Here is a 54144-nt window from a genome sequence, read left to right on the forward strand (position 1 = left end):
AAAACAATTCTTATGAGAGATAAGTAGAAACCACTTATTTTTGAAGAATCCTTGTGGTTTTTATTTATGTCTGTTAACTGTTGTTTTAACAAACTGTGGTTAAAAGTTTGGTTTGTAAGGGCTATGACGATGAATATGGTATGTAATGTCTATGGTTTAAATATCAAGTAAGGTTAACCTTTTGTTTGTTATATAATATTGTTATTATACATTATATACATTTTTGGTGATATTGATGGACTGGATAAGTAGTAGGGCTGTATATTATTGTTAGATTGATGAATGAAATTTTAATCAATTGGTTAGTCAGAAAACTGTTAGGGTCTGAGATACATTAACATCTGTTAGAGGCTAAGCACTATTATAGCGTGCTAACATCTGTTAACCCCTAAGCACTGTTGTAACACCCCGAAAATTTACGTCCAATAATGCATTGACACGTGTCATAGACTTTGCATATGCAAAAACAAACTTTAGAGGGACTAAAGTTGACAAACGATGAAAACTATGGAACGTAAGGGTCCAAAGTGTCAACAATGGATAAATAGACTCTATAATAACCCTACATAATGTTTATGACCTTAAACGGATGGATCATGGATCATACGAAGCGGAAATTGCACAAAAGTGAGGAATTACAAACTATAGGGGCTAAAAGTGTCAACATGTTGAATTTATACCTCTAAGTGAACTTTTGGCAGACCCGAAGCTTTGTAATGCTAAAATATACTCACTAGAATATGTGGTAAAAATTTCATGAAGTTTCGTTGTCGAATGAGAAAGTTATGGCCAAAACCGTACTTGAGGGGTTAAAAGCGTCAACGTCGAATTTCATGGCTTTTCGGGTGAGCGCAAAGCTATCCGAGGACATTACCATGTTGGTAAATGTCCCAAGGTTCTTAAAAACCAAGTTTGGGGGTTTACGAGTCAAAATAAATAGCCGAAACCTCGCGTGCAAAGACAGGGACCAAAGCTGCCATTTTTAATCAAAGTTTGGCAGCCCCAGGTGCAGAATTCGCGATCAGCTGCTGTTAAGTCCGAATTTTTGAGTGTTTGACAGCTAATATCACCTCCCTTATGCACCAATGGATGGACATGCAAGTATAGACACATGTAGACTCCTTACAACATCTGATTTCCTTTATAATTCAGATCAAAGCTCACATTTTGGGCACTTGAGTTAGAGAAACAAGAACATAGCAACTATCAAAATTTCACAAGGCTTCTCCAGGGATAATCTGATCGACAAGGCAGCCTCCAAGTGTTTTCTAGGCTTCATTAGGACCTTTGTGAGCATTCATATCATTCTATAATTCGTTCTAGCTTTGATTATTAGCAAAAAGTCAATCCGTTGTTCATATAGTTTGACTTTTCGATTAAACGAGTTTGGCTCTGTCATTTCTCAAATTGAAACCACTTATAAGTTGGTATTTATGTGGGAAACAAACCCTCAAAAGGGCATTCTCTGATTCCCACTCTAAGCATGCTATTTGTCGAGTCAAAGATGTTCTTAAAAAGTCAACAGAAATCGTTTTTGCGAAATATAGCATAAATGGTAATGTAGATAACATGCAATCAGTTTGATCATCAAAAATAACTTATAATGAATATAAGAATACGTTTTATCATAGTCAACTCGACAATCTTTAGTATAAACTCGGATCGGAACCGAAAGTCTTATAAAACGACTTTTTCGTAGACTATCGATTCGGATCCGAGCATGCATGTTTGAGATCTGTATTAGAGTGTATTTTTGACCATTTTTATTTATGTATAACTTTCTGGAATTTTTACATCTTGAGTCTATGCTTAACCGATTCATATGTGTGTTTCCGATTATGCTTAAAAGTTGACTATTTTGCCCTTTTTGATATAAAACGTGATTTTTGGAAAAGTGAAAGAGTAGAAATCTTTATTATTAATTTATAAACTTGCACCGAAAATTTGAGATCAGTTGGTGGTCCAGATTTTGAGTTATGGCCGATAGCGTAAAACTATATCTTTATGTTAAATAAACGGCGCATTTAGCGTATAACCTATTTCAGGCCACTTTTCGATATAAAACTTTTTACCCACTGATGTTATATAATATTCTGGGATTTTTGAAGATTTTTATTTAATTTTTGGCTGATCGGATCATACGTCGCTAAGTCGATCCGGTTAATGCCGGTTTTGACCGTTTAAGCCATAAAATGAGTTTTATACATTCTTTTGACCCAAACCTTTTTCTACTGATTTTATTTGTTAAATAAATTATTTTGGGCATTCTGGAAATATAAAAATCTCAGCTTACTTTTAAAAAACCCGGAAACGGCTCTAAATCGCATTTTTAGCGTTTTTAGCGCATTGTAAGCGTTATACTCATATTAGACATATAAGACTCATACCTACTGATGTATTTAGCATATTTTCATATAATAACAGTAAGTATAAGATTTTGAACTCAGATTTCCAGTTTTGACGTTTTTAGCCCTTGTGAAATTACTAAAATACCCCTACGGTGCATAGTTTGATTTTAAATGATAAGTTTTGTCTACGGGTCATACCCTACTGTTATAACATGACAAATTAAGTATATTTACTGTATAATTCAAACCCGTAACTCAGATTTCCAAATTAACTCTTTTATAATCTTTTAAATGACCAAAATGCCCTTATGAGGTGTAAATTGAGTTTAAATCCATTCGGGGCATAATAGAACATAACTTGCTGATATTATATCATATTTAAAGCATATTATCTCAGGGAACTTGCATATGACTCTTTTGATTACCCGTAACGCCCTTTTAGCGTTCGGTTCGGTTTATGTAACTAGTTTGCATAAATTGACCGAAATGGGTCAAACGTTATCATTTTTATCCTAAAATCCAGAATGTATTTAGTATACCCATATTATACAAGTACTCAAACTTGTCGGGTCTAAATCACATTCTATCCGGTCTTTCGCTTAATCGTGCGCTTGAACCGTATCGTCCTTAAAACTAACCGGTCTAAGCTTAGGCTTAAATAAAGACCCGTTAGGAATCTAATAGGTTATTATAAACCTCTGTTCCAGAATAGGAGAACCAGTAAAAGCTATCTGTACTTGCTTGGTGGTATACGGCTGAGATTGAATTTATATTTAGCTCAGGTAAATACATTTTGACTTATTTTCCCTATACGGGCTTGGGGTACGGTATATAGAATACCGCTTGATCGAGCGTTCAAATCTTGCACCCCTGGGTATGCAATTGGAATAGTTTGTCCGACTCGTTTAAACAGTCTTGTTTTACTTTAAGCATTTGAAGGGTTATTGACCGTGTCCCGGATATCCTTGGCATTATCTTACGAGATGGCCACGACCAGAGCACGGGGTGTAGGCGTACACCCGTCGTGTATACCTCTTTAATGTGGTGTGTCTACTAATCTTTAACCCGGACAGAAGATCCCGGGCTACCAAACGTACGAGTAGCATGTAATTCGTTCACAAGTTTATACTGCATAATTATCCCAAGTTATAAAAATGTTTTATGCCATGTGCATTTAAATAAATTTTCAATCATTTTCAAAATGAGTAAGTTAACTTGTATTTACCAGTGTAAACTGACGTATTTTCCCAAAAGGTTAAGTGCAGGTACTACACGTACTAGGCTGGCTGTCTCCTAGAGCGTCCACAATAGTCTCGCAAGCTCGGACGACAATAACTGTTGAACAATTATCTTATTTTATTTGATCCGCCTGTGGATCCGTTTCAACTACATATGATATTTATTATTACATTTTATTTAAAGTTGAAATGAATCTATTCTGCTTCCGCTGTGCATTATTATATTGTGTTGTTTGTCTATGATGACGCCAACCACGTCACCTTACCCCACACCGGGCCCACCGGTGACACGTGGAGATCGGGGTGTGACAACTGTTAAAGATTTGCTAAAGGCTAAGCACTGTTATAGCGTGCTTCAACAGACCTTATGAGATGTTGATCATCATCTGTTAAAGATCTTATATTATAGATCTTCTGTTGAATTGTGTAATATCTGTTGGTGCACAGCAGAACTTAGGTTCATCATACATTTTGCTTCATCAGCAGAGGTTCTCTTTAGCAAACCTTTGCTTCAGCAGTCTTTGTCTTAACAGACCTTTTGGTTCATCAGCAGAGTTTGTTTGGCTCATGAGCTGAGGCTGTTTGGTTTAAGTAACAGACTTTTCTTTCAACAGTGGTTGTCTTCAACAGACGTTCTGGTTTGCAAAGTCTAGCGAAACAGATCTTGAGTTTGTCCTTTTGGTAGGACAGTTTTTAAAACACTGTTATTTGTAATTACAAGTTGTATACTATTTTATTAATTTTGAGCCTTATATTTCTTTTTGTTGAGTGACCGGGAAATGTAATGGAAAATAGTAATGTTTAGATTGTCACACCCCCAAAATCCATACACGGAGTACCACCGCTTGGAGGCGTGACTGACCAGGATCAAGCCACCAATCATATTGAACATAATAAGTAATAAGTAAAATTTAAACCACACAATATGAAAGGTGTTTCAAATCAAAACATAATTAAGTGTTTAGCGGAAGCATAATTGTAAAACCCATTGTAAGTATTAAGTACGAAATAAAGTAATGTTTTTAGCATGGCACACACTGCTATGTCCCACAACGATCGCGCCTCCCTGTGCAAGCTCCATGAGTACCTAGTGACCTGCAAGGCATGTAACAGAGAGTCAACAACAAAGTCGAGCGAGTTCACAGTTGGTTGTTTGGTTATAGTATTCGTTTCGTAAATAATATGTTCGTTTTGTAAACCATGTATCGTATTAATTCGTATCGCGGTCTCCCAGACATGTTTGCGAAGATTAGTGGGGGCTTCCCATGTGTTACCAGACCGTGTGTATCGACTGCTACGAAAATGTAAGAGGTGCCCTAAGTCAATGTCTATCAGCATTGACCCTTTGCCCATAGTCCATTAGTACACGCCCGTTCGAACGACACGGTGTGAGGTTTGTTAAACCTAATAGCGCTATTAACTAATGACCCACTCGCCATAGGCCTCGGCGATTAAGTCGATATAATGAGGGACTTCAATGATAGAGATTTGGTCCAGTGTGTAATCTTGGCATCCTACCCACGGAGGATGGTCGTAGTTACCATTTAGTTCATTTACCCATTCCCAACCCTTGGGAATCCCATGCCTTGGAAAGAGTGTGAACTCACCTTGGTTTGCTCGGCAGATACACGAAAAGGTTACTTGAGCTATATGTGGTCAACCACGTCCTAACATGGTTACCATACAAGTCAGGTCTAGGTTTAAGTAATGCACATATGGTTTTCTACATGTATACTAACAAGTTGCATACAAGTATTGATCATGGCATATGTGTATAAGCATGGCTGTTATCAGTACATACAAGTTCAACAGTAGAAATCACGTAACAAACAAGGCCTAAAGGTGCAGCCCAATTACTTAGGCCTGTAACAGTGATAGTCCAAATAGCATGTATGATTGTGTGGTCTCGAGTCGAGACCAGAGATCTCGAGTCGAAACAGTGTGGTCTCGGGTTGGAGTCTTGGTGTTCTTGAGTCGCAACTAAGGGTCTCGGGTCATGCATTTATCACTCGAGACCAGGTGGTCCCGAGTCATGTCTCGAGTCGCAACAAGACCCGCAACCGTGGTCTCGAGTCCTGTTGGTTGAGTGCTGGCGAGATGGGGTCTCGAGTCGAGACTGTGAGTTCTCGACTCACAACCTGTGTCGAGATCATGAATGTAACAGATTTCCTTAATTGCAGCTCCCTAAATCTCGTAACAATTGCAAACATGTTTGGCAGTTTCAAAACGGATCAAATCAACAATTAATTCGACAATCATGCATATTCATACAACCCTAATCATAATCTACTCAGGAGCAATCAATTAATCACCATACGAAGCATACGATCGGCTCTTTAGCACTTTTGAATCCGAGCACTAGCATGTAACCCTAGTTTATGCGTACATCAAATCAAACAGTATAACACATCACATATTCAAACATCATAAATCTGTTAATCATGTAACAACCTTACATCATATTTTTTATCACAACATATCATGTATCCACATAATCTCATGGCTGAAAACAACAAGGAATCACAACCAAAACAGAACTAAAGATACTAACCGAGAGTTTGAGTGCACACAAGTGATGGAACGAGGAAAAGATGGTGTAGGGATCCAAGAAAGCTTCGAGGGGATTGAGTTGTTGCCGTCGAGTGAAGGGAAGGAGGAAAGAGCTTTAGGGTTTGTGTGTGTTAAGTGTTTGCAAAATATGAGGATCAAAAATCCCATAATGGGTTAGTGAACACGCACAAAGGAAGTGGGCCGAACCCATCTTTGGGTTGCCTTTGGTCTCGAGTTCAAGTGGAGTGGGCCGAGAGGGAGGTGTGTGATGAGGGATAAGGTGTGCGGCCCAAAGGGCTTGTGTGATTGGCGACCAAGTTTATCATACATGCATACTCACAACGCATTCATGTAGCACATAGCATATAAAAACGTAAAACTCCATTGAAATCAAACATGTCAACTAGTCACGTAGTGTTCATACAAGTTTCAATAAAACACAAAGAAGGGTTTCGGAATACGGGTTGTCACATTATCCCCAAGTTGAAAGAAATTTCGTCCCGAAATTTAGCACGTACTCACTGAGGAAGCTAGTTAAGTTACATGGTTTTCCTGGTTTTCCTGGGGTGTCACATCCTTCCCCCGTTGGTTTGGAATTTCGTCCCGAAATTCCGCAGTAGCTTCAGCCTCAGTAGTGGTTGTACTGTTCTCGAACAATTGGGGATACTTTTGTTTCATTTGGTCTTCGCGTTCCCAGGTGAACCCTGGGCCATGACGGGAGTTCCAATGAACTCGAACAAGAGGGATTCTAGTGCGCTTGAGAATCTTAACATCTCGGTCAGTAATCTCTACTGGTTCCTCGACGAACCGCAGCTGATCGTCGATAGTGAGCTCCTTCAAAGGAACTATGAGGGTCTCATCTGACAGACATTTCTTCAGATTTGACACGTAAAATACGTTGTGAACTCCACCGAGTTCTGCTAGTAGGTTCAGTTTGTAGGCCACCTTGCTTATTTTCTCGATGATTTCGAATGGTCCGATGTAACGTGGGTTAAGTTTACCTCGTTTGCCAAAACGAACAACACCCTTCTAAGGTGAGACTTTGAGTAGCACCCGATCCCCAACCTGGAACTCAAGTGGTTTCCTGCGCTTATCAGCATAGCTTTTCTGACGGTCACGAGCTGCCGCCATTCGTTGCCGTATCTGGGCAATCCTTTCTGTTGCGTCTACTACAAGTTCTGGACCTGTGATCTGACTATCACCCACCTCTGCCCAACAAAGAGGTGATCGGCATTTACGCCCGTACAATGTTTCAAATGGAGCGGCTTGTATGCTGGTGTGGTAGCTGTTGTTGTATGAAAACTCCACTAACGGGATATGTTTTTCCCAGCCGTTGCCGAAATCGATTACACATGCCCGAAGCATGTCTTCTAGAGTTTGAATAGTGCGCTCAGACTGCCTATCCATCTGAGGGTGATAAGCTGTGCTCATGTCTAATCGTGAGCCAAAGGATTTGTGGATCGCTTGCCAAAGTTCTGAAGTAAAACGTGCATCACGATCGGAAATAATAGAAGTTGGCACCCCGTGCCTCGAAACCACTTCTTTTAAGTAAATGTCTGCTAAAGTAGAGAACTTGTCTGTTTCCTTGATAGCTAAGAAGTGTGCAGACTTAGTGAGTCGATCCACGATCACCCAAATAGTATCGTTCCCACGTTGAGATCTAGGAAGGCCAGTAACAAAATCCATGGAAATTTCCTCCCATTTCCATTGTGGTATCTTTGGTTGCTGGAGTAGGCCTGATGGTTTCTAGTATTCGGTTTTGACTTTCGCGCAAGTCAAACATTTGCCGACGTTAGTTGCTATGTGGGCTTTCATGCTAGGCCACCAATACGTTGTTCTGATATCGTGGTACATCTTATCTGAACCCGGATGTACTGAGTAGTGAGACTTATGTGCTTCATCTATCACCAGCTCGCGTAAGTTTCCATAATGTGGGACCCAAATGTGTCCTGTTACATAGTAAGCGCCATCTTCCTTTTGTTCTAACCATTGCCTTGAGCCACGTAAGGCTTCAGCCCTGACGTTTTCTGGTTTCAATGCTTCTACCTGAGTATCTCGTATCTGTGCAGGAAGACTAGATTGAATAGTGAGTTGCAATGCTCGTACACGCCTAGGTGTAGTATCCTTTCGACTGAGGGCGTCGGCTACAACATTAGCCTTGCCCGGATGGTACTTGATCGCGCATTCGTAAGCATTCAAAAGCTCAACCCATCGTCGTTGTCGCATATTCAACTCCTTTTGCTTGAAGATATGCTCGAGACTCCTATGATCGGTGTAAATGGTGCACTTGGTACCGTACAGGTAATGTGTAACAACTCTCACCAAAATTAATACTTAGTAGATTAATTATCTATTAAGGAAACCCTAATTGAGAAACCCAAGTAATTCCGCATAAACCCTAAAATTTTTAAAACAATCGGAATCAGGATCAGGGCCCCTAAAACTCAAGGGGGTAAACCCTAGCTGATAATTATCTTAAAATTCTTGCTGGAGAAGTAAAATTCGTTTTGTTTGTCAACTCATCTAGGCTATCTGGGACACGAAACACCCTAGGCTAGAAAGTAGACCCGTCGCGCCACGCGACGGGTGCCCTTGTTCCTGTTGCGACACGCGAGGGGGGGCATTTTTCAGATATAAATAGGGGATGTTGGCACTTTAAATTTTCTGTTACTTCGACGTCCAAATTCCCATCACACTAATCACGAATCACTGCTGCCGCAATCAGGGTAATAACTCGATCGCTATTACGATTCAACGTCCGATCGATTATAACTATCCAACGATTGTTTGAGTGCTGCTCGAATTGAGCTTATACTTTGTTATTCATCGTGATTTCGACTTGAATATTTGAGTGCTTTTCGAATTCGGACTACGCTCTGTTATTCGTTGTGAATCCGTTGAATTGTTAAGTATTGCACCGTACTAATCGTTGTGAGGGTTTAATCTCGTGAATTGACGTAACTGCTGTATTGGTTACTAATCCCGTGTGTGTGCATTGTTATTTAAATTAGGTTAATCAAGGCTAATCAGTAGGCTTATACTTTGCTCGTAAAATCTGCAATGTGAGTCATTCTCTTTTTATCAATTGTTTTACAAAACTCCAAATTATTTTCAAAGTTATAATTACAGGGATTAAGTCTTTGTAATCACCAAATTACAGCCGGTATGTGGGGTTTTGTATACATTACTTGATAATCTTCAACATTGGGGCAGCTAATGGGTGATATGACCATAATCACAGACACCACTGGACAGGTGGGCCAGTGGGTCGAGTGATAAAGTACCGTGGGTAGTTGGTTTGATATCAGAAATATTGTAATCGCTCTTAATACTGTGAATTATAACAAATGGGTCGTTTCCCGCTGACAAAACCTTTTTCAAACATGTTTCAGGTGATCTGTTGTGAGCAAAGAAAAGTGCCGTGAAGCACTACCAGCTTAGAAAAGTGGCTCTATGTAAATAAATAACGAAACATGTTTTGAATAAAGGTTTCTCTGTGTAATCAGCTTAATGTAAATTATGGGATTATATCCCTAAATTATGTAAACGGGCAGTTCGAAATATTGAAAAGATCCTGTTTTAAAAAGACTTCCGCTGTCGCCTAAATTGAAATACCACAGGATTCCTGTCCCACGGCACCTGAAACGGGTAAAACCGGGTCGGGGGCCGTGACAGGAAAAGGTGGTATCAGAGCCACTGTTTTAAGCTTACTGATTTAAGCTCACTATTTTAAGCCTATCAAAGTGATTGGAAAATCCTTAGGAATTCTGATTGCTATTCTGTGAATATATGTTTTATTAACTAATTTATTTGTTAAAATTACAGTATGGGTAAACAAAAGCTTTCTGCTATCTACCACAAATTAGATAGTACACCTAAAGAAAAGGGAACCTCTTCCTCCAAATATCCAGCCAATTTAGAAGAAGGAATTTTTATCCGTAAGGCAAACTATGAAAATCCTCTTACCCCAGAGAAAAGAAATTCAATACTTAGAAAGGGTCAGGAGAAAAAGAAAACCCAAGCCAAGAAAGTGAGGTTTAATCCAGAAGTCCAGGAATTAGGCAGCAATCCACCTTGGGAAGACAATTTAGATGAAAAATGGGCAAATCTTTATATGCTAGCTACCATAGCAGAAAATGCAAATCTTTAAAATTATTAACCCCTTAAATCTAATAATAGCACTTCCCACTACCCAGTAAATAAATAAATCCGAGTGTGTTTTCTTTCCTATTATCCTTTGTACAAAGTAGTGTGCAATAAAACTTCAATGTTTATTTGTTAAACTTTGTTCCAAAGTTTTAACTTAGCATTTTTGTGCATTTTGCATATATGCTACACAGCATGAGTGAGCTATCTGAAGCATTCCAGAATCTTAACCTCTACCCAGTACCAATTGAAGTCTCCCACGACTTTACTGGATATGTTGCTGATATAGAGGAACCACTGGAATCCAAGCTCCACCGCTGGAAAAAGCAAAACCTAAGAAGAGAAGAAGATATGTAGGATGGAGGAAAGTGCGCAGGAGAAAGCCAGCCACTAGGAAACTTCCTAAAATAGAAAACCCTGTGAACAAAGGAAAAGAAATAGAGACCGGAGAGAGTTCCAAACCAACAGAGATAGAAATAAGGGAAGATATTAAGCAAAAGGGAATCGAGATCGGAGAGAGCTCTAAACAACCCGAGGAGATCACATTTCAAGACGAAATAGACCGTCTACTGTCAAATTATGATGTCATAGAACCTGTCAACAATAATCTCTACTCTTACCCTGCCACAGCCCAACTCCCAATAAACTTAGAACCAGTTATTCCAGACCCACTAATCCACACACGACCTTTAGGCCAAATGGAAGAATGGTGGACAAATGACTGGCAATTCCAAACATGATAAACAGTCCTTATTCCTTCCTCCCGCAGTTTGATCTAGAACCTATCCCCAATCCGCCAATGAGGGGTATGAAAACTTAGCCGAACTTCGACAGTTTGGTGAAGAATTGATAGGTACAAGGAATAGGATTCGGGAAATGGGAGAACAAATCTCCTGGAAGTACGACGAGATGGAGCGTCGCTACTGAACTGCCAGTTGATCAAAGAATAGAGGGATGGAAAGTAGGTCTGTATAATAATAGTAATAGTAAAATCTAACTCTGTAAAATGGGAAATAAAACATTGTAAGATAGATAGTGTGTATTGACTCCTATACAATCTATCAAACAAAATAGAAGTCGAGAAAATCGACAATTTTGACCATATATAGATAGGTGTTGTAAGAATATATGTGTTTATGTGTGCTTACTTTGTTATCAATAACTAGATACTAATAATTCATATCAATACTCATTAGCAGATGGAAAACACTAATAATGAACCAATTAATGAAGTAAATCAATCTGAGCAAAATCAGGAAAATCAGTATATGACTAGGCAAGATATCGAGAACATTGTTGCTCAAGGGATAGCCAATGCTATTCCAGAAATTATGGCTGCTGCTCAAAAACCTGCCGAACCACAACAATTAATCCCTAGTAAACGTACTTCGGAAGATAACGGCAGTAACAGCATAAATGGAGGCGGTAATCATGATAATCAGGAACCACGACAAGCCCCACTCCCTGAGAAAATGAAAGCTGCAACGCCTGGTTGCACTTACAAAGAATTTCTTGCCTGTAAACCAGCAGAATTTGCAGGTAATGAAGGGGAAACTGCAACACTGCGTTGGTTAGAGAAAACCGAAGCAGTAATTGCAATAAGTAAATGTGCTGAAGAAGATCAAGTGATGTATGCGTCAAATCTGTTCAAAGAAGGGGCACTAGAATGGTGGAACACAGTGCTACAAGCAAAAGGAAGAAGGGTGGCCTATGCGATGAATTGGGAAGAATTTAAGAGTCTTGTAGAAAGAAAATTTTGTCCTGAATACGAGAAGGAACAAATGGCCAACAAGTTTCTGAGTCATCGTATGATAGGCGTAGACTGTCGAGGATATACTTCGACATTCTTTGAATATGCGAGAGTGGTACCTACCCTAGCTTCGCCAGAACCGGTACTTATTTCCCGTTATATTTGGGGATTAATCGGAGAAATCCGTAACATCGTTAAAGCTGCGAGACCACGCACTATTGACGATGCTGTGGAATTAGCAAATACCCTAACAGATGAACTGGTACGTACAAAAGAAGAAGATCGAAAGAAGGAATTGGCTTAGAAAATTACCCAAGGATTTCGTATGGGTAATAATAATAACCGCTTCAAAAGAAAAGGAACAGGGCAATCTTCAAACCCACCATTTTGCAGAAGTTGCAAAAGGAAACACTTCGGAAGATGCAATATAACCTGCAATTTTTGCAAATCTGTGGGACATAGTGAAGAAAACTACAAAAAGAAAACCATAGTCTGCTATAACTGTGGAGAAACAGGACATTACAAAACAGAATGTCCTAAATTAGTTAAAACCACAGATAGTAAAGGCAAACCAGCTGAAAGAACAACTAAAAAGAATGCTCGAGCATTTCAATTGACTACTCAGGAAGCCGAACTAATTCCTGACGTCATAGCCGGTACGTTTTTAGTTCACGACGTTTATGCAAAAGTATTATTTGACTCTGGTGCAAACCAAAGTTTTATCAGTACTTCATTCTGCCAAGCTCTTAACTTACCCTTAACTACCCTTAGGCAGATCTTTACAGTCGAAACGGCAGACGGAAATTCTATTAACATAGATAAAGTTTTGCAAGAAGGAAAATTAGAATTTTTAGGCCATAAGTTTTCTGCAGGCCTGTTACCTATGAAATTAGCCGGATTCGATGTGGTATTAGGAATGGATTGGTTAATAGCCAACCATGCTCGAATCCTTTGTGATAGGAATTCCGTAGAAATCCGTACTTCCACAGGAGAGGTAATTTTAGTTACAGGTGATAGACCTCGAAAGCCACTGAAATTCATTTCAGTAATGAAGTTGGCTAGTTATTCAAGAAAACAAGAAATGGTGTATATGATTTCTGTAATCATTAACACTAAAAGTAAGGAACTCCAGGACATCCCTATAGTCTCAGAATACCCAGATGTCTTTCCAAAAGAATTACCTGGGTTACCACCTGATAGAGAAGTAGAATTTAGAATCCATCTAATTCCGGGTACTACACCAATAGCCAAGGCACCATATCGATTAGCACCCACCGAAATGCTAGAATTGAAGAAGCAATTAGACGAATTACTAAGCAAATGATTTATACAACCTAGTTCATCCCCTTGGGATGCACCAGTGTTGTTTGTGAAAAAGAAAGACGGATCAATGAGAATGTGTATCGATTATAGGGAACTAAATAAGGTTACAATTAAGAATCGATACCTATTACCTAGGATTGATGATCTTTTCGATCAATTGCAAGGCGCTAGATATTTTCCTAAGATAGACTTGCGCTCCGGATATCATCAATTAAAGGTACAAGAAGAAGACATACCTAAAACTGCTTTTAGAACTAGGTATGGACATTATAAGTTTACAGTCATGCCCTTTGGATTAACAAATGCTCCAGCAGCATTTATGGACATGATGAATAGAATCTGTAAACCATATTTGGATAAATTTGTAATCGTTTTCATTGACGATATACTCATTTATTCCAAAAGTCAGGAAGAACATTATAAACACCTGCATGCACTCTTAACTTTGTTAAGAAAGGAAAGGCTTAATGCCAAATTCTCGAAGTGTGAATTTTGGCTGCAAGAAGTACAATTTTTAGGTCACATGGTGAATCACGAAGGAATTCACGTAGATCCTGTCAAAATAGAAGCAATCACCAATTGGAAGGTCCCGCAAACAGCTATGGAAATTAGAAGTTTTCTAGGCTTAGCTGGATACTATAGACGATTTATTAAAGATTTCTCTAAGATAGCTGTGCCTTTAACTAAGCTAACTTGTAAAGCAGTTAAGTTTGAATGGGGACATAGACAAGAAGAAGCTTTTAAGATTCTAAAGCACAGATTGACAAATGCTCCAATTTTAGCTTTACCCGAAGGAACAGAAGATTTTGAAGTATATTGTGATGCTTCAAAATTAGGATTTGGATGTGTATTGATGCAACGCAAGAAGGTAATGGCGTATGCCTCCAGACAGTTGAAGAAGCACGAGGAAAATTATGCGACTCACGACTTAGAATTAGGAGCCGTAATTTTTGCCCTTAAAACCTGGAGACATTATCTGTATGGAAGTAAGTTTACTATCTATACGGATCATAAATGTTTAAGGTACATATTTGGGCAAAAAAAGCTAAATATGAGGCAAAGAAGGTGGATGGAAATCCTAAGCGATTACGACTGTGATATTCAATATCACGAAGGAAAGGCGAATGTAGTTGCGGATGCCTTAAGTCGTAAGTATCATGAAAAGCAAAAGCGAGTCTGTGCTCTTAGATTAAATCTACAAGTAGATTTAATAGAACAATTGAAGAACGTTCAGGAAACAGCAATCAAGGACGATTCTGAAGGAATGAAAGGTTACCTAAAGGAATTAGAGCAAGGAAAGGATGGAATTTGGAGATTCCACAAGAAACAAATTTGGGTACCTAAGCAGGGAGAATTAAGAAATAAGATTTTAGAAGAAGCTCATAAATCTAGGTATACTGTACACCCAGGAAACAATAAGATGTATCAAGATTTAAGGAATAATTTCTGGTGGATAGGAATGAAAAAGGATATAGCTGAATGCGTATCTAAGTGTCTTACTTGTTCACAAGTTAAGGCTGAACACCAGAAACCTTCAGGATTACTACAACAGTTAGAAATGCCTGTATGGAAATGGGAACTCATAACAATGGATTTTGTTACTAAGTTACCCAAGACCAGAAAAGGTAATGATGCAATTTGGGTAATTGTGGATCGATTAACCAAATCAGCTCATTTTCTACCAATGAAGGAAACCTCTAGCATGGAAAGGCTAGCCAAGTTATACGTAGATGAAGTGGTATCTTTACATGGAGTTCCACTCTCCATTGTATCAGATAGGGATAGTCGTTTCACTTCCCATTTCTGGAATAGTTTCCAGAAAGCAATGGGAACCCGACTAAATTTGAGTACAGCATATCATCCTCAAACAGACGGACAAAGTGAAAGGACGATACAAACTCTGAAAGACATGCTTCGAGCATGTGTAATAGATTTTGGTGGTAATTGGGATAGCCACTTACCTTTAATTGAATTCTCCTATAATAATAGTTATCATTCAAGCATTGAAACTGCTCCATTCGAAGCACTGTATGGACGCAAGTGCAGAACTCCAGTTTGTTGGGCGGAAATAGGAGAAAGTCAATTATCAGGTCCAGAAATTGTACAAGAAACCAACATCAAATCAAGGAAAGACTGAAGACGGCTCGAGATCGCCAGAAAAGCTATGCAGACAATCGCCGCAAGCCACTAGAGTTTCAGATAGGAGACAAAGTACTTTTGAAAGTCTCTCTTTGGAAAGGAGTAGTACGATTTGGTAAGAAAGGAAAGCTAAGTCCAAGATACGTAGGACCATTCTCAGTAATACAACGAATAGGACCAGTTGCTTATCGCTTACAACTACCAGAAGAACTAGCTGGAGTACATGATGTATTTCATGTATCCAATCTCAAGAAATGTTTATCAGACGAATCCCTGGTAGTACCTCTTCAAGATGTGGAGGTCAATGAAAAACTGAAATTCGTAGAGAAACCACTGCAAATAGAAGACAAGAAAGTCAAGTTTCTCAAACACAAGCGACTAGTGCTAGTCAAAGTCAAATGGAATTCAAAGAGAGGACCAGAATACACTTGGGAGCTGGAATCAGAAATGAAGCGGAAATATCCTCATTTATTCCAGTAAATCTCGAGGACGAGATTTTTATTAAGGTGGGGAGGATGTAACAACTCTCACCAAAATTAATACTTAGTAGATTAATTATCTATTAAGGAAACCCTAATTGAGAAACCCAAGTAATTCCGCATAAACCCTAAAATTTTTAAAACAATCGGAATCAGGATCAGGGCTCCTAAAACTCAAGGGGGGTAAACCACCCTAGGCTAGAAAGTAGACCCGTCGCGCCACGCGACGGGTGCCCTTGTTCCTGTCGCGACACGCGGGGGGGGGGGGGCATTTTTCAGATATAAATAGGGGATGTTGGCACTTGAAATTTTCTGTTACTTCGACGTCCAAATTCCCATCAGACGCTGAGTTATAGTTCGATTACTACACAACACACACTAATCACGAATCACTACTGCCGCAATCAGGGTAATAACTCGATCGCTATTACGATTCAACGTCCGATCGATTATAACTATCCAACGATTGTTTGAGTGCTGCTCGAATTGAGCTTATACTTTGTTATTCATCGTGATTTCGACTTGAATATTTGAGTGCTGTTCGAATTCGGACTATGCCCTGTTATTCGTTGTGAATCCGTTGAATTGTTAAGTATTGCACCGTACTAATCGTTGTGAGGGTTTAATCTCGTGAAGTGACGTAACTGCTGTATTGGTTACTAATCCCGTGTGTGTTCATTGTTATTTAAATTAGGTTAATCAAGGCTAATCAGTAGGCGTATACTCTGCTCGTAAAATCTGCAATGTGAGTCATTCTTTTTCAATTGTTTTACAAAACTCCAAATTATTTTCAAAGTTATAATTACAGGGATTAAGTCTTTGTAATCACCAAATTACAGTCGGTATGTGGGGTTTTGTATACATTACTTGATAATCTTCAACATTGGGGCAGCCAATGGGTGATATGACCATAATCACAGACACCACTGGACAGGTGGGCCAGTGGGTCGAGTGATAAAGTACCGTGGGTAGTTGGTTTGATATCAGAAACATTGTAATCGCTCTTAATACTGTGAATTATAACAAATGGGTCGTTTTAGTAAAATGAATGATTCACACAGTATTTCCCCGCTGACAAAACCTTTTCCAAACATGTTTCAGGTGATCTGTTGTGAGCAAAGAAAAGTGCCGTGAAGCACTACCAGCTTAGAAAAGTGGCTCAATGTAAATAAATAACGAAACATGTTTTGAATAAAGATTTCTCTGTGAAATCAGCTTAATGTAAATTATGGGATTATATCCCTAAATTATGTAAACGGGCAGTTCGAAATATTGAAAAGATCCTGTTTTAAAAAGACTTCCGCTGTCGCCTAAATTGAAATACCACAGGATTCTTGTCCCACGGCACCTGAAACGGGTAAAACCGGGTCGGGGGCTGTGACATAATGTCTCCATATCTTAAGCGCGAAAACAACAGCTCCCAGCTCTAGATCATGAGTAGTGTAGTTCCTCTCGTGAACCTTAAGTTGGCGCGACGCATATGCAATAACCTTGTCACGTTGCATCAACACGCACCCAAGACCCTAGATGGATGCGTCGCAATAAACTACAAAATCGTCTGTGCCTTCAGGCAATGAGAGAATAGGTGCGCTACAAAGTCTATCCTTTATGTGCTGAAATGCAGATTCTTGTGGCTCACCCCAACGGTAGGTGACTCCTTTCTAAGTTAGTAGAGTAAGCGGCTGCGCAATCTTCGAGAAGTCGTTGATGAACCTTCTGTAGTATCCCGCTAAACCCAAGAATTGGCGTATTTCCATTGGTGTGCGAGGTGCAGGCCAGTTCTTAATCGAATCTACCTTGGATGGATCAACATGAATCCCATCCTTGTTCACGACGTGGCCTAGAAAGTGGACTTCACGAAGCCAGAAGTCGCATTTCGAAAACTTGGCATATAACTGTTCTGTTCGAGGGAGTTCCAAAATAAGCCGTAGATGCTGCTCGTGCTCCTCCTGACTCTTAGAGTAGATTAGGATGTCGTCGATGAATACAATAACAAACTTATCCAAGTAAGACTTGCACACTCTATTCATAAGATCCATGAAGATTGCAGGCGCGTTTGTTAACCCGAATGGCATGACCAGAAACTCGTAGTGGCCGTAGCGAGTTCTAAATGCTGTTTTGGAGACATCCTCGTCCCGGACTCTCAGTTGATGGTAGTAGCTCGACCCTTGCAGCTGGTCGAACAACTCATCAATGCGTGGGAGTGGATGACGATTCTTCACTGTTACCTTGTTGAGTTCGCGGTAGTCAATTCACATCCTGAAGGTACCGTCTTTCTTTTTCACAAATAGCACTGGAGCTCCCCAGGGCGAAAAGCTAGGACGAATAAAACCTTTATCCAGAAGTTCTTGAAATTGCTTGGACAGTTCATCTAGTTCTGATGGGGCTAAACGATACGGTGCTCGAGCTATGGGCGCTGCTCCAAGAGCTAGCTCGATTTGGAATTCGACCTGGCGATGAGGCGGTAGCCTAGGTAAATCTTCAGGGAACACTTGAGGAAAGTCACCTACTACTGGAATATCCTCTAATCTCTTCTCTTTCGTTGATGTGTCAGTAACACGCGCTAAAATATTGGTGTGGCCCTTTCGCAAACACTTCTGAGCCTTAAGAAAGGAGATGATGCCCACCACGGCACCACTCTTGTCACCTTGAACATCGAGAGGTTGTTTACCAGCACGAGGAATACGAACAATCTTCTCTTTGCATAGGATCTTTGCTTGTTGTTGGAACAACCAATCCATCCCAATGACGATGTCAAAACTACCCAAGGCTATAGGAATGAGATCGATAGAGAAAGTCTGACCAGATAAACGATGTTACAACCCTTGACTATGTGTGTGGCCTCTAAACTTTTACCGTTAGCTAACTCTATGACATGTTTGGTGTTCAAAGGTGTTGGTGTACGCTTTAACATTTGACTAACTTTTAGAGACACGTAACTGGTATCGGCACCCGAATCAAATAAAACAGTAATATAAAAGTCATCGAGAAGGAACTTACCCATCACTACGTTAGGATCATTCCTTGCGTCACCCTGACCCAGCACAAACACTCGACCCCTGGCGCCATTATTTCCATCATTATTTCCCCCGTTGTTGTTTCCATTGCCCTGATTATTGTTGTTGTTGCTCTGATTTTGATTTAACTGGGGGCAGTATGTAACACCCATCTATTTATTACTTGAATTTAATAAAAATTCATACGATTTATATAAAAGGTACTTAAATCAAAACATAGTACCAAAACAAAGTTTCAAGTAATCAAAACTAGTCAAGAACCAACTAGTTAAAACATTCATGACCGAATTTATATTCAAAAGGAATAGTAACATTGTTTAACAAAGTTATGAAATAGCGAAAGCTTCAAAAGTAGTGTTCGGTTCTTCAACAAGTTGCTTGATCGCCATCCGTAGATTTGCAACACCTAAAAACTGAAATGTTTACATTAAACATTAATGTTAGAGTTCTTAGAAACATTACATAATCAAAACTGTGCTTAAAACGGATTCGGTTTAACAAATATTTGCAAAATTCAACATGAATGCCAAGGCTCTACCGTAACTTACGGTAGTCACCGTAAGTTACGGTAGCTCCTGGGTAACTTTGGTTCCACCGTAAATCAGGAGGAATCCACCGTAACATTTTGGTCCCTACCGTAAATTACGGTGGATAACGTAATTTACAGTAGCCACTGCATTTCCCTGTTTTGCTTAATTTGGCCATTTTGCTGTAACACCCTTAAATTTTTTTTATACTAATTTTATACATTTTTATACCAAAAGATATTAAATTAACATAAGTTTCAATAGTAGCATAAACCTTAGTCAATTAGTGACTAAGTTGGGACATTCAAAATTGTTTAAGAAATTGTTTACAACCCAAGAACAAAGTCTAAGTATGATTAAAACATGGCGGAAGCTTCAAAAATCGTGTTCGGTTCTTCATCATTCGCTTGACCGCCATCCGTAAGATCCACTTTGTTACCTATGGTCAAAACCTTTAAAACATTAGTTCTGACAGTGTTATATAGTACATAAATACAAGATTCAACATCAAATTTTGAATAATAAATTATTGTTTTGTTTTCTGGTTCCACCGTAACTTACGGTGTCACCGTAAGTTACGGTAGGTTCTGGAAATTCCTGGATCACCGTAAACCAGGGGAAATCTGCCGTAAACATCTGACCCCTACCGTAAGTTACGGTACCACCGTAACTTACGGTAGTTCCTGGAAATCCATACTTCGTTTGTTTTGTTCATTGTACTCAAACCCAACTCTCGGATTTCACTTTTCTAACAAACCAATACAGTAAATTCTCGTATTTCTAACATGTTATATATTAACCTATATCAAGGATCAATCCATCATATCCCGGAGCATTAACCATGCTTTACTTGATTATTCGACCCGTTGGCTCGTCTAAGGAATCCTCCCATATGACGACTACCAACGAGTTTCAACCAAATTTGACCAATCATTCAATATAGCGACTTCACCGCTTAATTCAAAACAACTCTTATTCAAAAATTTCAATTACGCATTATATAATCATCAAAATCTACTTAGTGTAATGGGTCAAGTTACATACCTTTAAAGCAAGCCTTTCAAACGTGCATCCACACCGGTTTTCCCGCTAGATGCCCTGGCTTCTTTTCCTATAGAGTTCAATCACTTTATGTTTAGAACTCTTTGTTTCACATACATAACGCACATTTTATCATACATCACTATTATGCGTTCTTAACTTAACAATTCAGTTTCAAGCCTTCTTTGAGGCATTTTATCAAACACTTTAAGGGCAGAATTTTATATCTTTCATATTCAAGTTCATAGCTTGCCAATTAGCTAACTTAACATCAATATAGCCTTCATATATCATTTAAACATCATACTTTTCTGAAATCACTTTCTATCATCAAATTACACTAGAATAATCATTCTAAACCCTAGTGTTCATCATCATATTGTAAAACCCACAACCCACCTTCAAGGTGTTCATGGAATTTCCTGAAATTGGACATGATTTCACATGTAGTTGTCTAGGTTTCACTTCTAGACACCATATCATCCCTAATCTAACCAAATAACACACATGTAACATCTAATTTTCAGATTTTCCAAAATCATGAGAAATTCAAGTTGAGAGATTTCATCAGATTTTACATACCTTAGAATCCTCTTGCGATGAGGATCACAATTCTAAGCTCTAATTTCGATTTCGACTTGGATTGAGCCTTCAATTGATTGATTCAATGAAGTTTTAGGGTTTTGAAGATGGGGTGTCGCCCCCTGCTGATTTCAGAAAAGTATGATGTTTAAATGATATATGAAGGCTATATTGATGTTAAGTTAGCTAATTAGCAAGCTATGAACTTGAATATGAAAGATATAAAATTCTGCCCTTAAAGTGTTTGATAAAATGCCTCAAAGAAGGCTTGAAACTGAATTGTTAAGTTAAGAACGCATAATAGTGATGTATGATAAAATGTGCGTTATGTATGTGAAACAAAGAGTTCTAAACATAAAGTGATTGAACTCTATAGGAAACGAAGCCGGGGCATCTAGCGGGCAAACCGGTGTGGACGCACGTTTGAAAGGCTTGCTTTAAAGGTATGTAACTTGACCCATTACACTAAGTAGATTTTGATGATTATATAATGCGTAATTGAAATTTTTGAATAAGAGTTGTTTTGAATTAAGCGGTGAAGTCGCTATATTGAATGATTGGTCAAATTTGGTTGAAACTCGTTGGTAGTCGTCATATGGGAGGATTCCTTAGATGAGCCAACGGGTCGAATAATCAAGTAAAGCATGGTTAATGCTCCGGGATATGATGGATTGATCCTTGATATAGGTTAATATATAACATGTTAGAAATACGAGAATTTACTGTATTGGTTTGTTAGAAAAGTGAAATCCGAGAGTTGGGTTTGAGTACAATGAACAAAACAAACGAAGTATGGATTTCCAGGAACTACCGTAAGTTACGGTGGTACCGTAACTTACGGTAGGGGTAAGATGTTTACGGCAGATTTCCCCTGGTTTACGGTGATCCAGGAATTTCCAGAACCTACCGTAACTTACAGTGACACCGTAAGTTACGGTGGAACCAGAAAACAAAACAATAATTTATTATTCAAAATTTGATGTTGAATCTTGTATTTATGTACTATATAACACTGTCAGAACTAATGTTTTAAAGGTTTTGACCATAGGTAACAAAGTGGATCTTACGGATGGCGGTCAAGCGAATGATGAAGAACCGAACACGATTTTTGAAGCTTCCGCCATGTTTTAATCATACTTAGACTTTGTTCTTGGGTTGTAAACAATTTCTTAAACAATTTTGAATGTCCCAACTTAGTCACTAATTGACTAAGGTTTATGCTACTATTGAAACTTATGTTAATTTAATATCTTTTGGTATAAAAATGTATAAAATTAGTATAAAAAAAATTTAAGGGTGTTACAAGTTGGTAATCAGAGCTTAAGGTTGTCAACAAAGTGTTCGGTTCAAGCTTGATTGATCGTCCGGTAAGAATTAATTTATTATGTTAGTAAATTATACCTTATGTAAGTATGAGAAATAAATTGAGATGCATGGGAAGAGTACACACTTAAACCCGGAAAGTGCATTAAGTGTGAACGGTTAAAGCAAGTTAGGAACTTGGCTAAACCGAAACAAATGAAGCAATATTATAAATGAAATGTTTAATGTTTAAATGTAAACATTTCAGCTTCAAGATGTCTGATGGGAATGATGATAATCAGCACTGAACAAATGAAAGAGACAATTGCCGAAGAGGTAGGAAAGGCAATTGAATGAAGTCTATCCGGGTTTATAGACAAAATCCAAAATACGGTGTTGTCGCTTGTTGAAGAGCGAGTTAAGAGGTTGGAGGATATTGTCAACCTTATGAAGGAGAAAACGGGAGAACGCAAAGGGTGTTCGTACAAAGAATTCATGGCGTGTAAACTGCCAATCTATAACGGGGAGGTTGACCCGATAATTTGTCAAAGATGGATAAGTGATGTTGAAGGAGTGTTTGAGCGAACCCATTGTGGCGTAGGTGACTTTGTTGCTTACGGAACGGGTCAATTAAGAAATCAAGCCAAGGATTGGTGGGATAACAAAAAGAAGGAAATGGGAGCCGAAGCGGCGAGGGCTATGACTTGGGACGAGTTTAAGGTACCATTCCTTAAACACCACAGTCCCAAAGCGGTTATTAACAGAATCAAAGAAGAATTCATCCAACTGAGACAAAAGGGTGAAACAATTGATAAGATCACGGGCATCTTCATGGATAAGCTGAGATTTTGTGACGAGTTAGTCACCACTGAAGAGCAAAAGATATACTACTATTACAACATGCTGAATGCCGAGTACCGGGAATTTATGACTCCGTCAAAATATGAAACCCTCACGGAGATTATCAACACCGCCCGGGAGCGGGAAATCGAGTTTAAGAAACAAGTGGAGAGAGGTGAACGAAGGGCACAAGATGTGAATCCAAGCCCTACAAAGAAAGCTAGAACTACGGAATCGGGAAAGAAAGTGGATGCTAAAGGCGGGTCGCCGAGTTGCAAAGTGTGTGGTAAAGGGCACAAAGGCGAGTGCCGCTTCAAAGACAAGCCGTGCCCGGTATGTGGGAAGACGGGGCACACCGCATCATTATGTCCCGGGAAAGTTTCTGTTTGCTACAAGTGTTATCAACCCGTTCACAAGAAATCTGAATGCCCCGAGTTGGTGGGAAAGAGGGACACAAAAGAGTCTCCAACAGAAGCTCCCAAAGCGAAGGCTAGGTCCTTCCAACTTACTGCGGCCGAAGCAAAGACAGAACCCGATGTGGTTTCAGGTATATTCACAATAAACTCAATTCCAGCACGTGTATTGTTTGATACGGGTGCGAATAAATCCTTCATTTCGCATGGATTTATTCGACATCCTTCATTTGTATTGACGAAATTACCTGTGCCCTTAGAAGTTGAAATAGGGGACAATAAAAGTTTTATAGTTTGTGATGTCTGTCGAGGCTGCAAATTAAGCATCGACGATGAGGAATACTTGATAGACCTAATCCCGATGTCAATGGGGGAATTTCAAGTAGTCGTTGGGATGGATTGGCTAGCCCAGCACCATGCAAAGGTTGTGTGTTTCCGCAAGGAGATAAAATTAACATCTCCGAGCGGGAGACACGTCACCATTTATGGCGGAAAAGGAGGCAACCCCATAGCGTGCTCAATATTGAAAGCTCACAAACTTATGAAGCGAGGATGCAAGGCATTTATGATATACACGAATGAGCCCGAGAAAGAATCACGGAAGATTGAAGATGTACCGGTAGTACGAGATTATGAAGACGTGTTTCCAGAGGATTTACCGGGGATACCGCCTGAACGGGAAGTAGAGTTCGGGATTGAATTGGTTCCGGGCGCAAAACCCGTAGCTAAAGCACCATACCGACTCGCGCCATCGGAATTACAAGAATTAATGTCCCAAATTCAAGACCTGCTTGACAAGGGATTCATAAGGCCGAGTGTGTCTCCTTGGGGTGCACCGGTACTGTTCGTGAGGAAGAAAGACGAAAGCATGCGCATGTGTATCGATTACCGGGAGTTAAACAAACTTACGGTAAAGAACCGATGCCCGCTTCCGAGAATAGATGATTTATTCGACCAATTACAAGGTGCAAATTGGTTTTCAAAAATTGACCTTAGATCGGGGTATCACCAACTAAAGGTCAAAGAAGAAGATATACCGAAGACGGCTTTCCGCACGAGATACGGACATTACGAATTCCTCGTAATGTCATTTGGGCTAACAAATGCACCCGCGGCTTTCATGGACCTCATGAACCGGGTTTGCAAACCAATGTTGGATAAGTCGGTCATCGTGTTTATCGATGACATCTTGGTGTATTCGAAAAGTGAAGCGGAACATGCACACCATTTACAAGAGGTGTTGGAGACACTTAGGAGAGAGAGGTTATATGCAAAATTCTCTAAATGTACCTTTTGGTTACGAGAGGTACAATTTCTTGGCCATGTCATAAGTGCCGACGGAGTATTGGTGGATCCGTCCAAGATCAAGGCTGTGTCAAAATGGAATCTCCCGAAGAACCCTTCGGAAATTAGAAGCTTCTTGGGGCTCGCGGGATACTATAGGAGATTCATTAAAGATTTCTCCAAGATTGCGTCACCGCTAACAAAGCTAACACGAAAGAAAGAAAAGTTCATTTGGGGTGTCGATCAAGAAAAAGCGTTTCAAACGCTAAAAGAAAAGTTAACTCAAGCTCCGGTATTGACATTGCCGGACGGAGTCAAAGACATGGTGGTTTATTCAGATGCTTCACTGTTGGGGCTCGGATGCGTGTTGATGTAATTTATATGTTGCATTTTACGCGTATCAAGCATGTAACCCTAGTTTATGCGTACATCAAATCAAACAGTATAACACATCACATATTCGAACATCATAAATCTGTTAATCATGTAACAACCTTACATCATATTTTTGATCACAACGTATCATGTATCCACATAATCTCATGGCTGAAAACAACAAGGAATCATAACCAAAACAGAACTAAAGATACTAACCGAGAGTTTGAGTGCACACAAGTGATGGAACGAGGAAAAGATGGTGTAGCGATCCAAGAAAGCTTCGAGGGGATTGAGTTGTTGCCGTCGAGTGAAGGGAAGGAGGAGGGAGCTTTAGGGTTTGCGTGCGTTAAGTGTTTGCAAAATATGAGGATCAAAAACCCCATAATGGGTTAGCGAACACGCACAAAGGAAGTGGGCCGAACCCATCTTTGGGTTGCCTTTGGTCTCGAGTTCAAGTGGAGTGGGCTGAGAGGGAGGTGTGTGATGAGGGATAAGGTGTGCGGCCCAAGGGGCTTGTGTGATTGGCGACCAAGTTTATCATACATGCATACTCACAACGCATTCATGTAGCACATAGCATATCAAAACGTAAAACTCCATTGAAATCAAACATGTCAACTAGTCACGTAGTGTTCATACAAGTTTCAATAAAACACAAAGAACGGTTCCGGAATACGGGTTGTCACATAGATGAAAAATAAAGTAATGTTTAGTTGAAAAATATAAAAAGGTAAAACCACAAAGTTTTGAAAGTATATACTAAGACTATATAAATTCATTGTTAAGTTAGTTTCCAAAGAAGAAATTTGTCCATCAAACATGTCAACTAAAACATAAATTATTAAAGGCTGAAAAGGTGTTCAAAGATCATGTCAACAAACTTCAAAGTGTATTTTATCTCCTCTTACACTTTTTTCTTCGACTATCTCAAACCTCAGCTGTTTCCTCACAGATATTCCCGTTTCATTCATGATACACTGCCAGTTTGTATGCATCACTAGATGGTTGTTGTCGTCAGGTCTTCTAGGATCTCTCCTAACAACCAGCTGTACCAAAAACTTCACATGACCAAATGACAGCACAGCTCTACGGTAATCATTTAGCTGGTGTTCTCAAACAAAGTTCCTCGGTATTGCCTGTAAAGGAAAATTCTTTCTTTAGTTATTCATTCAAAACAACATATACTTTAAGTAATAACAGATAGATCCAACATTATAAGTAAAATCAACCATATTAAAAGTAGATATGTAAATACGAAGTTGTGTGTCTCTAAAACATGGTATTCAAACTGTTTTTTATAATGTGGACGCCTTTTGCAATGTTGGTGATTGGTACGGCTGCAGTGATGTTTTGTCTCCCCGTGAAGTGCAATCTCGTCTTTGTTAAAAACCCTCACAGTGAAGTTAAAGTCGTCTTCAAGAGTACTTCCCATCCATTTAAACAACAGTTGGCAGCTTTCCTCAATGTCATTTTCGAAGCAAAAAGTTATCCATCCTGGTCCCATAAAACCAACAGCTAATCCCTTTTTGTTTTCAGGAGAGAAAACATAATGCACATCAACTTTACTACTCTGCATTGGTCCATGTACTTTGGCAACCAAGTTATCAATTTTTAATCTCCTTTGCGACAACAGCTTCAGCAAATCGTGTGGTAAATGCTATCATTTTCATATATTTTAGAAATGTCATATTAGATTTTATATAGGATACAAAATATAAATTAGAAGTTTTTCTAACAGTCCAAAAGATACACTGGCGATATATAAAAATAAGTAGCAATTTTTAACCTGCTTGCAGTATGTTTCTTCTTCAGCCTGTATCAAGAAACCATGAACATAATCTCTTTTCAAGCCATCATTTCTAATCTCCAATCCCTCATTGTTCAAAACATTTATCTCAAATTTTGTTTCCTTCAATTTTTTTAAACACAACTTGTCTATGTTGTTATTTCTATAAGTTTCAACAAACTGAGTCCATTCTGGCCCGTTTATCCTCTTACTTTTATGACCGATGCTCTGTACTGCAATCTTATACTTAAAACGCGTATAATCAACCAACTTTATTACTTCACACTTTCTTGGTAATTGGTTACTCATTATCCTTGGAAGTACCTATGTATATAAAATACACAACATTTAATATATCTTTAATTTTATAAATACAATTTTTAGCATACAATTGTGATTTGAGCTAGTTTGTTCTAAGAATATAGCTTACCAATCCCTCATTTAGGTCTCATTTAGGTCTGGCAATTCAGAGACGTTGATAATTATCATAAACTTCATCTGAAAGTAAAAAAATACAATAACAGTTAAATACTAAAACATAAAATCAACTGTATCTAAAAAGCATTCTATTTAAGGTATAAAAAATATCCAACACTCTGTAGGACCAAACTTATATGTTGTGTACTTCAATATGGTCCCTACAACCAACAATATGAATCTAACACTGTGTAAGATCAAATTTTTATTCTTGTATAATAAAAAAGTATTATATGGCAATAAAGTTTTCAAATATCCATGTTTGTGTCAACTTCAAACTTCAGTTTTTTTCAGCAGACAAGGCTATATTCACTTACAAATCAGACATATGAGTACTATAAATTGATTGCAGAATATTTTATCAAAATTAGTACTGATAGAACAAATGTATCAACACTACATGGCAGTTCATACAATAATTCTAAAACCATTCTTAAAATTTACAACCAAATATTTATGAAACAATAATATTTCAGATTGTTATTTAGATGGAATGAATCAAAATGTAACTAAATAGGTTGATATAAATGTTATTATAAAATAAAGAAAATAAGTTCATATAAGTTTATCTATTTTAACATCAGTAGATTATATTTTGATGTTTATATAATTTGAAATGAGGAAACTGAAAGGAACATGTCAAAGCATACCTGTAAAATACACAAGAGAAAATAAAAAATACCTGATCTAAAACTTTAAACTTCTGATCGTCAAGTCTGAGGAAGAAGAAACTGTAGAGTTTTTTCGCCGGAGAAGAAGAGGTGAGATTGTATTGGGATTGTTGAAAATAAGATATTTATCTATTAACTTGTAATTGTTTATTTATTTAACTTATAATAATCTTTAATATCGGGATTTAAAAACTGTTTTTAATTATATAACTATAAATATATTAAATTAATAGATAAGTTTTTCGTATTTAACTTTTTAAATTTATATTCAAACAGTGGTTATTATTGTGCAAAAATTGAGCTGTTTTAATGTAAAAGGGGGTAAAGTATAAATTTTATAAAATTTAATTTCAACCAACCAGTGTAAATGTAACATCTGTATTAACTCTATTTAATATACTTTTCATCTCCATTATTGAATATAAGCTCCAGAAAATGTATTCGGAAGTTTTCTCAAATAACTTTGTTATCAAAATCGGCAAGGTTCTATTGCATAATATAGATTACACGCTATAAATCAAGTATTGTTTCTTTGAATTTATTGTTTGTATTATATATGTTAGATTAATCATTATTTGATGTTATGAGTATGTGTTTGTCACTGACGACGTTTCATATTTTCTCTTGAAGCAAATAATAGTTGCTGTAATCCGGTGTATTTTTATTGATTAAGTACTGCATTAACTTAAATGAAGTTACTGATAGCATTCTCTATCACAATTTGTGCATGCATCTTCGTCATGTTGTCTTCTACATTACGATTGATAAATCAACCTTAAGTGTGTGATTATACAAATAGTCCGGTCAATATTTGGTACTTTTGTTTTTTAAGTGCTGATTTATTTTAAGGGATGTTAGTGATGTCTATTTTACAATGTTGTTTGTCTATGACTTTTGTTGGATGCTGTTCAATTTTATAACTTGTAAGTTTAAATTGTTTATTGCAGATATGAATCTATCCAATCAAACACCATCCTTTTTACAATTCCTTAATGAACATGATTTTATATTTTTGGTATGTTTTTTAACTTTCCTTCTACTATTAGGATTCTACGTTAATTTTTTATGTAAGATATTTGTTAACTACTGTTGTAGAATATACCACTTGATTTTCAGACTCTGTTGTGGGGCAAGGAGGTCCCGTATGGGCGAATTGTAGAGTTACTTGATGGTGACAAATCATGGTTAGTACGAGTAAGGAAGAGAGATGATCATTGTATATTTACGAATGGATGGACAAAGTTTGTTAGAGATTGTTGTTTGAAAACGAAAGATGCTGTATTGGTGAAAGCTATTGGACGTTTGTCATTCGTTGTCTCATGTTTTAAAGAAAAAGTCTACGAGAACTCTTACATTTCAGCAAATATTAGCCCTTAAGTTGGCATGACTGTAAGTAACAATATATTTGTTACTTACTCTAAATATTTTATGCTAGCTCAACAGCTTGCTAACATCTGTTTGCCCTTTTAACGTATGTTTCCTTATAATATTAACATCTGTTGACTAACCTTTGTAACTTCTGTTGACTAAGTCTTTTAACCTCGGTTGACTAACATCTGATATTTAAGATCTGTCCACGTTGCAACCTCTGCTGGACATAATGGATGACAGTCGTTACGAAACCTCTGTTGGATATCAACAGAGGTATGTAATAGTTGATAGCCAAACAGTGGTTAGGTTGTGTGTAAATACTATAACTACTGTTGACTAACCCTGTTGAGTATTTCTCATTTTAACTTTTGTTGACTAATCCGTTGTAACTTATGTTGCTCATTAGTTCATATCAAATTTGTAAGCCTGTGCTAAATATTCCTTTACTTCTTCTATAGCTAATTGCTGACAAATTTTGGAAACAATTCTATGGTAAAAATTACGAGTATGGGATGACAACTATCTATGTGGGCGAAAGGTTTTGGAATGTGATGATGAAAGGATGGACTGATGGATGCGGATTTACTGATGGATGGTTAAAATTAATTGAAGAAGTTCCCATAGCAGTTGAATCTTGGTTGGTTTTCACCATGATTGCATCTAAAACGTTTGAGCTTTCCGTTTTCCATTCCGAGACTGGAACTAAGGTTTCCTTCAAGAAAGCTGATGTAGTTGTTTTGGATGATTCAGTTTATGGAGATGATGGGTTTGATTTATTGGCTGCGGTATAAAATTTTGATGATAAAATACATTGTTTGATAACGTGACGGTGATAAGTAACTTTTATTATATTATGCTGATAACTTTTGAAATCTCATGTTGTAGGCTAAACACAAACAGCTTCTGGATTCCAGTGAAGTTGCTTTGAATGATGAGGATACTGGAACTTCAGTTGGTAATTCTAAGCAGTTTACGAGTTTTGAGGATATTTTTAATGTATATATACATTATGATTTAAAATATGGTTTCTTATATATGATTCTTCTTATAAATATAGTTTGCTGATGATGGGCTATTTGATTCAAAGATTGCGCGTCTGGTTGACGAGTCAGATGTTAAAAATGCTGTAAATTTGTAATTTTCTACGCATATATTTTATTGTATAATAAGTATAAGATGGTTTTTTTTTAAATTTTGTTGTAACCTGAAGATCATTATATAAAAATAGCTGATGATGTTAACGATCCTCAACTACAGTCTAAAGATTTTCCTGTTCGTGACATTTCTGCCTCTTCAAGTGTTGTATCTAATGTAAGCGTTTATTAGTTTTATACTGTCTATTTTATTATTGTCTCAATATATTGATATTCTTCTGTATGATTGAGTCTTAAACTTCAAAGCTGAGTTGAGAAGATAGTTTGTGTTGATAAAGAAAGTTATAAAATTTCAATAATTTAGAGTTGTATATTTTAAATTAGTTTATTTAGGTGGATAAGATGCACAAACTTCGTGGCAAGACAATTGTAGAGGATAACCAAGCTGTTGATAGACCGTGTAAAGTTCGAAAGGTTCGTTTAGTATCATCCACTTCAGAATCAGTGTTACACTTCACCATACATGCTGAAGATAGACTTGTTAGCTTTTGCAGTAGTTGCTTTGTTTCGTTATTTCAACAATTTCAGTTATATATCAATATTTTATAAAATTCACTATTCAATTTTCTGTTTTTTAGCATCTTCCATCAGATGTATCTTCTGCGTTGGATCTGCATACTGATAATCCTAAGCCTATCAAGATCCAGAATCTCAAACGTGAAGTCAAGGAACTGTTTACAACATCTCAAAAAACCAATACTGGATTCAACTACGCTGTTGTTGGATGGTCTTCTTATATGAGATCTTGCAATATTGCTTTTGGTGATGAACTTTCGTTAGAGTTTCACAAGTCTACTCAATTGCTGAAGTTAAAAAAAGTTGTGCATACCGTGACAAAGATTAAGTCCTCTTAGTTTCATGTCATGATTGTTTGTGATTATACATTTGGTTCATCGGTGGTACTAATTTTGCTTCTTAGACATGTTCTATATGTAGTTATGTCTATAAACAACTTTCATTGTCAATGGGTGGGTGCTACTCTTTTTTTTTTTTTTTTTTTTTTTTTGTGGATAGGACAATGGAAATACTCATATGTATTTTCTATATTAACTGATGATGCATATTTATAGTTGTCTTGTAGTTATAATAGATAACACGTTTTGGTACAATATCTATACATATATCTATATGTTACATCAATATGTGTTATGCATGGTTTTCTAACATCTGATACTTACTATCTATCCATCTGGCAAGTTCTGTGGAGATAATGGATGATAGTTTTTAGAAAAGTCTGTTGAAAAGCAACAGAAGTTTTTAACAGTTAATAGACAATAGTGGTTTGCTATCAACATAATGGAATTGATGTTAAATAAACCTATTGACCATTATTGTATATCAATTTTATAAGTCTGCACTAATTACTGTCAATATGTGCTATGCATGATTTCTAAGAAACGACCCGTGTTTGTACATGGGTCTTACTCTCTGGCAATATAATATGTGCTATACGTGTGTGTGTGTGTTGAAAAACAATATTTCCCAAATTGATTGATATTCCCCAAAAGTGATAAGACGACCAACCAACCTAGTGCTGGTGTTGAAGATGGAGATGTTAGTTAGAAGAGTGGCAGGGATAGAAGGATGCTACGTTTCACTACCAATCCACCTGATTCAAACACTGGAATCAACTTCTACTGCTGCTCCCCTCTTTTCTTTTCTAGCTCTGGAGCTGCGTTCACTTGCCAACGATTCCCACGTCTGGTACGTCGCTTGGTCTGGTTCCGCATCCTCTACCTCTTCCGAAATTCAGGTATTTCTTGTATATATTTATTGGTTTGAATTTCACTTATCCTAGCTAGGTTTACTATCTGTGAGTTTGAGTTTCACTTATTATTTTTGAAAACGCAAAAGATCATATGACCTACCTAACTTTGTTCTGTTTTAATCCAATCCAATCCAATCCAATCCAGATAGATACTTTGGATATTCAATCTCACTTCTTCTAAACCAATCAAACTGACCTTCTGGTTTTTTACTCATTATCATCTTTGGTAGCTAGCTGCTTCATCCGATTTTTCTCTAATCATCTACTTATTTTGACTGACTGACTTCACATATGTTTTTATCAAAGTTCATTTAGTTCCATCTATCTATCTATCTATGCAGATTTCTCAGCAATTTGCAGAATGCATTAATCTGCCAGATCACACGACTGTTCGAATACGAGCCATTCCTAATATTCCAAAGGCCAAATGTGTCACAATAGAACCCGATACTGAAGATGATTGGGAAGTTCTAGAGCTAAATGCAGAACATGCAGAGGCAGCCATTTTAAAGCAGGTGCTTATTCAAGTAGATTTATTTTTCTTTTCTTTTAGCTTTTCAAGAGCAAGGAAGTTCTGCTACAAAAATGTGATTTATTTGGTGAAACATATGCAACTTATCTTCCAACGAAATCATAAGTTAATAGCGCACTTTTTTTAATGTGGACATTTATATAACCACATGACTATCTTCCCTTTGTGAATATGGCCCTATGCAGATACGAGTTGCCGTATATACACAATTGTTTAACTTTAACATAATATACTATATGGGATTGTTAATATATATTTTTATTGAACAATAGTAGGTTTAGGATGTATAACTATTTGTTAAGTATGCATTTGACAATTAGAAATATTTGTATATATTCATATACGACATTCTTTATATCACCCATATCAAAGCCTTACTTGTAAGATTCTCATCAAATATTAGGTAGCATGTAAACTACACCTCCTTTGTTGAGGCATCGAACCCATTTTTTTGTTTGAAGGTCAAACTTTTGATGATTTAGCTTTTTAAGTTTTGATCTTAGATTACCATTAATTGAAAAGAAAGATTGAACACTTGGGTACTTTCTGTATAATTATTGTATGTGCTAATTCGTATTTTGTCAGTCAAATGCCACTTCATTTTTATAAGAATCTTATGACTATATATTTATCTCTTACACTTACTAACTGCAGGCTGGAATTGTCTATGAAGCCATGAGATTTCCTTTGTGGTTGCATGGGCGCACAACCATTACTTTTTCTGTAGTCTCAACCGATCCCAAAGAACCATTAGGTGAGATGATATTTGATATTTCTCCATATGCTAGCTCAATGTTTACTTCTTCATACATGGTAGTAACTTGTGAAGTATGTCTTGTTCAGTGCGACTTGTGCCAGGGACCGAAGTCTCAGTTGCTCCCAAAAGACGAAGAAAATCTGAAAATTCAATTGTAAAGGCATTATTGCGCATCCAAGATGGAGACAGTAGATTTTGTCACAAATGTCAGGTCAACGACACTGGGATAGGAGTGGTTCTTACTTCTGCTGTCTTTATTCATCCAGAAACAGCTAAATCTTTTTCACTAGATTCTCTTCAACCTGTAGTTTTAGAGCAAAAGTTAGTTACGAAGGAGAGAAAACTAAATAATGGAACATATAACTCCACCAAGAACGGAAAGTCAACTGCAAAGGAAGTTGAAAATGGAACAGAAAGTCAGCCGCGGGATATTAGACAGGCTGTTGTTCGTCTTCTATTGTCAGATTCTGTAGCAAAAGGACACATCATGCTGTCTCAGTCATTGCGACGTTATCTGAGAGCAGGCCTACATTCTTGTAAGCTTAATTTTTACGTATGAAAATTTCTTGACATTAAACCCCTAACCCCCTTTATGATACTTGACTTCAGGGATACATGTGAAGAGTTGCAAGATTGTTCTACAAAAAGATTCCCCTCCGTTTATTCTTTCTCCTTGCCAGTTTAAGATGATTGGGAGTGTCTCTGAAAATGGTGGTTTTGAAAATCTTCAGGGCCACAGGAACCGTCACACAGAGAAATTGCTTCTCACCCAATTTGACCTGACTGATTGGTCAACCCATGAGAGAACTATCACACTATTTTCAGATCATTCATCTGGTCAAAAAAGTGAAGGAACCTCCGTTAGCTCCAGTACTAAAAACGGGCTAGTGGTTCTTCTGCGTGCATGGGTCTTGGCTCAACTCGATGCCATTTTGTCTTTTTCTAAAACAGAGCGAAGTTCAATGGTATTGGGAAATAAGACGTTGCTTCACTTTCAAGTGAAAGGTAGCGAATTTGCAGGAGCACGTGAAGTAAAAAAGAGAGCTGCAGAATCATTGGTGGATATCATGTATGTTTTGTCGTTTTCTGAGGAATCTTTGCAAGGTGGAGTAGCTTATGAGCTCGAGTTTTCTGAAGCAAACAAGATGTCGGTAAATAAGAAAAGCCTAGAGTTTTTTCTTGAGAAATTGTGTCTGGGCGAAGGTTTCCCTCTTCATTCTGTCAAAGAAAAAGTATCTGACAAGCCTTCTAACTTGAATATTTCTTCCTTGAGCTGGATGGGCACAACAGCTGAGGATGTAACAAATAGTAGGTACTTTAGCTTTATGCTTGTTTACTTATATAATAATTAACCGCATTTTTTACTTTAAACATTAGTATTGAATGAATGGCTTATCTGATTTGCCGTTCTTCGTTTCTTCAGGATTAATGGTATTATTGTCACCCTCCTCTGGGGTGTTTTTAAGTACTTACGATCTTCCTTTTCCTGGACACGTGTTGATTTATGGACCTCCAGTGAGTTATTAAATTTTATTTGTATGGCATATAAATTAATCAGGATATTGTATATCGATTAAGAGTGAATCTGTTTCTTCTTACAAGGGTTCTGGGAAGACATTACTAGCGACAACTGTTGCAAAAACTATTGAAGAACATGAAGATGTATTGGCACACATGTAGAGTTTTTTTTTATGACATTTATAGCTAAATTGAAATAATTATTGATTTATGAAATATGGTTTTGATTGAGGGTTACCTCTGCAGAGTTTATGTAGGCTGTTCTAGACTTGCTTCAAGTAAGTCACAGACTATCCAGCAAGCTGTTTCTAGCTACATATCTGAAGCGTTGGATCATGCTCCTTCTCTGGTGGTACTTGATGATCTTGATAGTATTATAGCATCTCCTAATAACTCAGAAGATCATCACTCTTCATCTTCTTCTTCTACGGTCCTCATGGACTTTCTCACAGGAATTTTGGATGAATATGAGGTGTAGTTGCATTCTACGTTTTTCTCTTCTGATTTACCGTTATTTTTTTTTTCTATCTAGATGATCGGTTATAGAGTGTACCAATATTATAAGAAGATAGAAGAAAACAATATTATATATGTGCATAACTTAATGACGAAATGAATATATGCATTAACAGGCAAAACGGAAGAATTCATGTGGAATTGGTCCCATTGCATTCATAGCTTGTGTGCAGACACTAACGAGTATTCCACAAGCCTTGAGCTCCTCTGGTACTTTGGCTCCTTATGAAAGAACCATATAATGATTTTCATTATCTTACCATTAAAACTCACAGTTTAAATGTCTTTTTTCTCTTGTGTAACGGTTGGTTTCAGGCAGGTTTGACTTTCATGTGCAACTTGCTGCTCCTGCCGCTGCTGAACGTGGCGCTTTACTAAAACACGAGATTCAGAAACGTTCTTTGTTATGTTCTGATGACATTTTGCTAGATATTGCTTCCTTGTGTGATGGATATGATGCGTATGATCTGGTATTCAGATTTTTTTTTTCTTATATCCAGCATATATGATTGCCAGATTACAAGATTTAACCTGATGAATATCATAGCTATCTGTAATTACTTTTTTTTTTTTTTTTGCAGGAAATACTGGTTGATAGGTCAGTTCATGCTGCCATTGGTCGTTTTGTATCTCGTGGATTGGATTTTGAGACTGAAAGAAAACCGAGTTTGGAGAAAGATGATTTTGTACAAGCAATGAAAGGGTTTTTGCCTATCGCTATGCGTGATATTACTAAATCGGCTTCCGAGGAAGGGCATGGTGGCTGGCAGGATGTTGGTGGTCTAACGGAAATTCGGAACTCTATCAAAGAGGTCTAGATTTCTTTATGTATCTACTGCTTTTTTGTTTCTGTATATATGGAGGGAGATATTAAAACCTTCATCTCACAATTTTCAGATGATTGAATTGCCTTCCAAGTTCCCTGTGATTTTTTCACAAACTCCTTTAAGGATGAGGTCTAATATTCTTTTATATGGTCCTCCTGGTTGTGGTAAAACTCATATCGTTGGTGCCGCTGCTGCTGCATGTTCACTACGGTTCATCTCGGTGAAAGGGCCCGAGCTGCTGAATAAATACATTGGTGCTTCTGAGCAAGCAGTAAGTAATATTAAGATTACTTCTTGTTTATGCAAATGCTGATAGTTTAATTTCAGGTACGTGATATATTCTCAAAAGCAGCTGCTGCAGCACCATGCCTTCTTTTTTTTGATGAATTTGACTCCATTGCTCCAAAAAGAGGTCATGACAATACTGGTGTGACAGATCGAGTTGTTAACCAAGTTAGTTTATAATAACTCAGTTTGTTACTTGTGGTCTTCACACATAAGCTTGCCCATTTTTATACTAAATGATGTTTGTATCAAATCTTTCCAGTTTCTGACAGAGTTAGATGGTGTTGAGGTTTTAACTGGAGTATTTGTTTTTGCTGCCACAAGGTTAGTGAGTGATTCTTTGATCATCTCTTTTTCTTTACGTAATATGAATTAATTTGTTGATTGTCATTCATGGATACTCCTAGCCTTTTCATGGGTTATTTTTAATGCTAGATGTGATGATTTCAACCCTTTTTGCATATGAATATGTCCAATTGTGTTATCTATTATCTTAGACGAGTTAAATCAAAACTGAAAAGGTGAGAGTTAAAACGGGTCTAAAGTCGCTAGAAGTGCATTTGGGATTCTTTTAATTAACAAAAATCAATTATGATTGTTGAATATAGGTTTTGTCATCATATATTATTCATAGAAGTCTTAAAAATGGAGAAAAGGTAATTGGGACAAACTACTGATTTTGACCCGTTACCTGATTCGCTCATCTGTCCACTTTTAGTGGCTATATAGTTGCTTGACTGTGTGTGCACGTGATGTTTAACAGGTTGACTTTCTAGTGAATATATCAAATGTTTGGTAATCAGCTTTAATTTTTAAACATCGGTTGTGTTTGGTAACAAAAATAATCAATCATATTAGCAAAATACAAAACCATTACCTATAGAAATCAAAATGAAAAATATATAATTTGATCTTAGAAATTCAGATTTTATTCTCTGAAACTCCATTTTTTTGGAATTACAGTAGACCTGATCTACTGGATGCTGCGCTGCTGCGACCTGGTAGATTAGATCGCCTACTTTTCTGCGATTTCCCATCACCACAAGAGAGACTTGATATTCTTACTGTTCTTTCCAGAAAGGTAAGTACTATTTGACCCTTACCTTATAAACAGGTCGATATGCGTTATGCTTTACTCTCACGGGTCAAACGGGTTATAAGCTAAATAATTTAAACTAAAAACGGAACAAGGTTTTGTCAAATGTGCTTGCGGGCAGGGCCGGCCCTGAGAATTCGTGTACCCTGTTCGAGCTCAAAAACACGTGCCCTTAGGCCTTAACGAAATTGAGTATTGGGCTCACTAAAGGTCTAAACGTAATGCCAATGGGCTAATAACTAATATAAACCATAAAAATAATTTTGTAAGTGGGCCTATGTTGGCGTTTGTATGGGTATACCCTATTAATTTATTTTTTTCACATATACATATCGGATTTTCTTTAGAATACCGTGGCCTTCGAAATATCGGGCCCTGGCCGGTGGTCCTCCCCGCCCACCCTCAGGGCCGGCCATGCTTGCGGGTTGTCCCAACCCGTTCCAGTTCTGTCGCAGTGACAATGCAAATTCCCACCAATTTTGCCAGTCTTTTTAAGGATGCAAGATCTGATTAGAGCTTTTGAATATCAGTTACCATTGGCTAAAGATGTGAATTTAGAAGCTGTAGCTCAAAAGACTGAAGGATTCAGTGGAGCAGATCTCCAAGCTCTTTTATCGGATGCACAGCTGGCAGCTGTTCACGATCTTTTGAATAGCAATGAAGCTCACCAGCCTGGAAATATGCCACTCATTACCAATACACTCTTGCAGTCGATTTGTGACAATGCAAGACCTTCAGTTTCAGAAGCTGAAAAACGGAGATTATACAGCATTTATGGCGAGTTCTTGGATGCTAAAAGATCTGCTGCTGCACAGGTCTTTCTCATACACCCTTTTCACTTTTTAGGTCAAATGAGTTGTGTTATTTTAACCTAAGATCTGATCAAGATTCAATAATTCATCATCAAACATGTATTGTATGCGCTAGAGGTGGCAAAATGTGCGGGTTGGATGATTGGAGGGGGTGGGGGGTTCCCTTTTTTAATAAGAATATGATCATAAAAAGTATATTATTTCAACCATCGTGTAATGCTTTGAATAGAATGGTTTAGGAGGTTCTGGGTAATTTGATACGTTTTATTTAAGCGAAGTATACGTAACTATATTCAATTTAAGTTCTAAAGTAGTCTGCTTTGACCCTTAAAGTCAAAAGTGTTTGAGTTGACTGGAGTATATGCATTTGACTGACTCAATTCCTTCACCTGATTCTTTGTGCAGTCAAGAGATGCAAAAGGGAAAAGAGCAACCCTTGCATGATGATTGACCAACCACCTTTTGATGCACTTCATGGCTGTTGCAATGGCGGGGCTCTAGATGGTTTTGATATGGCGACAGAGTTCATTACATGCGGATAGCTGCTAGGGTCCTATACGATTAATCATAAAAAGAAACATGTTCTCTTTACATTTTGAAAGAAAATTATAATTGTAGATATAATATTGTTTATCAACCGTGACAGATCCGTCACATTCTACTGTCGGATTATGTACCTTTAAGTATGTTGTTTAACAAAGTAGTAAAGAGTTGCATACCATTTCAATTGAACTTCTAAGGTTTGTTTAACAAAAACTCACTTTTCATTTTTTTCCAAAAGATGAAACCAATTTTTTTATTAATCTTCTAATAAAGGAGATTAAATTGTAATAAAAATGGATTTAAGTGGTCAACTAGAATTGCCATCTTGAGCAATTAGAATGGTGCGGTGAGACTTGCATCTTTTAGGGTCTTCACTAGTAGTGTTTGGTATGCAAGAATGTAGAGCGGAATAGAACCGACTATTGCGAGGGAATGGAAAAAAATGTGTTTGGTTAGTTAAGGTAATGGAATCACTCATTACCTAAAGCATTTCATTCCCTCAAATTCACTCCATTCACCCTCATTTTTTTTCATTCCATTCCCTATCTAACCTTCACCACCAACACCACCCACTTCCATCGCCACCCACCACCGCCGCCGCTGACCACCGCTACCCCCCGTTGCCGCCGCCCTCCGCCACCGACGCCACCACCGACCACCGGCGCTACCACCACCACTACCCCCCTGTCGCTGCCACCACCCATCACCGCCACCCGCCACTAGGGCTGGCATATCGTGTATACCTGTACACGATAATACACGATACACGAAATCCCATACACGAATATGAAATATTTTTTACGTGTATACACGATAATTACCTGTTAATACCTGTTTACGAATGTTTCAATAATTACATATCTAGGAACCTGTTTAGTGAAACAAAAGTTGTCAAAAGTTCACAATAGGCTTAAATAATGCATAAACGCATAATCCGTAACAAGTTTGAAACAAAATCCATAAATGACAAATCACAAAAGGTTTAAATAATTCATAACATCCATTCAAAACAATGTAAAGTTCACATGAGTCTTTCTTCTTAAATCTTCAATTCAAAGTTCACATGGGTCTTTCTTCTCGACGACCGGTGGTTGGGGTGGTGTAGTTGGGAATGGGGCTGGAGAAGGGGAAGAATTATGTTTTTTTTAATATGTTAATTGGAATTGGAATGAGAAGGGTTAAGGAAACTAGAGAGATAAGTAATATGGTCAAGTTTTCAACTCTCATGATCCCATTAAATTATATTTTTTCAAATCTCATGGTCCCATTAAATTATATTTTTTATTATATTTAAATTGTTAACATGTATTAACAGGTACTAAACAGGTAAACATATATTTTACATGTTTAGACATGAAAATTAACAGGTATTTTCGTGTAGGTTCGTATATTTGTGTACATGTATAAAATTGCCAGCCCGCATGAGACGTCACCATTTCAGGGCATGTTTGGCTAAGCTTTTTGAAACAACTTATTAACTTATTTATTTTTTTTTGAACGGCAAAACGCTTTATACACACACACACACATATATATATATAGGTGAGAGTTCATTGGGGAACAACAAAAAAGTGGGGAACAAGGGAACAGGGGCATTTTTGTCCAACTATAGTTTAAACTGTGTTTTCATCTAAATCAGTCTTTTGAACACGCTCATACTTTCTTTCTACGACTGCCATAAACCGCCACCACCAGTCGCCGGCGTCATTCCTTGTCGCCGCCGGCGTGATCCCTTGTCGCCGCCGGCGTGATTCCTCATGGTCGACGACGTTAGCAGATCTCGCCGTCGTGATTCGTCGTCGCTGAGAACATGAATCGAGTTCATCGGATATGATATTGGACTTGTTTCTCGCTGTTGAGAGTTCCGAAGTTAGGTTACATCCGATAGGAAATTCAGCGAAGGTAAATTTCATGATTTTGTTAATTTTAATAGTATATGTTTATCTACTACAGTATCTTTAGTTTAATTTATGTTTGTTTTGTTGAATGACCTAATTACACAGTATCTTTAGTTTAATTTATGTTTATTTTGTTGAATGACCTAATTACACAGGCGGGTGAAAGTTTTAGGGTTGCTTTTATCGTTTGTGAAATTTTGTGATTTTGGAAGATTATTAGTGTATGTTTGTGGTGTTTTATAGAGGATTTTTGGGTTTGATAAGAGTAGCAGTAAGAAGGATTACTAGAAATAAGGTTTTCTAGCCCTAGTTTGAGTAAGAAGTTGTGTTTAGTTGTTAGGAGACAGAAACTGAGTTTTGAAAGTGATATGAGTTGCGTTTCGGATTGAATATGACCGGATTTTGTATGTATTTCTTGTTATAAGTTGTAGATTGTTTTGCTAGGCTGAAAGAAAGTGAATTGTTTACGGTGAGTCGGTGACACGAAGGTTTTGTGATTTACAGTTAGGAGACAGAAATCGTGTTTTATACTCCCTCATTAGCGGTCAGCGAGTCACACTTACTTTTATGGAACTCATTCGTATGGGACTTTTTTTTAGGTTTTTGAGTGATATGAATTGCGTTACGGATTACGCATGACCTGCATTTGTATGTATTACTAGTTACAGATTTTAGATTATTAAGCTAGGCTAAAAGAAAGTGAACTGTTTACGGTGACGTGAAGGTTTTGTGATTTAGAGTTTGGAGACAGAAACTGTGTTTAATACTCTCTCATTAGCCCTCACCGAGTCACACTAACTCTTATTGAACTCGGTATGGGACTTTGTTAGATTTTGTATGTATAACTTGTTACACATTTTAGTTTATTTAGCTAGGCTTAAGGAAAGTGATTTTTTTATGGAGACATGAAAGTTTTGTGATTTAGAGTTGTTTTATTTTATACATCAAGTACAAGGAATACTTGTTTTGTTGAGTTGGAATATGTTTTTTGTTGAAATTTTAATTCTTTGTTTTGTTTAATGATTTGATTACTGTCTTTATTTTTGTGACAACTATACAAAGTAGGCTACAAATGGCGTTGGAGGTGCGGGATAATTTAGAGATAACACATATAGGGGAGTACTTAAATTTCCTTAATTGTTATTTCCGTCCATTTTTGGGATTCTTTATCACATCACATAACAAAGCCCCAGTTTACTTGCAACCCTGAGCATAAACTACGGTACATTATTAATGAAATTCTCAATCGCATTCCTCATAGTGAAGTGCAAAGGCCTTTTGTTCAAGAGCTACTGAAAGTTGCAATGCATGTTCTTACTCTGGCAACGAGGAGAACCATTTGATTTTCATCCGGATCATATTTGATCTATTGAGGAATTTCAGACCAACTCCAGAGACTGAAGTGCAACCTTTCCTTGACTTCATGTGTAAAATTTAACAGAACTTTAGACTCACGGTTAGCCATTTCCTTGAAAGTAGGGCACTTGTGGCTCCAGCAATGCCACCTCCTTTGTCAATGTTAGCATTTACGTTCGCTTGGTAGTGAAGACGTTAAGCCAATGGAGATTTCAGATGAAGTTGGGTCTTCCACTGCCGGTTTTCCACTGCCTCGAGCACTAGGGCTGGACAACTTAATCCAAGTACCAGGTCGTTCAAGATTTTGACTGCGAGTCCTTTGGTGGTTATGTTTCTCTTTCAATTGTATAACCAACTTGTATAGACTAATATCCCCCCAACTATTGCCATTGATGGTTGCTGCTATCAAGGTGTTCTTTAAAATATGCATTTTAATTGTTTATCATTCTTTCCTAGCCATTTTTATATATACATATATACACTAGTATGCTAAATTGATAGCAGTTGAAGGGAGCAAAGATTTGGTCAAAATGTTTCCTCATAATTTCATAACTTTCTTCATAAGGGATTACGCTTGATTCTGATGTTTTCTAGAATTGAAGCTTGGTCAAGGTATGTCAAGCACCAATATTTTAATATCTCTAAATATTTTATCACTTATTGTGTTTAAAGCAACAAAATATGTATACTTTGTAGATTTTGTTGTGACACGAAATCAGAAGGCAAGACTATGCATCTCGTTTCTTTGTCAAAACTTGAAGTTTTTTATTACGGTCAATGTGAATTTACGTGTAAAACAATTATGGTTCACTTGGAAATATTAATAAAAAGTTTTGTATAATACTGATGTGTGTGAGGTTCAATGGGGAACCTCTAAAAGGTAGGGAACCAGGTAAATGGGCATTTAACATGTTTAATATATCATAAATAAATCAATTTAACATGTTAATTTTTTTTACAATTTTTTTTTGGAGTTTTTACATATAAAGATGTGTCAAATCCATTCAAATAATAAAAACATTTTTTAAATTTTGTTAACCTTTTCTTAAACTGTTTTTAAGCATTTTCTAAACTTTTTTAGTTTTTGAATTTTTTTTATTAAAAAGGCTTCTACATGTGTTTATATGCAAAATCACCAAATTATTTTTGAAAAAAAAAACATTTTTAACATGTTAATTTTTTAACATGTTAAATGCATGTGTTTGATATTCTAATTTTGCAAAAATTAAATGTTAAATGTTGTTTGACTTGTATGTTGATTTTTGAACAATTATGAAAGATTATTTTACTGATAATTTCTAGATTTTTGTTCATATTATTTGAGCTTTTTTCAATTTTTTTGGATTTGCAATCAAATTCCTTTATTTCAATATGAGTTTCAGACATACTAGTAAAACATAACATTAAAAAGAATTTAACATTGTTAAACTGAAGTTATTTCACATGCAAAAGAGTCTTTTAATTAATAATTCTTTTATTATCATTAATAAAATTTATATAAAAGTTCTTTCATTTTCTTTTCCTTTTTAAATATGACAAGTGAAATACGTCTTTTCCTTTTTCAAAAAAAGTTGAAAACCGAGGAATCATTTATTTAACAAGGGAAATATATCATAAAAAATATTTTAACATGTTAAAAAATTAAAATTTCAGATATTTTGCATATAAATACGTGTAGAAGTTCTGAAAAAAAAAATCAAAAAACTTAAAAATAAAAACATGCTTAAAAAAACACTTTAAAAAGGTAATAAATTATTTTTTTACAAAAAAAAAATGTTTTTTTTATTAAAATAGCTTCAACACACCTCTATATGCCAAAAATTTGTTTATTTATTTAAATAGTTAACGAAGGTTGTGTTCAACGGAGAACACCAAAAATGTGGGGAAACAAGAAATCATTCATTTCATATGTTAAATATATTACAGAAAAATTAATTTAACATATTATATTGTTTTTTTTAATTTTTATATCTTTTGCTATAAATACATATGTGCAGGTCTTATTTATAAAAGAAATAAGAAAACTAAAAATTAAAAACATACTTAAAAACACTTTAAAAAGGTAACAATTTCTTTTTTACATATACGTTTTTTTTATTTGAATGGCTTCAACACATCTCCATATGCAAAAACTTAAAAAAAATTGAAAAAAATAATAATTTTTAAAATAGTGAACGAGGGTTGAGTTCGGTAGGGAACACAAAAAAATTGAAAACCGAGGAATCATTTATTTAACAAGTGAAATATATCATAAAAAATATTTTAACATGTCAAAAAAATTAAAAGTTTCAGAGCTTTTGCATGTAAATACGTGTAGAAATTTAAAAAAAATTCAAAAACTTAAATTAAAAACATGCTTAAAAAAACACTTTAAAAAGGTAATAAATTATTTTTTTACAAAAAAAAATGATTTTTTTATTAAATTAGCTTCAACATATCTTTACATGCCAAAATTTGGTTAATTATTTAAATAGTTAACGAAGGTAGGGTTCAACGGAGAATACCAAAAATGTGGGGAAACGAGAAACCATTTATTTAACATGTTAAATATATTATAGAAAATTTAATTTAACATGTTAAATTGTTTTTTTTTAATTTTCAGATCTTTTGCATATAAATACCTGTGTGCACGTCTTTTTAATAAAAAAATCAGAAAAATAAAAAATAAAAACATACTTAAAAACACTTTAAAAAGTAAACAATTACTTTTTTACATAAATGATTTTTTTTATTTAAATGGCTTCAACACATCTCCATATGCAAAAACTTAAAAAAAATTTGAAAAAAATATTTTTTAAAATAGTGAACGATGGTTGAGTTCAGTGGGGAATACAAAAAAAAAGTTGAAAACCAAGGAATCATTTATTTAATAAGTGAAATATATCATAAAAATATTTTAACCATGTTAAAAAAATTAAAAATTTCAGATCTTTTGCATGTAAATACGTGTAGAAGTTTTTAAAAAAAAATCAAAAATATAAAACTAAAACCATGCTTAAAAACACTTTAAAAAGGTAATAAATTATTTTTTTACAAAAAAAAATGATTTTTTTAAATAGCTTCAACACATCTTTATATACCAAAAATTTGGTTATTTTTTTTAAATAGTTAACCAAGGATGGGTTCAACGGAGAATACCAAAAATGCGGGGAAACGAGTAACCATTCATTTAACATGTTAAATATAATATTGAAAATTAAATTTAACAGGTTAAATTATTTTTTTGTTTAATTTTCAAATCTTTTGCATATAAATACATGTGTTCAGGTCTTTTTAATAAAAAAATAAAAAAAACTAAAAAATAAAAACATACTTAGAACACTTTAAAAAGTTAACAATTCCATTTTTACATAAATGAGTTTTTTATTTAAATGGCTTCAACACATCTCCATATGCAAAAACTTAAAAAAATATGAAAAAAATAATTTTTAAAATAGTGAACGAGGGTTGAGTTCCGCGGGGAATACAAAAAAAAGTTGAAAACCGAGGAATCATTTATTTAACAAGTAAAATATATCATAAAAAATATTTTAACATGTTAAAAAATTAAAAATTTCAGATCTTTTGCATGTAAATATGTGTAGATGTTTTTAAAAAAAAAATTCAAAAACATAAAACTAAAAACATGCTTAAAAAAGCTTTAAAAAGGTAATAAATTAATTTTTTACAAAAAAAAATGATTTTTTTTATTAAAATAGCTTCAACACATCTTTATATGCCAAAAAATTGGTTATTTTTTTAAATAGTTAACGAAGGTTGGGTTCAACCGAGAACACCAAAAATGTGGAGAAACGAGAAACCATTCATTTAACATGTAAAATATATTATAGAAAATTTAATTTAACATGTTAAATTGTTTTCTTTTTTAATTTTCAGATCTTTTGCATATAAATACATGTGTGCAGGTCTTTTTTAATAAAAAAATCAAAAAACTAGAAAATAAAAAACATACCTAAAAACACTTTAAAAACGTAACAATTTCTTTTTTACATAAATGTTTTTTTTAATGGCTTAAACACATCTCCATATGCGAAAACTAAAAAAAATTGAAAAAAATAATTTTTCAAATAGTGAACGAGGGTTGAGTTTAGTGGGGAACACAAAAAAAGTTGAAAACTGAGGAATCTTTTATTTAACAAGTGAAATATATCATAAAAAAATATTTTAACATGTTAAATAAATAAAAATTTTCAGATATTTTGCATATAAATACGTGTAGAAGTTTAAAAAAAAAAAAATCAAAAACTTGAAAATAAAAACATGCTTAAAAAACACTTTAAAAAGGTAATAAATTATTTTTTTAGAAAAAAGTATTTTTTTTTTATTAAAATAGCTTCAACACATCTTTATATGCCAAAAAATTGGTTATTTTTTAAATAGTTAACCAAGATTGGGTTCAACAGAGAACACCAAAAATGTGTGGAAACGAGAAACCATTCATTTAACATGTTAAATATATTATTGAAAATTTCATTTAACAGGTTATATTGTTTTTTTTTAATTTTCAGATCTTTTTCATATAAATACATGAGTGCATGTATTTTAATAAAAAATCTAAAAACTAAAAAAATAAAAACATACTTAAAAACACTTTAAAAAGGTAACAAATAAATAATTTTTTTATTTGAATGGCTTCAACACATCTCCATATGCAAAAACTTAAAAAAAAAAAAAACAGATTTTTTTTTTAAAATAGTGAACGAGAGTTGAGTTCAGTGGGGGGAACACAAAAATAGTTGAAAACCGAGAAATCATTTATTTAACAAGTAAAATATATTATAAAAATTATTTTAACTTGTTAAAAAAATTAAAAATTTCAGATCTTTTGCATGTAAATACGTGTAGAAGTTTTAAAAAAAAATAAAAAACATAAAACTAAAAACATGCTTAAAAACGCTTTAAAAGGTAATTAATTGATTTTTTACAAAAAAAAAGATTTTTTTTTATTAAAATAGCTTTAACACATCTTTATATGCCAAAAATTTGGTTATTTTTTTAAATAATTAACGAAGGCTGGGTTCAACGGAAAACACCAAAAATGTGGGTTACGAGAAACCATTCATTTAACATGTTAAATATATTATAGAAAATTTAATTTAACATGTTAAATTGTTTTTTTAATTTTCAGATCATTTACATATAAATACATGTGTGCAGGTCTTTTTAATAAAAAAATCAAATAACGAAAAAATAAAAACATACTTAAAAACACTTTAAAAAGGTAACAATTTCTTTTTTACATAAATGATTTTTTTATTTGAATGGCTTCAACACATCTCGCTATGCAAAAACTTAATAAAATTTTGAAAAAAAAACCTTTTAAAACAGTGAAGGAGGGTTGGGTTTAGTGGGAAACACAAAAAAAGTTGAAAACCGAGGAATCATTTATTTAACAAGTGAAATATATCATAAAAAATATTTTAACATGTTAAAAAAATAAATTTTTCAGATCTTTTGCATGTAAACACGTGTAGAAGGTTTTAAAAAAAATCAAAAACTTAAAAATAAAAACATGCTTAAAAAACACTTTAAAAAGGTAATAAATTATTTTTTTACAAAAAAAAAAGTTTTTTTTATTAAAATAGCTTCAACACATCTTTATATGCCAAAAATTTGGTTATTTATTTAAATAGTTAATGAAGTTTTGGTTCAACGGAGAACACAAAAAATGTGAGGAAATGAGAAATCATTCATTTAACATGTTCAATATATTATAGAAATTTTAATTTAACATGTTAATTATTTTTTTAATTTCAGATCTTTTGCATATAAATACATGTGTGCATGTCTTTTTAATAAAAAAATTAGAAAACTTAAAAATAAAAACATACTTAAAAACAATCTAAAAAGGTTACAATTTCTTTTTTACATAAATGTTTTTTTTTTATTTGAGTGGCTTCAACATATCTCCATATGCAAAAACTTAAAAAAAAACTGAAAAAAAAATTAATAGTGAACGGAGGTTGAGTTCAGTGGGGAACACAAAAAAAAGTTGAAAACCGGGGAATCATTTGTTTAACAAGTGAAATATATCATAAAAAAATATTTTAACATGTTAAAAAAATTAAAATTTTCAGATCTTTTGCATGTAAATACGTGTAGAAGTTTAAAAAAAAATCAAAAACTTAAAAGTAAAAACATGCTTAAAAAACACTTTAAGAAGGTAATAAATTATTTTTTTTCCAAAAAAAATGTTTTTTTATTAAAATAGCTTCAACACATCTTTATATGCCAAAAATTTGGTTATTTTTTTAAATAGTTAACGAAGGTTGGGTTCAACGGAGAACACCAAAAATGTGGGGAAACAAGAAACCATTCATTTAAAATGTTAAATATAATATAAAAAATTTAATTTAACATGTTAATATGTTTTTTTAATTTTCAGATCTTTTGCATATAAATATATGTGTGCAGGTCTTTTTAATAAAAAAATAAAAAAACGAAAAACTAAAAACCATGCTTAAAAACACTTTAAAAAGTTAACAATTTCTTTTTTACATAAATGTTTTTTTATTTAACGTGTTAAATATATTATAAAAATTTATTTAACATGTTAAAAATAAATCTTTTTGTTAGCTTTTGCATATAGCGACATGAGCAGGCATAAACTCCAAACAAAACTTTATTTTAATATTTTGAACTTTAATCCTAAATTCAATATATAATTTGGAAAAATAAAGTTCAATCGAATCTAGTTGATCAATGCAAACTCTCATTTAACATGTTAAAATTTATCGAACAAAACTTATTTTAACATGTTCGGTCAAAGAAAGTCGGAGTAGATTAATGCAAACGCTTATTTAACATGTTAAATTTATTTATTTTAATATTTTGAGCCCGGATAGGCTTCACACGAACTTTATTTTAATATTTTGAACTCTAATCAGAAATTCAAAATATAATTTGATCAAATAAAGTTGAATCGAACCTAGTTTATGAAACCAAACTCTTATTTAACATGTTAAAGTCTATCAAGCAAAACTTATTTTAACATGTTCGGTCAAATAAAATCGAATCGAGTTTAGTTGATCAATCAAAATGCTCATTTAATATGTTAAATTTATTTATTTTAATATTTTGATTCCGGATAGACTTCACACGAAACTTTATCATACTTGTACTGTATAACTACAAATCCCATGTTGAACATGAAGTGTTAATACATATGACAACCTGGTTGGTTTCTAAAGCAACATCAAAATCAATGTGATGATGATGCAACTCTTGAACCACTTGTGTTGATTTTTAAACACGAAGTGATAATACATATGTGATATGACTTCCTGTTCTGTTCAATGTAGATGAGAGCTTAATGAAATTAGAAAAACAAATCTTTTAAGTAGGATTTTTTTTATTAAAAAAGGTTCTACATGTATTATATGAAGAAACTCCGATTTAAATAATTTTTTAACATGTTAAATTGAATTTTTATGATATATTTAACATGTTAAAAATATTTTTTTCAGAATTCTTTTCGAAGCTTTTACATATAAGGACGTGTCAAAGCCATTCTAAAAAGTATTTTGTAAATTTTTTTACCTTTTTTAAAACTCTTTTTAAGCATTTTTTTTAGATTTTGAATTTTTTTATTTAAAAAGGTTTACTTGTATTTATATGAAAGAAGCTCGGATTTTTTTTTTTGAAAAAAGTAATTTTTAACATGTTAAAGTGTTTTTATGATATATTTAACATGTTAAAAATATTTTTTTTTTCAAAATTCTTTTCTAAGCTTTTGTATATAAGGATGTGTCAAAACTATTGTAATAAAAAAAACTTATTTTTGTGAGACTTTCATGGATTCCATATATGTTGCAAAGTGCTAAAAGTAGCATGTGAACATATACTTTCACAAAAAAGAGGCTAACATAAACATAAGCATACTTGTACTGTATAACTACAATGCTATGTTGAACATGAAGTGTTAATACATATGACAACCTGATTGGTTTCTAAAGCAACATCAAAATCAATGCGATGATGATGCAACTCTTGAACCAACTGTGTTGATTTTTAAACACCAAGTGATAATACATATGTGATATGACCTCATGTTCTGTTCATAGTAGATGAGAGCTTAATGAAATTAGAAAAACAAATCTTTTAAGTAAGATTTTTTTTATTAAAAAAGCTTCTACATGTATTATATGAAGAAACTCCGATTTAAATAATTTTTAACATGTTAAATTGATTTTTTATGATATATTTAACATGTTAAAAATATTTTTTTTTTCAGAATTTTTTTCAGAGCTTTTACATATGAGGACGTGTCAAAGCCATTCTAAAAAATATTTTTGTAAATTATTTTTACCTTTTTTAAAATTCTTTTTAAGCATTTTTTTTAATTTTGATTTTTTTTACTTAAAAAGGTTTACATGTATTTATATGAAGAAGCTCGGATTTTTTTTTGAAAAAAGTAATTTTTAACATGTTAAAATGTATTTATGATATATTTAACATGTTAAAAATATTTTTTTTTCAAAATTCTTTTCTAAGCTTTTGTATATAAGGATGTGTCAAAGCTATTCTAATAAAAAAAACATATTTTTGTGAGACTTTCATGGATTCCATATATGTTGCAAAGTGCTAAAAGTAGCATGTTAACATATACTTTCACAAAAAAAAAAGCTAACATAAACATAAGCATACTTGTGCTGTATAACTACAAATGCCATGTTGAACATGAAGTGTTAATACATATGAAAACCTGGTTGGTTTCTAAAGCAACATCAAAATCAATGTGATGATGATGCAACTCTTGAACCACCTCTGTTGATTTTTAAACACGAAGTGATAATACATATGTGATATAACCTCCTGTTCTTTTCACAGTAGATGAGAGCTTAATGAAATTAGAAAAAAAAAACAAATCTTTTAAGTAAGATTTTTTTATTAAAAAAGCTTTTGCATGTGTTATATGCAGAAGCTTCGATTTAAATAATTTTTTAACATGTTAAATTGAATTTTTATGATATATTTAACATGTTAAAAATATTTTTTTTTTTCAGAATTCTTTTCGGAGCTTTTACTTATAAGGACGTGTCAAAGCCATTCTAAAAAATATTTTTGTAAATTTTTTTTACCTCTTTTAACACTCTTTTTAAGCATTTTTTTAGATTTTAATATTTTTTATTTAAAAAGGTTTACATGTATTTATATGAAGAAGCTCGGATTTTTTTTTGAAAAAAGTAATTTTTAACATGTTAAATTGTTTTTTTGATATATTTAACATGTTAATTTTTTTTTCAAAATTCTTTTCTAAGCTTTTGTATATAAGGATGTGTCACAGCTATTCTAATAAAAAAACTTATTTTTGTGAGACTTTGATGGATTCCATATATGTTGCAAAGTGCTAAAAGTAGCATGTTAACATATACTTTCACAAAAAAGAGGCTAACATAAACATAAGCATTAGCAATCTTGTACTGGATAACTACAAATGCCATGTTGAACATGAAGTGTTAATACATATGACAACCTGGTTGGTTTCTAAAGCAACATGAAAATCAATGTGGTGATCATGCAACTCTTGAACCACATGTGTTGATTTTTAAACATGAAGTGATAATACATATGTGATATGACCTCCTGTTCTCTATCACAATAGATTAGAGTTTAATGAAATTAGGAAAACAAATCGTTTAAGTAAGATTTTTTTATTAAAAAAGCTTCTACATGTATTATATGCAGAAGCTCCGATTTAAATAATTTTTTAACATGTTAAATTGAATTTTTATGATATATTTAACATGTTAAAAATATTTTTTTTTTAGAATTCTTTTCGGAGCTTTTACATATAAGGATGTGTCAAAGCCATTCTAAAAAATATTTTTGTAATTTTTTTACCTTTTTAAAAACTCTTTTTAAGCATTTTTTTTTTAGATTTTGAATTTTTTTATTTAAAAAGGTTTACATGTATTTATATGAAGAAGCTCGGATTTTTTTTTGAAAAAAGTAATTTTTAACATGTTAAATTGTTTTTATGATATATTTAACATGTTAAAAATAATTTTTTTTTTTAATTCTTTTCTAAGCTTTTGTATATAAGGATGTGTCAAAGCTATTCTTATAAAAAAACTTATTTTTGTGAGACTTTGATGGATTCCATATATGTTGCAAAGTGCTAAAAGTAGTGTTTTGGTCAAAAATTACCGAAGCAATTAAGTGATCAAATTAGTTAAGTGAGGTAGTGTGCTAAGAGAATGTGTTCAAAAATATGTTAATTGAGTTATTTGCAAAAACAGTTTCAGGATACGGCTCAGGATATAGAGCCGTATCTGTGATCAAACAATGAGCAAAAAAGTAAAGGTTGACACGTGATGTACGAGGAAATCCCTTGATCAATCTAGATCGCCGGCATAAAACCTCGGGAGCTGACAATCGCAGCTGCCTTGTTCTTCTATTACTTCAAACTTCAGGATACAGTGCAGGATATGATACGGATCAACTAAGTGTTACAATGAGATTTGAGTACAAGTGTTTGTGTGTAGTGGTTGCTAGTAGCTAGAGAGCAAAGAGTGTGAGTGAAAGTGTGTGAAAAGTTGTGTCTACCTATGATCCAATCGCCCCTTTATATAGTTACAAAAAACAAACTAACTCTCCTATTATTCCGGGATGCTGGGAATATTCCATTCTGAACGTTGGGGGACTCTTTCTACTTGTTTTCCACGTGCTTATTGACTACAAAACCGGGTCTTCAGCTCATATAACCGTTACAATGTCAATAACATTGACCAACATCCGATATTCTCGTGGAATATGCCTTTCTGACCGTTATAAGACCCATACTTCCACCATCAACGTCCATTTTTCAACCACCTTGAGCGAATCTTCAGGTAGATCAAGTCTTTTAACGTTGGTACCTTGCAACCAACGTTTTACAAGCCAATCGTTAGTAATAGTCAGGATATTGCCTTAGGATATTACCAATATCCTGGCCCGGTATCCTGATACGGTATCCTGATCCGGTATCCTGATCTGGTATCCTGATCATATACAACTAATAAAAAATCAAGATACAAAATCAGGATATGGGCTCAGAATTTCACCCATAACAATTGTCCCCAAAAATATAACTGTTGGATATCATGATTCCAACGGATATATTTTTTTAGTCATTCCAACATGTCTGGTAAGGATATCTGTTTTAAATATTCTTGCATAGGTTTGGTTACTTCAGAATACTATCATGTAATGAAATTAGAATTACTCCCTTTTACGCAGATTCCATCAAGGACCCTACTACTTTTGATCTAGATGAGCTTGACAGCTTTTCTAAGCCTGTCTTGGTGAAAAAGGAGCCATATGTTGCCATCAGCTCTAAGCCCTCTGCTGCTGCCAACAAAGGTTACTCTTATGATGACCTTGGCTTCATGGAATTCATCGAGCCCATGATCTCCTTCCCTAATAAGGTAAGTATCCAG

General features: G+C 34.9%; 1 protein-coding gene across 1 annotated transcript; it reads left to right on the forward strand.

Annotated features, from left to right (window-relative positions):
* The first annotated feature begins 32287 nt into the window (after window positions 1-32287).
* On the forward strand, window positions 32288-39659 carry LOC110915686 (peroxisome biogenesis protein 1). The gene is made up of 17 exons (XM_022160418.2): window positions 32288-32569; window positions 32926-33099; window positions 33771-33870; window positions 33960-34409; window positions 34483-35181; window positions 35297-35388; window positions 35476-35549; window positions 35638-35863; window positions 36024-36117; window positions 36223-36377; window positions 36489-36719; window positions 36805-37005; window positions 37062-37187; window positions 37282-37343; window positions 37983-38100; window positions 38646-38930; window positions 39333-39659. The coding sequence occupies exons 1-17, from the start codon at window positions 32363-32365 to the stop codon at window positions 39369-39371; spliced, it is 3333 nt and encodes a 1110-aa protein (XP_022016110.1). The 5' UTR covers window positions 32288-32362; the 3' UTR covers window positions 39372-39659.
* The last annotated feature ends 14485 nt before the right edge of the window (window positions 39660-54144 follow it).

The sequence above is a fragment of the Helianthus annuus genome, chromosome 2, assembly GCF_002127325.2.
Source record: "Helianthus annuus cultivar XRQ/B chromosome 2, HanXRQr2.0-SUNRISE, whole genome shotgun sequence".
NCBI lineage: Eukaryota > Viridiplantae > Streptophyta > Magnoliopsida > Asterales > Asteraceae > Helianthus > Helianthus annuus.

What these genes read in the sequence shown, in the direction of transcription:
- LOC110915686 (XM_022160418.2), top strand. Translation starts at nt 32,363, where the DNA reads ATGGAGATGTTAGTTAGAAGAGTGGCAGGGATAGAAGGATGCTACGTT. An exon ending in GAAGATGTATTGGCACACAT is followed by an intron (nt 35,550 to 35,637) that starts GTAGAGTTTTTT and finishes TTACCTCTGCAG; the next exon opens with AGTTTATGTAGGCTGTTCTA. An exon ending in TTTGTTTTTGCTGCCACAAG is followed by an intron (nt 37,344 to 37,982) that starts GTTAGTGAGTGA and finishes TTGGAATTACAG; the next exon opens with TAGACCTGATCTACTGGATG.